This window comes from Salvelinus namaycush, chromosome 12 (genome assembly GCF_016432855.1).
Source record: "Salvelinus namaycush isolate Seneca chromosome 12, SaNama_1.0, whole genome shotgun sequence".
Classification (NCBI taxonomy): domain Eukaryota; kingdom Metazoa; phylum Chordata; class Actinopteri; order Salmoniformes; family Salmonidae; genus Salvelinus; species Salvelinus namaycush.
The window spans coordinates 36,454,865-36,505,966 of NC_052318.1; the positions used below are offsets into that span (position 1 = coordinate 36,454,865).

Genomic DNA, 51,102 nt, shown 5'->3' on the forward strand with positions numbered 1-51,102 from the left:
GAAGTAAAAAGTCTGCCATTACTATGAGCTTCTCAATACTGTACATGTGAACATCTGGCAGCAATAAATGGTTTTCCCCTCACTGGCCACATGGTAAACACAGATTTAAAGTGTTTAAGTTGAAAATGATTGCTTATATAGGGTCCTGTGTGGCTCAGTTGGTAGAATATGACGCTTGCAACACCAAGGTTGTGGGTTCGATTCCCACCGGGGACCAGTACAAAAAAAGTAAGACGAACGTATGTACTCACTACTGTAAAGCCACTCTAGATAAGAGCGCCTGCTAAATAACGAACACGTAAATATCATCACTATCTGAACATTAAGCTTTTTAATGAAATAAACTCCAGTGAGGCTGGCGTAGGGTGTGAAATGCAGTGTCAATTAAATGGATTTGTGAACTAAAGTACTTCTATAATACAGCTGTTCTGTACACTTCATAAAAAAACAAATGTATGAGTTTCAATACGAACAGACACGAAGTCTCAACTAGTTGTCGTTGACAGTGCCCAATGTACTTGAGCATTCAAAATAGATTACCTGAACTGATGGTGGTATACTACAGTGCTATTAAGTTTCTGTACATACACTAATTGTACAAAACATTAGGAACACCTGTTCTTTCCATAAAATAGACTGACCAGGAGCTATGATCCCATATAGATTTCACCTGTAAAATCCACTTCAATCAGTGTAGATGAAGGGGAGGAGACAGGTTAAAGAAGGGTTTGTAAGCCTTGAGACAGTGCCATTCTGGTGGTGAATGGGCAAGACAAAAGATTGAAGTGCCTTAGAACAGGTTATGGTAGCACGTGCCAGGCCAACCGGTTTGAGAGTGTCAAGAACTGCAACGCTGCTGTATTTTTCACACTCAACAGTTTCCCGTGTGTACCAAGAATGGTTCACCAGCCAAAGACATCCAGCCAACTTGACACAACTGTGGGAAGCATTGGAGTCAACATGGGCCAGCATCCCTGTGGAACGCTTTCGACACCTTGCAGTCCATGCCCAGGCAATTTGAGGCGGTTCTGGGGACAAAGGTGGGGGGACGGGTGCAACTCAATATTAGGAAGTTGTTCCTAATGTTTTGCGCACTCAGTGTATAATGGTAATTCTATGGGGGGAAATGCTCACTGAACTATTTGTGTAGGGGTGATATAGAAAAAAAACATGGAACAAAAATGCATTGTAGTTATGCTTGTCATCCCTTGTGCTAGCGGCTTCCATGTCAGCAATGTACACTATATAAACTTGTTGTGCAATCTATCAGTGCGGCTGTCAGTCCATGTCTTCCTGTGCTGGGTGCTCATCATAGACATCCTTGACAGCCAGGATCCTGTTGAGCATAATTCCCAGCCTGCCCTTGTCCATGGGGATGTCAGAGTACCAGCGAGAACTCTCGGCCATACATGTGCCCTCCGGCTGCAGGTAGAATGCACTGCAGCTGCTCCGCACACCATCAGAGCTGTAAGAACACAAAGACAGACACCATATGTGAATCTAAAAAAGAAAACTGTACTGTTTTATTTATTCATTCCAATCAATGTTACCTCTAACGTTTTGGGGCACCGAGCAAATTTTAGGTCTTGTGAGCGGAAACTTGAATGTTGTGAGAATTTTGTGCAACTTCCGGCACGTTTACAGTGAACACTGAGGCGGCAGGTAGCCTAGTGGTTAGAGCGTTGGACTAGTAACCGGAAGGTTGCAAGATCGAATCCCCAAGCTGACAAGGTAAAAATCTGTCGTTCTGCCCCTGAACACGGCACTGTTCCCAGGTCGTCATTGAAAAGAAGGTCAAATAAAAACTGAGGCTGTACCACTTACAGTAGCCAATAGGCTATTGTGGCTATTTGATCATAATGTAGGCCTACTAACAAAACCAATGGCACAGATCCCATATTTTCACATGGAAATAGCTTTTGATTTCTACAATATAGTAGCCTATATGTGATGTTCAATGCAGGCATACATTGCATGAGACAAAAGAGTATATTATGAAGGGCTTGACATTACTGATTTTTGACTTGGTCTGTAACACCATGGGCCAAATAGGTGACTAAACTGCATAGTATGATGCAAGAAACCACTTTACAAAATACAATTCATTATTACTACCATACAGAGAATTAGACAAATGGCTTATTTGCATATTCAAGCCTGTCTCAAAATAAAACACTGTCACTAATTATGACAAGCTTTTTGACCTGACTGGTTTTTCAAAGACAGCTTGAAGTATAGCCTAAGCCTACACGTTTTGCGCTGACCTATACTTATCTAGAACTGGGCTAATAACTCGCTAACTTGCAAATAATATCAACAAATGCGCACATACACAGCTCTGTGCTCTGATCTAAAAAGCGCATTCACTCCCGGGTTATTGAAAAAACACTCGTGGGCTAACCCGCAATATAATTTTACTCCTTTGCGCTCTGGCTCTGCCTACAACAAAGTCAGACTCAATCTTGCAAAATTAGATTTTTGGGGTTTGTTGCATATAATGTTGATTCAATCACAGTCTCATTTCTTCTGCACGGCAGTCCTGGAGGTGGTGCGCGGCCACCCGCAGCTTGGGGGAACATTGGAGTCAATGAATCAAACAAATTCCAAATCTTTGACAGCCAGGGACAGTCCAAGGCCTTTAACTGGCATTTTAAACCCTGCTTTGCATACCTGGACAGTCCACATTGCTTACCATTTGGAGAGGTAGAACTCAAAGAATTTGACGGGGCATCTGAGAGGGTTCATCCGGTTCTCTTGTTGCTCCAGCTCAGAAGCCTCATCCCGTTTCCTCTTTCCCAAGCCGACCTCTGTGTGAACAGAACAGAGTACAGGCTCACTTCTCTGTCTGACCCCTGGGCCTTTAGTTTAACAATTGGCTTCAGTTACAGTTAGGGCTATGTTAAACTGATGAAGAGGATGGCCGGACAGTTACGGGGATCAGTGTTGAGGTTTCTGATGAAAATAACTTTGTTTTTTATAAAACCATGTCATTGTCATACTTATAAAAATTGTTAATAAAAGGAATATTATTTTGCACTGGACAAGGTCTTTCCTACAAAGACCAGGGTACTTTGATGTCATGAATTTGTCAGAAACACACATGATATATTCAACGTTGATGTATGGACTTTACTTTATTATGGACTTTATTTATTGTGCAGTTACATCTAAAACACGTTAGAGACATTCAGTCAGATTCTCTAGTATCATGTTGCACGACTGAGTTGCTCCACAGCTACTTTAAGATTCCTGGTTTTCCCTTGGCAAACAGTGTTCTAAGACACATACCACAGTGTTCTGAGATACCATCGTACACCTCCTATGCTGAGAGCAGCTCTTCAAAAGAACTCCATTCTGTGGTATAAATAGCTGTCAGACACACTGAAAATAGCAGTATGACTGAACCAACCGGGGGGGAGAGAGCAACATCCTTCTCCTACATCAACAGCTGCCTCACATATTTGTAATATTTAAGACAAGCACCCATAGAACAAACTGTCAACAGGTGACAGAATGTAACTAAAAGCTTTTTTAAATTAGTATTTTGTCCATCAGCATAAAACCGCAAAAGTAGTGCCAAACGTATCAATTTCAAACTGACCTACAAAGCCACTGAGGAATCTAGCTAGTGACACTGATATGCAGAGAATGATGGTCGGGCCGAGTTCAAAATAAACCTATGTTTCAGTCAGAACATGCCAGTAAACATAAAAACACTGAGGAGGATAGAGGTGTGGGTCTAGGCTAGCCTATATGTTTTAAATAAACAACTGGCACCAGGCCAATTTCACAGACATTGCAGTGTTATCTTCCAGGCAGTCCAACTCATTAGCAGCATGTTATTTGATTGGTGGAAACCAATGCAATACAGAGGGTTTTAACAGTTCAACTGTTTTTACTCATTTAGCTTCAGTGGAAGCTCTTTGTGGTCAGCAGCACCATGTTAAGGAGTGGTGGTCTCTCCCTACAGAAATTACCCATCATCTAATTGCACTTTAAAAACACACTTTAGTGATAAGGATAAGAACAACCCAGGCTCTAAGAGTTACTTTAAGACAAAATGTCATCCCATATCATTCCTCAGCAGATAAAAGCAAATGAGTCTACCACACATTGGTCAGGAATATATCCAAATTATATGTACAGTACATTGAGGATGTTTTGGAAAAAAGCCAACATTCTTACCACTCAACTGGACCTCATAACTCTAAACTATACATGTGTACTCAAAAATGACATTTGAGCTAGTTGCAGTTTGTGTAAAATACCTCCATACCCTAGCCCTGGTCAGCCCCTTGGAATTCAGCAGAAAGGTGGCACAACTCAAGATAGGTGACCTGCTTCCCCCCAGATTGGGGTCACGGTCCAAAGGAACTCGATGTCTCAACGGTTACTGGGAATGACAACTAGCCTATCTTTCAATGGGCTACGAAGCATACTGACACTTCTCATTCACTAGGCTTCTTATACCAAAATAATACACAGAAACCACACTGTAATTGTAAACTCTCTCACCTTTGCTGGTTCTCTTGTGATGTGATTTGGGGTGGTAGCAGACACTAGATGACTTGACCATGCCATGTGGTGTAGACCTCCTCTTGGCCTGGCGCGTGACTGTAGCAAAGGAGAGCTGGAGGTGCTGCTCCACGGTGGTTAGGCCAAAGGACTTGGTGTTGAAGAACATGAGGGTGTTGAGCAGGACGAAGGGTGAGTACACACCCAGCTGTTTACATTCCCACAGGTGCTCCTCCAGGACACGAGACACGAGACCACCTGCATCCCCCACACACACACAAATACATTACATACACCCCAAATACAGCACGTACATAATGTGTGAAAAAGAAATACAAATGTTATTATGAACCCACCGTTAGATGGCAGCCATTTGTTGACAATCTTATTCAGCTCCTGGGCAAAGGTGACATATAACTGGTCTGTGAATATATTCACCATCCGGTTGTTTTCGAGGAGATACTGGAAAATAGGCAAGACAATTGTGAACAAATGTGTTGGTTGAACACAATGTATATCAAAATTGACATTGCTAAACAATCACCTTTTCTAAAAAATGTAATTACTTAAGATTTGAATAAGGGTATTCTTAGACAAGTTGCATAGATTAACTACCTGACTGAAACATTGGGACTGACCTGTTGAACACCAAGACATAGGTAAAATATGCTGTCAGGCTTGTAGCATGGTCCTCTGGGATGAACAATGTCTTGGACAAACTGTGACAGGCCATGGTTCAGTTCCTCAGGACTACACAACAGAAGGTCTAATGGTTTCTCTGTATAGGAGAAACATTTAAAAAGGTGCCATTGTCAGGATTACATTGAAACGTTACTGCCCATTTTATTCATAGGAGATCAATCAAACTCATAGGAGAGCCATCAAAGAGCTATCTACCAGTTAAGAGGTATCGATTAACTCAGCTTTCAGACTACAGCTGAAAAGTCTTACGTTTTCTGTCATCAGCGTCTGAGTGCTTGCTTTGGGACCATGACCTCCAGGCTTTGACCCCAAGGGAGCTGTTCAAGCCAGCACCAAGAGGCTGACTGTCCAGGGGATCATGTAAGGTCATCTCTGGCATGGCCTGACGCTTGGGACCCTGTGACATAAAGCCTATATTAGACATAACAGTGCTATGACCTGTTAAGGGATAATTACTGTAGTTATTTATATTTTCTTCAGAGTGCATTATTACATACATTCAGAGTCCAGTTTATTAGGTACACTCATTTAGTATTGGGTCAGACACCTATTTTCCTCCATAACAGTCTGAATTCTTTGGGGCGTGGAAACGTTGAACAATTGGTATCAAGAGACCTAATGTGTGCCAAGAAAACATTCCTCATACCATTACACAACCAGCCTGTACCCTTGAGTCCATGGGCCCCATCCTGCCTGGGCACATGATCACCAACACTGGACAATTGAGTGGAAAAACATAGCCTGGTCAGACCAATCCCGTTTTCTGGTGTCATACTGATGGCAGTCAGATTTGTCGTAAGCAGCATGACACCAGAAAATGGGATTGGTCTGACCAGGCTATGTTTTTCCACTCAATTGTCCAGTGTTGGTGATCATGTGCCCACTGGAGCCGCCGTTTCTTGTTTTTAGCTGATAGGAGTGGAACCCTGTGTTGTCATCTGTTGCAATAGCCCATCCATCACAAGGATTGACGAGTTGTGCGTTCAGAGATGCCGTTCTGCACACCACTGTTGTACTGCGCCGTTATTTGCCTGTTTGTGGCCCACCTGTTAGCTTGCACGATTCTAGCCATTCTCCTTCGACCTCTCATCAACAAGTTGTTTTCGCACACAGGACCGCCACTGACTGGATGTTTTTTGTTTGGCGCGCCATTCTCGGTAAACCCTATACACTGCCGTGCGTGAAAAGCTCAGGAGGCCGGCCTTTTCTGAGACACTGGAACCTGCGCGCCTGGCACCGATGATCATACCACGCACAAAGCCGCTTTGGTCACTCGTTTTCAATCGAACACTAACTGAATGCCTCAATGCCTACTTAATTAAGCCACGGCCACGTGACTCACTATCTGTAGGAGCGAACCATTTGTGTGAACGGGGTGGTGTCCCTAATAAACTGTACTAAACAAATTCTTCAACATTTGCAACGATCATTAAGACGTTGTCTGGCCTAAGAGACCACCAAAACTCAAGAAACAGTAAGTCAGTAAATATGTCAAATAATTTCCGAAGACACTGTCCATTGGTAAGCAGTCCATCTTGCAGGTTTGGTGACTGTTACATGAGCCGCGTGTTTGGGATCATGCCTGCCTGCCTGCCGCCAGGGATAGATTTGCTTTTCAACAACCATTTCACCTTTGGGACCCTGTTGCACCTGTCTAAGAATGTAGAACATGACCTCTGGTCTCTGGTAAGTCTGACACCAAGTCATTTGTCATGTTTATGCCAGCTATTTTCAGATTTCCAGCATACCATGTGATTCCTCTGTCTCTCTCACATAAGTCGAGAGTCAACTATTTTCTGACACTATTTAATGCAATACAAAATTACAGTCAAAGTTAGGTCTATAAAAGACTGCCAAAACTAAAGGTTTGTCAATTAGGGAGAGGATAATCAAAGTCCTGCCTACGGGGCAGTCAAAGCAAACAGAATGCACTGCTGTTTGAGGCTGTGTTTAATTATACCTTCTGAACAGCGACGTTGGAGCTCTGCTCTGGTGAAGTAGCATGTGGCGGAATCCCACAGTCAAAGAGAAAATCAACATTGGGGTTCAGGTCCAGGGAAGCTAAAGAACACAAATTAAATGACAAAATATATATCTCAGACATCCCGTTGTTGAGAGTATGTGTGAAATTACAGTGAAAGTTTACACATCGCAGACTGCAAGGCAAATTACACCTTTCATATCATGAAGGTTGAACCTGCCTTTGGTGAGCTCATCTACTGGGTCTTGACCTGGCTCAGTCAGCACATCATCCATATTGACAGCCATGGAGAGGATGTCATCTTGGGATGAAGACTCAAATAAGCTGTAGTCCCTCAGCAACGGGCCTGCTTTCTGTTCACTGTCCAGATCTAAAGATAAACACAATCATAAAGTTACAATTGTATATAGAACAGCAATAGCGAGTTGACTAAGAAGAGTAAGTGCAGGAGCATTACCAGACAGATCAGAGGAGCCCTTGCCTTTACTCTCCTCTGCTATCATGTCTGCCATGGCCAGAATGTCAGCCTCCAGTGGATCAGACGGGATCTGGAGTTTCAGCTCTTTTATATATTCCACAAGCTTATCGATATGATCCAGTGTGACAGGTAGGAACATGGGGACTGGGAGCTAAGAGAATAAGAAGCAAAACAATAAGCAGACAAATAGGGCAGTCACTCTAGAGAACTATACACTATTGCTGAGCGATTAACCGAAATTGCATTTATTTTTTGGTTTTTAAACAACTAATTGGCCGACTCAATTAAATTATTAGAATGCTATTTAGTTATTTTTTGTGCGTGAGCTTTGTTCACAGTTCCTCTAGAGATAAATCAGATCCAAGCCCAAACTGTGCAATGCAGTAGGGAATTGTAGTTTCCAACAGGCCAATATTCTGCATAGTTTAGCGCAGAAAATGTTGTAATTAACTACATTGACCATAATCCATTACGCGCCTACTTGGCCGGTCTGTTTCTCTTTTCTGCCTGCTACGTAAAAGAGAGAAGAATGGGCGCCCGAGAGCAGTTGCTTCATGAGGTATCTCAACGTGAACATACATTATCTAAGTGATTGATAGTTGGTATTCAGCAGTCATAAAAGTAATTTACTTTGAAGAACTACTTAAATAGTGATTGTCAGACAGCATAGGCAGCAGCTCTAGAGAGATGAGATATAAAAATAAGGTCATCAAATAAAACTAATATACACAACTGAAATATTTTATTAAAGTAATGTGAATAAATTGTTAATAGGTGATACTCAGTAATGGGCAGTCACTACCATCATGGGACTTAATTGTTTTATTTATTGTGTTATAGCACTCAACAAAAACAATGCATAGTGCATTTAATGTTTTTAAAATTATAATAATTGAAACCCGTGATTATATGTTAATAATCAAACAGAAACTGAACCGACCTCAAAAATCGCTCAGCACTAGTGTGCAGGCATCCATATCGAACAAATTTGGGTGGATACTAAGAGTTACTCTTGTCTAGACTCTAAATGAATGACGATAACCCTAGAGTCAATTTTGCACAATACTCAACAGGACCTAGACAAAACCAACTCACCGGCAGAGGCAGGGCCATTGTTATGGGAGTGTATTGACAGTACATATTCAAAGGCACAGGAACAAACACAGGCACAGGGACTGGCAACATCGCAGGTGGAGACTGCAAGAAATCATCTGAAACAGACAAACAATTTATGAAAACCATGAAGTTATGTTTTTGCCATTGCTAATTATAATTGTTGTAGGCCTGATTTAACAAAAAATGCTCTTAATATATGAATAGGGATATATTGTATAAATAGTATAAAACTATACAGTATAAGACTAAATCAGTGAGTCCCATAGAGAGAGACATGGGTTTACGTTAACCATTACCTGTCTGGGAACTCTGGGACTTCATCTCAGGTTTACATGTGACACCGGTAGTAGTCATCATGGGTTTACACATGGAGGATTTGTTCCTTTGGGAGATAGGTGGAGTGACGGGAGGAGCAGGCTTGGCTACAGTCCTTGTCAGTACTCTTTCTGTGGCCTAAAATAACAGAAACATTAAAAAATATATATCAGAATTGGAACGGTCGCTCAGATTTGACTGAAATTAAGCAACGTTTTTTTCCCCAAGCACAATAAAATGTGTGGTGGTGAAAGCCATGATTAAATGCATTTAGTCATCTTTCGGTGGTATTTCCCCCCCCCACCTTTCGTAGCATCGAGTCAAAAAGCACACTTACTTCACTTGTCTTTGTAGCAGCAGGGGGAGGCGTAGAATCTGAGGAATTACCTGTAAGCCCAGTAAACATATAGAATTTTAATAGCCAATTACTGAGAGACGAACACATGTTTACAATTGCACAAAGGCATTCACTGTAACACCAAACAATTACAAAGTGTACTTATAAAAATCATTCCCATGTATGGATTGAGTTTATGAAAAATAGTGTGCGCATTTGTGTACATGTAGCACTGTTGAGCAGGCTCTCAGGGCCCTGCTTGGTGTCTAGGTTGGGCTGGTTCTGTTGGCTGTAGAAGAGCAGGAGGCACGGCTCGTCACAATAGTGTTTGATCTCTCCCCTCCAGTGGATGGTCTCCAGGAGCTGCCCCTGACGCTTGCAGGCATGGCACTTTGCTTCCTAGAAGAACAGACACGGCTCAGAACACCCATACATACAGCACGTAGCATGTTAAAAGAGGACACTGCTCACACAATTTGATCGCATATCATGCATATTCTTCTGATTCATTTTTTCCCATGCATGAACATATTCTGCCAGTTTGCATTCCGAAGCTACCATTCCTATATCAAGTCTAGAATATCACATACAAATGTACTATGTACAGTGAGAGTGAACTGAATGCAGCCCGTGTACAAGCAGGTATCTAAAACTTATCAGGGCCGGTTATATAGCATTGTGATTGATTAGACATACTTTCAGGGACCACAGGAAGTATTTGCTTTTACAATCTTCGCTGCAGAAGTCCCACGTGTTGCCATCCTGTTCCTCTGTGACCGCCCGTGAGCAGGTCTGAGAACAGTATGTACAAGTTATACAGCACAGGCCCAGTTGTTTAGCAAAGTCTTGCTTGTATAGTAGTATGCAACCTTGGTAAAAAAAAAGATATATAAAAAAAGGAGACAAAACACTTATAAGTCTCTGCCTAGACACATAGGAAAGTGTTTCCATGTAAACCAACAATCCATTAAATCTGAAAATGCACACAGAAACGCATGCATTATCCTAACCGTCACTGCAGAACGCCTTCTCCACCCCAGAGAACTTCATCTTCTCATGCAGAGGTTTCTCTTGCTTGCAGTGCTCACACACAGAAACCACACCATTCAGGCGCTTGTAGTCCTCACAGCACTCCTTACAGCAAAACTGATATATTGAGTCCTGAAAGCAAATGAAATAGAATGGTGCATGTACTTTTTATTTGAGTAGTCTTGATAAAATAAGTGTTCACTAAACCAGCTGTAAGACACATTTTTGCCACAATGTTGAGGCTAGTAAATTAATAAACACGTATGTACAAGGAATTACCTGCCAATCTAAGATTACTGGTTTCCCATTGAACATGTTATGACAGGAGACACAGTTGAAGTAGAGATCTCCATTGGGACTGTTGCGCTGTGAAGAAGCAGTGAGCATATTTGTTAAATTGGGGATTAAACAAGAAAATGAGCAGCAAAGCATTTTAGCCAAGGCAAACAAAACAACATCACAGGACTAGTATCAAAGACAGACTCAAGAATCGCTCAGAGGTTTCGCAAGAACAAAACAAACCCTAATTCATAGGTTTTTAGGTAGAATAAAGGTGAAAGCTTTCAAAAGGTGACCTTCTCCACATGAAAGCGCTTTAAGATGAGCTTTTATTTTAATGGGCTCCAGAAGTGAGGCGGAGCGCCCCACTGCAGCCGCTTGGTGTGCATTTTAACTAGCATTTTTCTGTTTACAGGCACCTACGGCCAAGCCTGTACATCACTGTAAATATTAGCTGTTCCTTTTTTAATCACTTTCAGAATCCTTCACCAAAAATCTCCTTTGAATGATTTTTTTTATTGAACAACTGAGGCATAAAAAATGTACGTTTAAAACAAATCCACATAAAATAACTAAATGTTGTATAAGCATCTGGCAGACATGTTTTAATGCAAAAAACATACTTAGAGTAGACATGACTAAACACTGGATGATGCATATGTAGATTGTTATTTTGTCTCAACTCTATTCAGGGTACCTGAAATGTGCTCCAACAGCTAGGGCTACAGAAGACGTAAATGGTCTCATTTGCTTTACAGTAGTACGGTTCAGAGGGGCTTCTTTTGCAGAAACTGCAAGAGTCACTGGGAACTGGAACAGAAGCAGATTAGTAATAATGAAGACTAATTCAGGCAGACATCACACCATTCTGATTGTGTAAACAAGCCAAGGAGAGTAGAATGTACCTGTGTCCCCAGAAGTTTTCACTTTATGTGAAGCAATACAGCACAAAGAACAGAAGTGTTTGGTGTTCCCATACTGATCCACTTTAGACAGCATGTCAAAGATCTTACACAAAGTCCTACACCACTGGCACGAGAGCACCTTAGTGTTTTTCTGAAATCAAAAGACAACACAGCAGCCATTGAGATCAACACCATATCATTTTCAGGTAGAAATATGCCTAAAGTACATTCCTCCACCCACCATCTTATAGAGTCTGAGACAGGAGGAGTTACAGAACCTCCTCTGTTGGCCCTCATGCAGTAGGTACTCAGGCCGGGAGGTGAAGGTGTTGATGTAGGTGCCACAAGCGTCACAGCAGCTGGTCTTCAGGCCCTTGGTGGCCCGGAAACGGTTGAAACAGGCATCACTGCACATGAGGTGAATCACATTGCCCATGGTTACCTCATGGTTGATCTGAGGCAGGAGAGGAAAGAAATGTAGGACAGGCTCAGAGATCATTTCAATCAAATCTAACTTAAAATATCACTTCCCTTGGTGTTTACATCAGTCCACCAAAATCTTGTAGCTGGCTATGATTTATTCTGGTGCATGCTCATAGCATACAAAGACCCACAGCAGCACAAATAATAGAATTCCCTCCTCCCCTATAATCACAGCATGCAGTACATCTAGTTAGAAACATACAAGTCGGTATTCAATTGTGAAATTATCAACACGAGGACAGTGAAATGTGTTTAGGCATTCTTTATTGTCACTTCTGGGAAAAGCCCATGGTTTGACAAATACTTCACATCAACACAGGTGGTTGGTGGCCCGCCCTAGATAGACTGAGCTCGGATTGAAGCGTGCAGATCAGATCTCTAACCAGTATTTCTAACACAAAAGGCAACTTTAAAGAATGTATACCATAATCACATCATTGTGTGGTTTTGCAGCGCTTGGCATTAAAAAGTGCTTACTTATTTTGAATACATTTTATTGTACTAATTTACAAATGACTAACAGATGGTGGGGGGAAACAAACCAGAATAGGTAAGGCTGGTGCCAGCTTTTCAATAAATTGTTGCAAGAGTAGAAGCTGCAGTCTTTAAAATAGCTTCAATATAAAGTATGGTTCAATATAATGTACACACAAAAAAAGCCTACTGTATTTTCAAATCAAAGGCATTGTGGAAGTGTAGTCATCCTGTGTTAAATCATCATCCTACTGTCTACTGGAGCTCCCTCTTACTGAGACTCCCTGCCACTAATGTGTTCAACATGAAGCCAATCGGCTGGGAGCAGATCATTCAAAATGTGATGGTCAAAGCTTTGGTACCTCACGCATGTGGTTGCACACACTGCATCTTTGGCCAGGGGTACTTGGTTTGGGGGGCTGTTTCGAACCCTTCTCCAGCCGGGCCTCATACATGGAAAGACAAGTGTTGTTGCAGAATTCTTGGAAGGATTGTGACTGGCCAACCTGTGCAAGCATGGTGTCTTTACTATTCCCCATGTCCCTAAAAGAGACATTTTGTTGAGATCAAAACAATGTACAAGGTTTACACTTTACTGTGAAACATGAGGAATTGGTTATGGATCCACTGTACTTACTGGAAAGAGAAGCTAAAAATACATTCATTGAATATCTATTGAGAAGCTTACCTTTTACAGAAAGCACAGGGCTTTTTCTTGGGGGCTTTCTTGCCAAAGGAGTTAAGGCAGGTGGAGCTGCAGAAGAGCTGAGGCTGACCCCTGCGCTGGTAGGCTGTCTGTCCGCTCTGCAGCATTCCACTGCAATTGGCACAGAGGACTCTGGTAGGCTGGCGAGGGGGTGGCAGCCGGGGTGGAGGGGGTCCTCCAGACCTCTGGGTGTACCCAGGGGTAGAGGCAGGGCAAGACGGCTTGGGAGCAATGAGCCGGGGGGACAGGGTGTTTTGGCTCCTTTGGGAGGCCCTGGTGGAGCGTCGGAGGCCTGACCGTGCAGGGTCAAAGTCTGTGTCCCTCGGATCGTCAGCTGTATCGTCAGAGTCGCTGTCTGTTAGCTGGTCTGCAGCAGGAGACAATGCATTTAGGGCAGCATGATAATCATAAATAGACAAATAGTCATACATAATGAGTTATTGAGACTAAACATAAGCAGCTTGTGAAGTAGTGATGTTTAACCTCCATCAGACGTAATGTTTTTCCTCACTTCTCCACGACGAGGACGGCCTCTCTTTCTCCCCTACAATAAATCAGAGTAAATAAGGTTAATTCACTTACTTTTAAAGAAAATGTCTGCAATGAATGGGAAGTCGTTTTTGTACCGTAGTATTTTGACCACTTTGAGAAACTTTTGGATCCTCAATGGCGACCTCAGTTTCAGGTTGTTCCTCAGCTGAAACAAACACAATCATCAGTAACTAAAGGCTGTTCATGACATAGATATGCAAGCTGTATGTGAACTGTGATGGCTATTTGAAGTAGTGATTTCAAATTATTTCTAAAAAACATGTAATGTAACCTAAATTAAGTTTTACATTTCACTTTATAATTCTCCAACTATTTCTGTGGCACTGAGACTTCTGTGTGTGACATTGAGACAAGAGTTAATAAAGTACTAGGAAGGAGAAAGATCCTACAAACAAAAGTTACTTACTAGTACACATACCTTCACCTGGTGTCAATGGCTGGGCCCAGGATGATAGTGGGGACATACTGCCCCTCACTGGTTGTTCTCTCTCATTCTTTTTCTCTGCTGTGCCTGTGTCTTCTACCTTTGGCACCAATCCAAAGAATGATAAGGCTTCCTCTTTGCCTGGACCATCCTCAGAGTGTGAACCCTCTACGCTGACTATAGAAGGCATATTTGGATCAACGTCATCTTGAGAAGTTGCAGAGGGATCTTCTAGTACTATGTCCATTCGCTCCTCTCCAGTCTCCGACATCGGTGTACCAGTTACAGTCTGAGTTCCCTCTGTGACCTCCAGCCTGTCTGTCCCTGGCTCAGCGCCCATTTCTGGCAAGGCTTCTGTGTGGCCCTGCCCGCTCCGCTCATCCTGATTGAGGCCTGTAGCTGGGCCTGAATGTTCGGGAAGGTCTGAGGGCCCGGGAAGGTCTGAGGGCCCGGGAAGGACTGTGCGGCTGTAAAACTCCTCCACCTGGGCTTTGGACAGTTCCAATGAGTCTGGGTCCCCCAGGATGCTCAGGCTGTCCTGAGTTTTCTGCCTCTGTCTTTCAGATTGGGTGAGAATGGTTGTCAGCTCATCAAGATTCTGCTGCTGCCCACTTTGTCCCTCTGTTCCCTGTGAGCAGGTCACCTCCATATCAGTCTGTAGGTCCATATCACTCTGTGGAGACAGTAGGTCTACATCAGTCTGAGCAGGCAGCAGGCCCATATCGGCATGCCCAGAAAACAGGTCCATATCAGTCTGTGTTGATAGAAGGTCTAGGTGCACATTCTCATTGGCCATCTGAAAAGAGCCAGAGGTTTCTGGATGCTCTGAGGGTTCCATACTCTGCACCTACATAAAGAAAACAAAAACACAATGGTTTGATTTCAGTCTCAGATGTCATGTCAATCAAATGTGGTGGTCGCTGGATAAAATTACAGCCATAAGTAGTTTATTGTGGCTCCTCTATTCTAGACAATGAGGTCCCACCAGTGAATGCATCTACTTACCTAAGTACATTTGCTAACTAAAGTTCGCTACTAGCTAGTTCCACCCATATCAATGTTGCTGCCTTTTGGCGCGCCTCACCTGGCGGCGTCTCCATTTCTGTAATTTAGAATGCTAGTTAGCAAGCTGGCTATCTGGAAATCTATCTAGCTACATGTTAGCCCATTATTTGCTACACATAATGCATCTCAATACTAGCAATACAGTAGACATAGCTTGCTACTCGCAAGGGAGGCGTGTGTTTATGACTCTGCAAAGAGACCGGTACTGGCTAAAGTTAGCTAGCTTAAAATAGGCTATCTGCTAACGTTACGAACCTAACGTTTCCTTACGCAATCTAGCCGTCAAACTAATTCACTAGCTGGCTAATTACAATATCGTAACTTTATTACAAGATACTAATAATGATTAAACAAATAATTATAGACTTCAACAATATATGGTGAATTTACCTGAAAATATTAAATGTTACTGTAGCTAAAATGTTGCATGCAAGCGCCACCAAACTGCGGTCTAGCGTGCGTGCCTTATTGGTTAGTTTCAAGCTACAACTTCTTCTACTATGGCAGCCTGAAAACAAACGTTATAGGTGCATGCCGCCACCTACTGTACTGGAGTGTGTGGTCAATCACAGGTTACAGCCTTTAGAAAAAAAGAAAACATACATTAAAATTAAATAATACCTAATCCTGTACTATTAAGAAAATAATAAAGAGCCCTACTAACTTCTAACAAACCCTCCCCCATCACCCAAATCCCTTCCTACCCCCCACCCCCCTGTCCAACCTCAATGACCCTTATCAATCTTTGTCTTTCTTCCACGTACAATACAACAGCACGTGCTTCACCATTTCATCAACCATGCACTCCAGACACAAACCATTTACATGCTTGCCAACCAGATCACAGGAGGTTGGTGGCACCTTAATTGGGGAGAACGAGCTTGTGGTAATGGCTGGAGCAGAGTAAGTGGAATGGTATCAAATACATCAAACACATTGTTTCCATGTGTTTGATGCCATTCCATTAGCTCCGTTCCAGACATTATTATGAACCATCCTCCCCTCAGCAGCCTCCACTGGACCACAAGTTCAATGTACACTGAACAAAAATATAAACTCAACATGTATATAAACTCCCATGTTTCATGAGCTGGAGTAAAAGATCCCAGAAATTTCCAAACGCACAAAAAGCGTGTTTCTCTGAAATATTTTGCACAAATTTGTTTACATCCCTGTTAGTAAGCATTTCTCCTTTGCCAAAATTATCCATCCACCTGGCAGGTGTGGCATATCAAGAAGCGGATTAAACAGCATGATCATCACAATATGATAATTGACAATCAAAGGACACTCTAAAATGTGCAGTTTTGTCACACAACACAATGCCACAGATGTCTCAAGTTTTGAGGGAGCGTGCAATTGGCATGCTGACTGCAGGAATGTCCACCAGAGCTGTTGCCAGAGAATTTTATGTTTGTTTCTTTATAATAAGCCGTCTCCAATGTTGTTTTAGAAAATTTGGCAGTACGTACAACCGGCCTTACAACCGCAGACCACGCCAACCAAGGACCTCCACATCCGGCTTCTTCACCTGGGGGATCGTCTGAGACCAGCCACCAGGACAGCTGATGAAACTGAGGAGTATTTCTGTCTGTAATAAAGCCCTTGTGTGGGGAAAAACTCATTCTGATTGGCTGGGCCTGGCCGTGGGCCTATGCCCTCCCAGGCCCACCCATGGCTGCGCCCCTGACCAGTCATGTAAAACCCATACATTACAGCCTAATGAATTTCTCTCAATTGACCGATTTCCTTATTTGAACGGTAAGTCATTAAAAACATTGAAATTGTTGCATGTTGCGTTTATATTTTTGTTCAGTATAAAATGGGCCAGTTCGTTTTGTGCCCCGGGTTGGTGGAGATTTCACTTAAGGACCAATGGAATGGTTTAAAATGTGCAAACTCCGCCTAACCGGGGCACCGGCCCACTGTCCCAGGCGCAACTTCTTAGTGATCCCTTCACGCCCAATCCCGTTAACGGGATTGATTTGACAACACCCAGTGAAATAGCAACGCGCCAAATTCAAAAACAGAAATACTCATAATAATAATTCATAAATCATACAAGTGTTATACACTGGTTTAAAGATAAACTTCTTGCTAATCCAGCCACAGTGTCAGATTTCAAAAAGGCTTTACGGCAAAAGCAAACCATGCTATTATCTGAGGACAGCACCCCATCAAACATACACATGAAAATCATAATTCAACCCGCCAGGCACAACACAAAAGTCAGAAATAACATATAATTCATGCCTTACCTTTGAAGATCTTCTTCTGTTGGCACTCCAATATGTCCATTAAACATCACAAATTGTCTTTTTGTTCAATTAATTCTGTCGTTATATCCCCAAAATGTCAATTTATTTGGCGCGTTTGATTCTGAAAATACACCGGTTCCAACTCGCGCAACATGACTACAAAGTATCAAATAAATTACCTGTAAACTTGATCCAGACATTTCCAACAACTTTCCTAATCCAACTTTAGGTATTTTTAAACGTAAATAATCAATCCAATTTAAGACGGAATAAACTGTGTTCAATAGCGCATAAAAACAAAGTGGAGCGAGCATTCAGGTCGCGTGCCACAACCACAACAGTACACTTCACTCTACGTTCTGAACTGCCCTACTTCTTCATTTCTCAAAGGAAAAACAACAACCAATTTCTAAAGACTGTTGACATCCAGTGGAAGCGATAGGAACTGCAAGCAAGTGCCTTAGAAATCTATTTTTTTCCTATTTTTTTCACTAATTGGTCTTTTGACCGATCTGATTAGCTCTGATAAAGATCTGACGTGATCGGTCAAAAGACAAATTAGTGGAAAAAAAATCTGAATTGGGCTGCCTGTGTAGATGCAGGCTACCCAATGAAGCAAAACATATAAATTAGATCTATACCTCGTTTAAAGGCCCAGTGCAGTCAAAATGTTGTTTTTCTTGTTCATTTTGTATCATATTGTACAACAGCTGATGAAACGAACGCTGTAAAAGTGTGAAAACATTTGATCTGTGTTATTTCCTGATTGAAAATACAATCTACACTTCACATGGGTGGAGTTTCAGCTTGCTTGGTGACATCACCAGGAGGTAAATAAGTTAATAGACCAATAACAAAGAAAGTTCCAAACCTCTCTGCCAATTTAAGCTAGTTTCCCTACTCAGACCACTCCCAGACAGTCCTAGCAAAATTCTTGCTTTTGTTTCTTTTAGACCATTTTAATGGAAAACTATTACAGTAAGGTACTTCATTGTTACTCAGAAATTACTTGATATTGCTATAAAACAGCTGCATTGGGCCTTTAAAGTCATTTTGGCTACTTGGTCTACAATTTAATTCCCTCCCACACTTGAATGGGCTGGGACCCAACAGAAGTCATAGCGATGGAAAGAGGTCTCATCTTTGTATCCATGCAATAATGGAATCTGCGATAGCATGGGCATGACCATTGATGATATCTTCATAGTAGTCCTTTCTTCTTTTGTGTTTGAAAAGTGTAAGGCTTATATAGAGTACCACAGTATGAGTCATAATAACTATAAAACCTAGAGGTCAAACGTAGGGGATTTTAGAAACACTTAAAATAAGGACACTTGAAATAAGGTCTGTGTTTCGTGTAGGCTTAACCTGGCGTGATGTTTTGATAACTGTGTTAATAATCCCTCTAGGACAAGGTGATTTATCAATAGATTTGCCTGCATTTACCCCCAAAAGTGAAATAAATGCTAATTAGCTGCTAATGTGGCTATCATAAAAACCTGCAAATAAAATTATCTGAACGAGATTGACGAATCGAGGCAAAGGTAAGAATCTCTGGATTAACTATCTAATGTTAGCTAAATGTAATAATGAATAAATAGGCTACATTTCTTTAAATGGACAATTCTGTGAACTGTCTTGTGAAAGTTTTAAATTGACACAATACCTGTTTAGCAAAAGTGTCAGCTAGAGATGACGTGGAGGAGCTTGCAGGGATTTGTAGTTTTGCATGATGTCTACGTTGATGCTAATTAGGATTTTCAAATCTGAGAGTAAATGGAGCCAAATATGAGTAAGTCACCTTGTCCAAGAGAGATTTACATGGTTATCAAAATGTCACGGGTAAGCCTACACGAAACACAGCCCTTATTTTAAGTGTTTCTAAAATCCCCTATGGAAAAAATGAATGGTGGAAAAACGATTGGAACCATATCCCCGTTTGAGTCCGAAACCAAATATTGTAATTTATATATTGTGGACACTAGATGGCATTAAAGTCATTTACAAACCATAGATCCCAATTTGAAGAAGACAACACTGCTCTGATCATTGGTTGTTGCTCCCAACCTACAGGAATCGCCACCCAGTTGACTACTTTAAAATGGGGGAAGCCCTCAATGACAACTGCTAAAACAGGTTATATCCTATTTGAGTACTCTATACATATCTACAGCAGAAACGCACTGCCACACCCAGTCTCTCAATTCTCCATAATAGACCTAATGCCTCCAATAGTAGATCACTACTATTAGAGTTACCAGAGGATAAACTACACAGTACAGACAAAGAGTCTGTGCATAATACAATTCTAATAGGTTAAGCTTCCACCACCCACTGGAGAGCAATTTCCATTGCCAATAGTTCAAAAGAGTATGCAGACAGGCCATCTGTTAAGTCTTCTACAGTATTTCTGCACATCAAATTCAGGAACATAAACTCCTGCTCCCGTGTGTCCACTATCAGGATCCTTGGAACCATCTGTAAAAACTGTGAAGGAAACATAAAAGCTTCTAATTTTCAACCAGTTCACCTATATCACTGATTTCTGACCAAACATTTAGCTATTTTCCACCAAGGTTAAATCAACAACAGGGGTGGCGAGTAACCCCAGATGGACATCCCCAAGCTACAGCTTTCTCAAAATAATTGCACCCGGGGGGGGGGGGGGGGGGCAGGGGGGCAGGGCAGCAAGACAGAGTTTGGGAAACTCTGCTCGAGAGGGATACATGTTAGGTCAAGGGTGTCAGACTCATTCCACGGAGGGCCTAGTGTCTGCAGGTTTTCGCTCCTCACTTAATAAAAAAACTCAAACCTGCAGACAGGAGGCCCTCCATGGAATGAGTTTGACACCTCTTGCTATATGTAAGCATAGCCTTCTACAGGGGTAGGCATTTTATGCTTTTTATTTAACTGACCTGGAAGACCAGTTGTTGAATTTATTGAACTGATCAATTAGCTCAGTTGGTCAAGTGTGGTGCCTAGTTGGAACAAAATCCTGCGGAACTCCAGGAACAGTGTTTCCTATCTCTGACCTTTTTTGACCGGGAGTGGTTCAAATCCATCCTGGATGTTCTGTTCATTCACTTGGCCTATTTGCAAAACAACTCATTCATTCAAATAAACATATTTGATGTCTAAGACAGACAAACTCAGATTTTTTTATTATAACTTTATTTCATTTCAAGACGTTTGACATTCACATAGTGTCACTTGTGGTAGGCACAGGCAGATCAAAAATGACATAACATTTCAACGGATTCATTTTCCTCCAGAACCCCCCCCCCTCCCACAAAAACAGGCAGTACACAGACTGTAGACAGTCACCATATAAATGTGTTTAAATGAGAGTACTCTAATTAAGACCATTAATTGGAAACAATGCCATTACATTTACAAGTTATCTTAAGTCGGCCTAAATACATTTGTGCTATGAGTCATCTTAAAGCGTAAACAGCTTAAAGGTGAAATAAAAGGTCACGTAATATAGTTTCACTGGTAATAAGTACACCATTATCCTATGTATTGCATCAAGTTGATAAAAATCTGACTACAGATGTCTACTGCATAACTGATAAAGCCCATAGACAATGTCTCTTTATTTCTAAATGTGAGTGTAGTCTACAACAATCTATCATGAGAACTGTGTCATTTCAAATGGCAATTTCCCTGCAAATATGTTAAGACTTTCATTTAGTTGACTTGTTCACAGGTGAATTTAACTTCACACTCAAGAGTCACTACTAATGCAATGTAGAGTAAACTGCTAATTTTAAACAGTAACACTTGCTCTCCCATGAATAAGTATTCATTACTAGATTGATTAAAAAAACTGCAAAGTAGCTACATATCGACCATATTTTATGATATTGTGCTGTCAAGTAAATGCTTTAAAGTGACATTTATATTAACCTTAGCATCTATTATAACAAGGAATATCATTTTAGAGGACTATAATATAACTGCAAGGTTTGATTTTACACACAGATGGCACTGAGGAAAAACGCTCAAATACAGAAAATACAAATCATGTAAAAGTTGCTCAGCTGTCCTTTTCCTGACTCATTTTGAAAATAAATATTTATAACTGCTCATGTAAAATAGAAATATCTATACTACTCAAAGGACATTGAAGCAGGTTTTTTCCCAATCAACATCTGACTAAAATCCTGCATTTTACAGTCCACCACATCAAACCTAGAAATAAAGTAACACATTCAGAGCCAACTGTGTTGCATTTGGAATAATTAGTTATTGTCATAATTTATCCATGCCCATGCATCCTTTCATGCTTAACAGCATTTCAAAAAAGTCTAACAATTTATAAAGGAATGTGTAACAGGATATACACTACTAGTTATGCACGTGAAAATATTTTTTCTGCAGTCTGACAAATATAATCAAACATAACAAGAATTTCCTGTTACAAAACATTAGAAATATAACATTTATTCTGACAAATATTTAGTAATTCCTTTGAAACTCAATTAAATACAATTAAGTACAATATCAAACAAGATAATATAAATCATAAGACAGTTAAGTATATTCTTCTGTATATCAAATTATATATACATTAACTTAATTTCCTTTAGACTCAGACATTAGTTAGAATCTAAATATTGCACAATGTCCTCATTTGTGGTTGCCTCAACAACAACTATACAATTAGTTTTTAGTTTGTGTCCTGAAAGTGATTTGACTTGGCAATGACAACATGCGCTTGTTCCCTCACTCATGATATTTCAGCAAAACAAATGGATATTTGAAGACAAAAACATAAGATATGTCATAAAAAAAACTGAAATGTAGAATTCCAACTATTCAGCACTCTCTTGGGCATTTAGTAAGTAGTGGTCCCATTGTTTTCAAAAGCCCCCCTCCATAAAATGACCAGAAATAAACTGGCCACATCCCTTCATTACAAAGTAAACCTAGAAATACAATAACAGTGGTCCCTCTTTCATCTCTCCATTCTAGGTTCCATTCATTGCATAATTATGGATGAGCAACAGTAAGGGTCTCATATACAATTATTAATCCCATCTACATGCACCGGTATCAAGCAATGATTGACTTCCATTGTTGGCTTCAAGTGACTACCCTGGAGGGTGCTCCCTATATATTCCACACAGGTCAACTGATCACTCTCCCCCCAATTTGAAAGGCTGGTGTTTCTGAAAATTAGCTGAGAGATTTATGGCTGCATGAGAAAAACCACTCTGGCACATAGAAGCAAGGTGCTTGAGCAGGTTCGCTGGTGTGCAGATGACAGGACAAACTATGAATCTACAAGATACAACTGGAATTTATACAAGTATATTTCTACGTTTGGTTACAGTGAACAGGGTTGGCTTAGGATCCTTTCCTGTTACCTGACCAGGCGGAGAAATAACAGTAGAAAATAGAGAGGATAGTGAACAGAGACTTAATGGCTTTGATAAGAGGGTTAAACCCACAGTGGATCCTTCACTTGTTTGTCTTGGCTTTCAACTGAGCACACTTGGCATGGTCCAGCCGGGATTGAATGTCTACAGGCCTCTCAAAGAAGCGCACAAGGACAGGCTCGTTGAGCAGGGATGCCAGGATCTGCTCAAAAGCGAATGACCACTCGACCTCCTGTGGGATGGAGCCTGCCTCCAGAGTGATGGGAGTGCTAGGGGTGTCAGAGCTGCTCTCAGGAGTGCTGGAAGCCTCCCCGTCAGGTGGAGCCCCCTCTAGGGCAGCCTGGATGGGGCTAGTGCTGGACTTCTGGGGACTGGTGGGCTCCTGGAGCCTGCGCCCTACTTCTTCCATTCTCAGCAGAAGACTGGTAACTCGAGCCACAGCACGGTACAGAGACTCTTCCTCTGGGTCACTATGGAACAGGTTGTAGAGCGTTTTGGAAAACTGGATAAACTGAGCCTGACAACCAGAAAATAAGAGATGGATTAAATTAAGACTTTTGTATAAAGGAATGACATGTGGATTAAATTGTTCAAAGTTGATCTGTTCAAAAGATAACTATTTCATAGTCACCAGATTGACTTCATGTTAACCTAGATAGTGGTGTATTCACCTGGTTAATTCTGGGTAAATCCTTTATGCTCTCCTCTTTCTTTAGTATCTCATCTTGCCATTGTTTCAGGTAGGCCTGCAGATCCACTTTCCCTCTGCCTGTGGGAGTGAAACAGAAAGTGCAATGTGTATTCTGACACTCTGTTCAAATTAGCAACATTGTGAAGCTTGGTAAAATAGAAAAAGAGACATGCCAATTAAAATACCTCTTTCAGGGCTTTTTCTGATCACGCCATCTTCTGGAAGATCAGACACTACATAGTAAGAATGGAGTACATTCACATAAGTCAAAGGAAGTCATACAGTAACTGTAAACTACATTTTGCCATTCTAAACCATAACCAGTGAGCAATTATATCATATATACAGTTGAAGTCAGAAGTTTACATACACCTTAGCCAAATACATTTAAACTCAGTTTTTCACAATACCGGACATTTTATCCTAGTAAAAATTCCTTGTCTTAGGTCAGTTAGGATCACCACTTTATTTTAAGAATGTGAAATGTCAGAATAATAGTAGAGATTTATTTCAGCTTTTATTTCTTTCATCACATTCCCAGTGGGTCAGAAGTTTACATACACCCAATTAGTATTTGGTAGCATTGCCTTTAAATTGTTTAACTTGGGTCAAACGTTCCGGGTAGCCTTCCACAAGCTTCCCACAATAAGTTGGGTGAATTTTGGCCCATTCCTCCTGACAGAGCTGGTGTAACTGAGTCAGGTTTGTAGGCCTCCTTGCTCGCACACGCTTTTTCAGTTCTGCCCACAAATTTTCTATAGGATTGAGTAGAGCTAGGCAATAAATCAAATATCAATAATTATCGAGGTAATTACTTCCCTCAATAACGACATCATTTTTTGGGGATTAATTTCCGATAATGTCGATATAGAATAATTAGGAACAGCAGTCCATTTCACCTCTGACGCAGCAGGAACGCGAAGTGACAATATGCACGTGGAGAGGTATACGCCCACTAAAAACCACTTAGCATCTCGAGTGATGGAGTAGCCACTATTAACCACACAAAAAATGAGTGATGTAGGCGAAAACAGTGGCAGTGATAGCCATGGAGAAGGAGCAGCTTCCAATTTGGAAATTATTGATATAAAGGGTTAAACTGTTTCAGTAATTTGGAAGTGGTTTGGCTTTTTGAAGTCCGACTCAGACATTAGGCATTCCTTGAGTTTGAAGCAGATATGCACCTTTTAAACATAATTTGATTAATATTGTGATACTTATATTTAAAAAAATATACAGATATCGTGATCATTTATTTGCCATATCGCCCAGCCCTAGGATTGAGGTCAGGGCTTTGTGATGGCCACTCCAATACCTTGACTGCGTTGTCCTTAAGGCATTTTGCCACAATTTTGGAAGTATGCTTGGGGTCATTGTCCATTTGGAAGATCCATTTGCAACCAAGCTTTAACTTCCTGACTGATGTCTTGAGATGTTGCTTCAATATATCCACATCATTTTCCTGCCTCGTGATGCCATCTATTTTGTGAAGTGCACCAGTCTCTCCTGCAGCAAAGCACCCCCACAACATGATGCTGCCACCCCCGTGCTTCACGGTTGGGATGGTGTTCTTCGCCTTGCAAGCGTCCCCCTTTGTCCTCCAAACATAACGATGGTCATTATGGCCAAACAGTTCTACTTTTGTTTCATCAGACCAGAGGACATTTCTCCAAAAAGTACAATCTTTGTCCCCATGTGCAGTTGAAAACCGTAGTCTGGCTTTTTTATGGCGGTTTTGGAGCAGCGGCTTCTTCCTTGCTGAGCAGCCTTTCAGGTTATGTTGATATAGGACTTGTTTTACTGTGGATATAGATACTTTTGTACTGGTTTCCTACAGCATCTTCACAAGTTCCTTTGCTGTTGTTCTGGGATTGATTTGCACTTTTCACACCAAAGTACCAACCTGACTCAGTTACACCAGCTCTGTCAGGAGGAATGGGCCAAAATTCACCCAACTTATTGTGGGAAGCTTGTGGAAGGCTACCCGAAACATTTGACCCAAGTTAAACAATTTAAAGGCAATGCTACCAAATACTAATTGAGTGTATGTAAACTTATGACCCACTGGGAATGTGATGAAAGAAATAAAAGCTTAAATAAATCTCTACTATTATTCTGACATTTCACATTCTTAAAATAAAGTGGTGACCCTAAGTGACCTAAAACAAGGAATTTGTACTAGGATTAAATGTCAGAAATTCTGAAAAACTGAGTTTAAATGTATTTGGCTAAGGTGTATGTAAACTTCCGACTTCAACTGTAGGTATGTAACAGTTTGGGTCTAGAGTGTCTCCCCCTTTGAAGAGGGGGATGACCGCGGCCGCTTTCCAATCTTTAGGAATCTCAGACGATACGAAAGAGGTTGAACAGACTAGTAATAGGGGTTGCAACAATGGCGGTGGATAATTTTAGGAAGAGAGGGTCCAGATTGTCTAGCCTAGCTGATTTGTAGGGATCCAGATTTTGCAGCTCTTTCAGAACATCAGCTATCTGGATTTGGGTGAAGGAGAAGCAGGGGGGCCTTCGGCCAGTTGCTGCGGGGGGTGCAAAGCTGTTGGCCGTGGTTGGGGTAGCCAGGTGGAAAGCATGGCCAACCATAGAGAAATGCTTCTTGAAAATCTTGATTATCGTGGATTTATCAGTGGTGACAGTGTTTCCTAGTCTCAGTGCAGTGGGCAGCTGGGAGGAGGTACTCTTATTCTCCATGAACTTTTGGAATTAGTGCCACAGGATGCAAATTTCTGTTTGAAAAATCTAGCCTTTGCTTTCCTAACTGACTGTGTGTATTGGTTCCTGACTACCCTGAAAGTTGCATATCGATGCTAGTGCAGTACACCACAGGGTGTTTTTGTGCTGGTCAAGGGTAATCAAGTCTGGAGTGAACCAAGGGCTATATCTGTTCTTAGTTCTACATTTTTTGAAAGGGGCATGCTTATTTAAGATGGTGAGGAAAGCACTTTTAAAGAACAACCAGGCATCTTCTACTGACGGGATGAGGTCAATATCCTTCCAGGATACCCGGGCCAGGTCAATTAGAAAGGCCTGCTCGCAGAAGTGTTTTAGGGAGCATTTGACAGTGATGAGGGGTAGTCGTTGAACCACGAACCCATAACGGATGCAGCCAATGAGGCAGTGATCACTGAGATCCTGGTTGAAAACAGCAGAGGTGTATTTAGAGGGCAAGTTGGTCAGGATGATATCTATGAGGGTGCCCATGTTTACGGATTTGGGGTTGTACCTGGTAGGTTCCTTGATAATTTGTGTGAGATTGAGGGCATCTAGCTTAGATTGTAGGACGGCCGGGGTTTTAAGCATTTCCCAATTTAGGCCACCTAGCAGTACAAACTCTGACGATAGATGGGGGGCAATCAATTCACATACGGTGTCAAGGGCACAGCTGGGAGCTGAGGGGGGTCTATAACAAGCGGCAACAGTGAGGGACTTAGTAGTGACGCCTCAAGCACTGCGATGCAGTGTGTTAGACCGCTGCGCCACTCGGGCGGCGTCAAAACAGTTTAACACGTGGTTGCATTTAGAACTGTTAAGCAATTTGTTGCGTAATGACTGGCCTTAAAAAACACATTTCATTCCAGTACCCTCTTTTTAATGAGCTGCTCTCATGCTGGATGACAGGTGATAGGCTATACTGCTCCTCAAACTAGACTATGTATGCTGTGCACGTGTGATAAACAACAAGAGATCCATATAGCACATTGGGGGGATATGAAACAACAGAAGACCATTCATTTTCAATGAAGGAAGCAAAGTGGTCAGCGGACCGTTGGGCAATGCGAACATAGAGTGTGTACAGGGCAGGACCAAAGTTGGGAAAAGTTCACTATAGTTTCCAGACCCTACTGGATTGGCTATTGAAACCTAGCACTAGCTCACCTGCTTGTTAGCACCAACATGAGTGCGAAGCAAGCTTGGCTATCCAAATTTACGCATTAAAAAAGGATCTTGGCCGTAAGATAAATTGGTGTTAGTCGTCATGTAATTCCACTAAATTATGCAAATTAACCTATAGACCGATAAGCATCACCGGTCAAATGCATTTTCGGCGGCTAACCAATTTAGTTAACATCCCTAGATGGTAGTAAAACAAATTGTACACAACAAAAGACCCACATTTAAGACATTGTTAAAGACAGACAGATGAGCATCTACCAAAGAGAAAAGGACAGGGAGGACTAGAGTGAAATGGTTATAGCAGAGAAAGAAAAGAGCAAAGCAAGCTGACCAGTCAATCGACTCAAGTGGGATAGGTCGTCAGTCATTGGAATAAAGTGAGGCAGTCTTTGGGCCTTTGATTGGAAAGGACTACCTGTGAAAGCTGGAAGAAGACATTGTCTGTGAGAGCATACAACATTACAGTAGGGACAGATGTACGGAACAGTTAACAAAGAGATTAGTTGGTGAGTAGAAGAGTAGCACAAAATATACAGTACAGTTGAAATTAGAAAGGCACAGTCTGCAGGAAAATTGTATTGGGATTTGTTTCTTATTATACAGTGCCTTCAGAAAACATTCACACCCCCTTGACTTTTTCCAAAATGTGGTGTGTTTGTCTGAATTTAAAATGGATTAAATTTAGATTTTTGGTCACTGGCCTACACACAATACACCATAATGTCAAAGTGGAATTATGTTTTTAGAAATGTTTACAAATTAATAAAAAATGAAAAGCTGAAATGTCTTGAGTAAATAAGTACCCCTTTGTTGTTGCAAGTCTAAATAAGTTCAGGAGTAAAAATTTGCTCTGTGTGAAACAAGTGTTTAACATGATTTGAATGTTTACCTCATCTCTGTACACCACACAATTTTTTTTGTGTAAGGTCCCTCAATCGTGCAGTGAATTTCAAACACAAATTCAACCACAAAGACCAGGGAGGTTTTCCAATGCCTTGCAAAGAAGGGCACCTATTGGTAGATGGGTAAAAATGAATCAGAGAGATGCAGGGGTTGCATCTCTCGACATCATCGGCACCCGGGAGCAGTTGTTGTTGGGGGTTAACGCCTTGCACAAGGGCGGAACGGCAGATTTTTCCACCTTGCCGGCTCTGGGATTCGAACCAGTGACCATTTTTTAATTACTGGCCGAAACACTCTTAAACACTAGACCACCAGGATACCTACAAATATACAGGCGTCCTTCCTAACTCGGTTGCCAGAGGAAGGAAACCGCTCAGGGATTTCACCATGAGGCCAATGGTGACTTTAAAACAGTTTAATGGCTGTAATAAGAGAAAACTGAGGATGGATCAACAACATTGTAGTTACTCCACAATACTACCCTAATTGACAGAGTGAAAAGAAGGAAGCCTGTACAGAATACAAATATTTCAAAACATGCATCCTGTTTGCAATTAGGGATTAAAGTAAAACTGCAAAAAATGTGGAAAAGCAATGAACTTTTTGTTCTGAATAGTGTTATGTTTGGGGAAATACAATACTTTACTGAGTACCATATTTTCAAGCATAGTGGTGGCTGTATCATGTTATGGGTATGCTTGTAATTGTTAAGGACTGGGGAGTTTATCAGGATAAAAAAGGAACGGAATGGAGCTACGCACAGGCAAAATCCTAGAGGAAAAGCTGGTAGTCTGTTTTCCACCAGACACTGGGAGATGAATTCACCTTTCAGCAGGAAAATAACCTAAAACACAAGGCTAAATCTACACTGGAGTTGCTTACCAAGAAGACATTGAATGCTCCTGAGTAAATTATTTTTTTAATTTTTTTACATCCACTTGAAAATCTATGGCAAGACCTGAAAATTGTTTAGCAATGATTAACAACCAATTTGACAGAGCTTGACATTTTCAAAATAATAAATGGACAATTGTTGCAGAATCCAGGTGTGGAAAGCGCTTAGAGACTTACCCAGATAGACTAACAGCTGTAATCACTGCAAAAAGTGCTTCTATTGACTCAGGGGTGTGAATAATTATGTAAATGAGATATTTCTGTCATTTATTTTCAATAAATGTGCAAAAATGTCTAAAAACATGTTTTCACTGTCATTATGTGTGTCAATGGGTGAGAAAAAACATATACTGAATACATTTTGAATTCAGGCTGTAACAACAAAATGTGGAATAAGTCAAGGGGTATGAATACTTTGTGAAGGTACTTGAGAAGGAATACAGAACAAAAGTATCATAGACAGAATGACAAGTGGTTTTAATAGAGAAGGTGCTGATGAAGTTATTGGTGATCTTACTTACCTGGTGGCTGATGAAGCTTGAACAGGAATTTCAGTTTGTTGGTGAAAGTGCCGCTGTACAAAATGTCTGTAGTAAGAACAAAATAGGGAAGGGGTAAATTAGCATGAAAGGTTTCATGAGGTTGATGCTGGATTAGATGTGACATACAGTTCCCACAGATAATGTTAGAAGCAGAGGGTGGGAACAGCGTTCAAAGACTTGTAGCTATGCATCAGAGCGCTGGTGTAACCTTACCCAAGGCACAGCAGAACTCTTTGAAGTTGACGAGGCCATCCTGGTTCTCATCCAGCAGGCGGAAGGCCCAGAGGAAGAGGGCGTCCTTTCCGCTGCAGAGGGACCAGGGCTCCAGGAGGGAGAAGAGCAGGCTGAACTGATGGAAGCCCAGCTGGTACTGCTCCAGATAGGCCAGGCTGGGGTCGTGGTGCAGCAGCACTGGGCTGTTCATCATCCAGTAGCAGCTGAGGAAATGTTGCCTCTGGAAACAAATTGAAGTATTCAATCTCCAGCGGTTAACTTTGTGTCTATTTTCAACATATTTAAATTTTTCATGCCAACTCTGTGTCTATGTCTATAAGAAGGAATATTAATGCATGTAGGTATGCAGTAGTATATTATTATTATTTGAAAAGAGTGATTGAGATATTGCACCCACCTTGAACAATACATAAAGTTCGTCAAGCTGGGAAGCACTGAACTTTACTTCTTGTGACACTACCCGCAGCTGGGAAAAAAGTAAATCTCAAATAATCCTACATCAAATTGTAGTAAACAATGCCAAAAAGATGCTATGGAAGTTTGGGGATGAGCAACTCACCACATTTTGCTTGGTTGTATCCTCTAACGTTTGGATAACATATAGTTTGTTTCTTTTCCGCATGCTCTCTACTTCCTCTGATTTCAAGTCTCCATATTTCTGTCAGCAAATTAAAACAGTCTAATCAAAGACAAGCCTGACATTGAGACATGGGCCCTAGCAACTCTGACTGTTACAGTACCTCATAGGCTTCTTTGATGAGATCACTGACGTCCACCTTGGAGATGGATGATGCTTTGTCGTTGTTCCCTACAGAGTTTTGCTGCACTGTTTGTGGAAGAGGACTGTCCTTATTTGTAACATTATCAAAAAACCTGCCAGGGCAAACAGAGCAGCAGTTAAGTAACATTAATTAAATGGACATTCCTATAGAATTAACTAATTGTTTTGGAGATTATGTTACTTCACAATCCAACCATAACCTAATACGGTACTTTGAAATAACCAATTCAGTTGACCTTCAGACCCCGCCCTCTCTGTGTTGACACTCACTTGTTGAGGATGGTGACTGCCTCAGCGTCGTCATGGGAGCTGATCAGGCCCTCCATGTTGTAGTCGAGCACAGCCAGGCCCAGCTGCAGGATGGCTTTGATGCCGTCGTAGAAGAAGCAATCGACCACGTTGACCGCGCTCTCTATTGGCAGGACGCTGATAAACAGGGTGAGGAACCAGGACAGGGACACGGAGGAGAAGAAGGTCAGGTCTGTCATGTGCTCCGTCAGCTGGGTGAGGTGCATTCGGATCAGTTCCTCAAACACCGCCTGGTCCACCAGTGCACCTGAGGAAACAAGTTTGTAAACAGGATTTTTAGCAGTTAAGGGGGAAAGTGTAATTCAGTATCAAACACACATACAGTACAAATTTCTAATGTCATGCTACAACTAAACATCGGTCACTCACCGATGATCCTGCGGTTAAAGTAATCAGGCAGCATCCTCTCACAGACGGCCACCAGCAGCCAGAAAGCCTCCTCCTCTTTTGCATAGAGCAAAAGGACTGACGTCAGGATGTTCATGGCCTTCACAAGAGAAAAAGCACGAGCGATGTAAAGGTGCCCATTAGCTTTTTAAAATAAAAAATGTCAGGAAGTGTTATAGGGGTTTCTAGCTTGGTACCTGGCAATAGCCGATTTTGGGGTTCCTGTAGGCGTATGCGGTGAGGACTCTGCGCAGGGCAGAGATGCCTGTGTCGCTCTGGAAGGCAGGGTGCTCTGGTAGGGAGCGGTGCAGGTCTCTCTCTATCTCGTCAGTGGCCAGGGTGCTGGTCCCCAGAGACTGATCCACCAGCTCACTGTAGTACCCCGGGTTAGTGGCCATGTCGTTGACTGCACCTATAGTACAAAGGCAAAACACCCCACTCCATATTTAACGAAACACATCCAGCTTCCTACAGCCATCTACGGCATTAAACATTAAAGACACCACACTTTGACACGTCAGTAAAGGAAACATATGTGCGATTTAACAGTTAATGAGCCATATCAAACAGAACCTGAGAAAAGCATCCAGAGCTCTCCCCTTAAGGCCTCAGGGACGCCACGCACAATCAGGTCTCGTGTCTTCTTGGTACAGAACATACTGGTGCCACGGCCATACTCTGAGAAGTGGATGTTCCATGACTGCTCCTTCATCTTCTCCTTCAGCTGTCAGGCACAGAGATGAAACAGGAGAATAAGAAATGAGCTGTCAAGGCTGGGACACCTCTACAGTACAGGGAGAGCACCTTTCAAAAAAACCTCCACCCTATTATCATTCTCACACTGGAAAAAAAACTGTTCTAGAGAAACTATCCTGAACAAAAATATAAAAACGCAAGATGCAACATTTTCAAAGATTTCACTGAGTTAGTTTATATAAGGAAATCAGTAAATTGAAATAAATTCAATAGGCCCTAATCTATGGATTTGACATGATGGGGAATACAGATATGCATCTGTTGGTGACAGATGCCTTAAAAAAAAGATGGAGGCGTGGATCAGAAAACCATACACTATCTGGTGTGACCACCATTTGCATCATGCAGCACGACACATCTCCTCTTCAATGGCTGTGCGAAGTTGATGGATATCGGCTGGATCTAGAACACGCTGTCGTACATGTCGATCCAGAGCATCCCAAACAAGCTCAATGGGGAACATGTCTGGTGAGTATGCAGGTCACGGAAGAACTGGAAAATGTTCATCTTCCAGGAATTGTGTACAGATCCTTGCGATATGGGGCTGTGCATTATCATGCTGAAACATGAGGTGATGGTGGCGGATGAATGGCGCGACAATGGGCCTCCGGATCTCGTCACGGTATCTCTGTGCATTCAAATTGCCATTGATAAAATGCAATTGTGTTCATTGTCCGTAGTTTATGCCTGCTCATACCATAACCCCACTGCCAGGATGGGGCAATCTATTCACAATTATGACATAAGCAAAACACTCCCCCACACGATGCCATACACATGGTCTTCGGTTGTGAGGCCAGTTGGACAGTGCCAAATTCTCGAAAATGATGTTGGAGGCGGCTTATGGTAGAGAAATGAACATTCAATTCTCTGGCAACAGCTCTGGTGGACATTCCTGCAATCAGCATGCCAATTGCACGCTCCCTCAAAACATGAGACATCTGTGGCATTGTGTTGTGGGACACAACTGTACAATTTAGAGTGGCCTTTTATTGTTCCCAGCACAAGGTGCACCTGTGTAATGATCATGCTGTTTAATCAGCTTCTTGATATGCCACACCTGTCAGGTGGATGGATTATTTTGTCAAAGGAGAAATGCTACCTAACAGGGATGTAAACAAATGTGTACACATTTTAGAGAAATAAGCTTTTTGTGTATATGGAAAATGTAGGGGATCTTTTATTTCAGCTCATGAAATACGGGAGCAACACTTTACATGTTGCGTTTATATTTTAGTGAAATGTTTATATTTCTTCATACTATGAGTAAAAGTAATATTTTAGAGAAATAGACCACTTATATCCACCATTTTGGGGTCCAGATTTTCAGTGTCCTGGGGATGGAACACGGTCATGAGGGCCTCAGTGCTGACCGCCTTGCTGCTGTCCTTCTGTCCCACCATCAAAGCCACCTCCTCTGGGTTGTCCTCAAAGTGATTGATGAGGTTCTGGCACTCCCCTCTGATGACCTGCAACACACAGTTCTGTTTGTTTTCAACAGCAGCAATTATAGCCTGGTAGATAAGGAGGTGAATTAGAGACAGTTGGAAGGTTGATGGCAAAGGTCAAAACAGTAAGTTACATCAGTTGATGCAGAGTGCTGAGGACTGGCCGTCATCCCACACCTCTTGCGGATTGCATTGGCGAGGCGCTCAAAGTCTCGGACTTCAGAGAACCGTAGAGCCCTCTTACCCCGCACACACACAATCAAAGCCCTGCTGCTACGGTCCGGCTTCTCCACACCAATCACCTGTAAGGATAGGAGTTGGTTTCAACAACACTGGACAAACCACTGAGCAACAGAACATATTTGATCAGAAATTAGTTATGTTTCGTGGAAGCGTCTTGCCTCTCTCATGGGGATGATGACGTGGCACTGGCTGCCATCCTGGCTGGCGAAACACAGGTAGCTCTCGGAAAGACAGATCTTCCCCAGCGTGTTGAAGTGGCTGAAGGGCACCCACAGAAAGCTCTCATACACCTCCAGCAGGTTCTCCTCTTTAGGCAGCCTGAAGAAGGCCCGGAACTGCTCGTTCCTAGCGTGCGTTTCTAAGCCTCTGGAAGAGAGGAAAGTGACTGAGAAGAGCATGGAAGAACTAAACAGAATTATGACTATCATCTCAGTTCACCACGGTGCCCTGATGTAACTGTCAAATAGGAGTTATGTGGAAGAGCGCAGGGACAGTCCGTCAGTACAGTACCTCTTGGTGATCTGCAGAGGGTCTGAGAGGGAGGGCTCTTCCTGGAAAGTCTCCTTATCAAACAGGCGTTTGATGGAGTAGTCAGCCAGCTGCTCCATGATCAGGAAGGTCTCATTGAGATGAAGGAACATGGAGAAGAAGTGGTCCTCTCCATTGGCCAACACATGGATGCTCTCCGTCAGGATGACATTGGACGTTTTCTCCAGCCTCCAGATCTCATTCCAGGAGATAACCAGCTTTACTGAAAAGGAAACAGATTATTTTCAATGAGTAACTCACTGCCATTCTGTCATGACATGGAATGATAATAATATTGTATCCAAATACAATGGATAAGTTACAATTTAATGACAGTTAGCCAACAGTGAGGGGTTGCTCAGGTCTCTGGTCTCACCCTCGGAGCCCAGCAGGTAGGAGTAGAAGGACAGGAAGTTGGTGCTGAGGTAGAGCCAGCCCTGGCAAGGCACGCGACCCCTCCAGTAGCTGCAGGAGTAGTAGGTGACCAGCTTCTCCTTCTGAGGGAGGTCAAACCATTTCTCAAACCTTAGCAGCGCCTCACGGAACTTCTCAGGGTCATCCTCCTGCACGCATGACACCTTTCCTTCCTCAGCAATCAGACCCTTTATAGAAAGGAGAGGTCAACATCCCTCTATTGGCCACTGAGACAGCTAATATAATTGAGCAGTCTAAACAAGTCAGCATGCCATCTCCACTCTGTAATTTGTATCAAGGCATATAGATTAGCATAATATTGTTTCTTAATTCATATTGTTATTAAACCTACTATCCTTTGCTTAGCTTTCAACAAACAGTAAAATGTTTCCATATCATACAGCAGTAGTGAAATAACAATCACCACCAACTTTTTTCAAAGAGTAAGCACGTGCCACTTATCATCAGTAGGCTTCACTACATGAATAAATCATTAAGTCTGGAGGAGGCCTCCATCTCCCGTGAGAGTGGCAGAGATCAACAATAGTATTGTTGATGTCTGTGTCTAACCACATGTTTAATAAGCTTTAGTGATTACTTACTCTGATCTTGCCCTGCACAAAGCTGGTGATGTCATCGCTGGAGTCAAACACAGACAGGGTTCTCATGATGTTCTTCTCCAGCCACTCCCAGTGTTGGCTGATCTCCTCCTTGGTGCCACCTAACCACAGGGAAAACTTAGTCACAATTGAAAGGAAACTGTTGACACTATCCATGACTAAGCCATCTATTTTGTTACAAAATGGGAAATGTGTCTAGACTAAAATATAATCCTAAAGGTTATTACATGATTGTAGCCTGTTAATACAAGACTAAAGCCTATATATAATGTTTACGTTCAAATCAAATGACATTTCATTAGTCGCGTACACATATTTTGCAGATGTTATCGCGGGTGTAGCGAAATGCTTATCTTCCTAGCTCCAACAGTGCATTAATATCTAGCAATACAAAACATGCAAATCGCAAAAAGAAAAAGAAAGGAATTAAGAAATACAGAAATAATAGAACGAGCAATGTCAGAGTCTGGAATATAAATATGTATATGATGGTGTGATTAGATATTATGGACAGTATATGAATAAAAATGGTGTGTACAGCAGTAGTTACATAGGATGAGCCTTGACTAGAATACAGTACATACATATGAAGTGGGTAAAACACTTAATGTGTGGTGTCTACTCTGACTGAAGAGTATAGTTGAGAAAGTGTAGAGAGACTCTCACCACACGCTATTGACCAGTAGACCTGGGAGTCCGGTGTCTGGTGTAGAATGCGAAACGGCGCAACCTTAGACGTAGAGTCCAGCATCGTATCCAGAGTTCCAACCAGGAGACCTGTCCCAAAAATATGTAGCAATCATTTCCATTAAAAGTCAGACATTTTAAAAGACATGATAAGACATTTCAAAATCATGAGTCAATTTCATGTCTATTGATTTACAGTATCTAGCAAACAAAACAGCCCTTTCACCTGGGTTGGATCAGCATGCCATGATAATGTAACATGGAACAGTCAAAACTCAATGGATATTGGGCTGCTTATCATCACATTCAAGTGTCCTGCCTGTCGGTGACTCAAACCAACAGTGTTGTGTTACCGATCTACCCCCATAGTGGCCTTCATAAATTATTAACAAGGTCAGAGCTATACTGCTATCCCAGACTGCATCAGCAGCATCTATGGCTGCTGTGCTTGGGGATCATGACACAGCTGTAAAGTGGTCTTAACCTCAAACCCAGGCTAATTGCTAACAAGAGCCGGCTGGTGGATGAGACACTACAGCTGTGAACTGATTACAGACTTTGTTTTGCCCCATACTGTACATCATCCATGATAAAAATTTGGCAGACACTCTGACAGAACTTGTGCATCTGCAAGGGCCTAATTAGGAGCAGGCATCACTGGTTAATAGCCTGCCCTCTGCCCTGTGGCCATTTGAGATTTAAATCTGGATACTTCAGGATAAAAAGTTAGAGTTGCAGGGGGCTTCCGAGAAGGCGTTGAACAGGAGGAGAGCAGCCATTGGTGGACCTCCATCCATCATTAGCCCAGTCAGAGAATATATCTATTGTGCCCCAAAAATTGTGTTCTCAGTGTCCATCTAATTGACAAATACATGTACCATGACAATCAGTAGGCTATAACCACTGGAACACCGTTGGCTTCAACAGAATAGAAGGCCACCATTGCTATTTTTAGCATTAGAGATGAGAGAAAATGTGAAATTTAGCTATGCTGTTTCAGTCAAGTGGATAACTGTGATCAACAGCTGAGAATTGGCTTATTGGAGCCTCTGCGTGACCATGTGCAAGACAACCTACTATTATTGGGAAACTGACAGCTGACATTCATTGACTGCAATTGAGCAAACAAGGTACCCTACTCACTCTTGGTGTAATGTATACAATGAATGACTCCTGACTTGCACGGTGAAGGAGGATCAATATGTAATCAAATAGGGCAGTATTGAACTCAAAGATCAACAAACATAATTTTTTATAATGTAGAATATGATCATTCCACTTCAAATGCAGGGAATTAGTAGACCAGACTGACACTATAGAAAGGATGAGCATTGACCTGACTTGAGTAGATACAGTACATTCTCATACAGAAGTGCACATCAGTATAGCCCATTGCTCCACCCATAAACTAAAGCAAATGTAAGCAACCCAATATTTGACACACACTACCATGTCATAGCGTGTGTACAAACAACATTGGTGTAATCATCAGTCCAAACCATTGCAACTAAAAGGAGAGTTTCTATTGGACAAATTCAGGTAAGTCCCTTCCTGTTTCGTTCCGTTTAAGAAACTTTTGCAACAGAATTAGCGTAATGAATACACCCCAGACGTTAAGTGTAGTGACTGTGGTTTGTAAACAGACAGCTCAGTCAGTGTTAACAAAATAACCAATCTGCATCGTAGGTAAGCTACTGTAAACTGTTACATTGTAGATACACTACATGACCAAAAGTATGTGGACATCTGCTCGTCTAACATCTCATTCCAAAATCATGGACATTAATATGGAGTTCGTCCCCCTTTGCTGCTATAACAGCCTCCACTCTTCTAGGAAGGCTTTCAACTAGATGTTGGAACATTGCTGCGGGGACTTAATTCTATTCAGCCACAAGAGCATTAGTGAGGTCGGGCACTGATGTTGGGTGATTAGGCCTGGCTCGCAGTCAGCGTTCCAATTCATCCCAAAGGTGTTCGATGGGGTTGAGGTCAGGTCTCTGTGCAGGTCAGTCAAGTTCTTTCACACTGACCTCGACAAACCATTTCTGTATGGACCTCGCTTTATGCACGGGGGCATTGTCATGCTAAAACAGGAAAGGGCTTTCCCCAAACTGTCACAAAGTTGGAAGCACAGTATCATCTAGAATGTCATTGTATTCTGTAGCATTAAGATCTCTTCACTGAAACTAAGGGGGCTAGCCAAAACCATGTAAAACAGTGTGCATGGTGATCTTAGGTGTCTGTGTGGCTGATCTTCCATGGAAACCCATTTCATGAAGCTCCCAACGAACAGTTATTGTGTTGACGGTGCTTCCAGAGGCAGTTTGGAATTCAGTAGTGAATGTTGCAACCAAGGACAGTTGATTTTTACATGCGTGCGAGTCAGCAGTCCCGTTCTAACACTTCGCAGCTGAGCAGTTGCTGCTCCTAGACGTTTCCACTTCACAAGAACAGCCCTTACAGTTGACTGGGGCAGCTCTAGCAGGGCAGAAATTTGACACATTGACTTGTTGGAAAGATGGCATCCTATGACGGTGCCACATTGAAAGTCACTGAGTTATTCAGTAAAGGCCATTTCACTGCAAATGTTTGTCTATTGAGAATGCATGGCTGTGTGTTCGATTTTATACACCTGTCAGCAATGGGTGTGCCTGAAATAGCCGAATCCACTAATTTGAAGGGGTGTCCACATACTTTATATTGTGTACCTGTTGCAATCAAAGCTAACATTTGAAGTCCAGGCTCAGGTTGTCAATTTGTCACGCGCATCTGGAGACCTGACTGCCTCCCTCCCCTATACATGCCATAATCTGGGGGACATTAGAAAATATAACGGAAATATGAGCTCTCGTCTGATGGCGTGAGCACTTCGCTAGACGGTCATTGCGGTGCCACTGGGTTTTAACAGAACAGCAGCGAACAGAACACATACCTGTCAAACCGCCTCCTCCTTCTCCATATCCTCGCCTCCTTTGTAATACGAAATAATCGTTGCCTTTTTCCGTCACCCATAACTTGAATGCATTTTTCAGCAATATCTCTTCAGGTTTAAGCCACATATTTCAATTCACATATGTTTATTGCTTCCCGAGGCAGTTTCAATTACCATATATTTATTGAATCCAATGTGCATGTCAAGATGTTCATTTCTATTGCAACCGACATCCATGGACATTTATTTGTTTGTGTGAGCACTGAGCAGACCCTTTCCCACGTCGACAAAAACGTTGCTTAAGTCAACGATACAAGGGCTTTTGGGGATTGTAGTTTATTGACATTAGTGGCTGCATGCTGCAGAACGAGCTCGCTTGATACTGTAGACTTGCTTTCCCATAGTCCTTCTCGTTCGAAAAGTATCACGTTTCATAACTTCAGTGCAAAGCAGTGTTTCAAATACTGTAACATAATAACTTGAGCATCAAGTGCAATGACGTATAAATTAATATGTATTCTGTCTATAGTCAAGTGCCGCTGGTATAATTGACTGACACATTTGTTCAGTATACTGTCTGTACTATGAATAATATGACTTCTAATAATAATGTCCGTCATTGGGGAGGGGACTGTGGATCTGTCTACGTCCGTCCGTACGTCACACGCGATATCAGACTGCACTGGCCGGATTTTGACGAAACTTGGGTGAATGAAGCGTCTTGCGGTCATTTACAAAAGAACAGTGATTGACCAGATGGTGGCGCTATAACACGATATTGAAAATGCAAACGTTGAAAGGTCACGCCCCTTACCCACCTGAAGTCATGAAATTCGGTAGCCTACATAAGTCCCCCTCCTCAGTCCTCACAAGGAATACATTTGGCTCAGGGACCGACAAGGTCCGCCATGATGGATTTTTTGCCATTTTGAATTCATGAAACAGTTAAAACGAAACTAAAGATATGTATAACTAACCCAAGATAGACCAGAGCCTGTCGTTTCCAACGTAGCAAATGAATCATAGTGGGCAGAACAAGCAAGGAGGTGGGCAGAGCTCCTAAATAACGCAATTTAAAAATAACTTTGGCAAATGGTGAAGTCCACTATGTTTGTTACAGATTCTAGTTTGGGAAACAGAAAACTTTGTTCTGACAAAATGTTTAATCGATGAGAAAATTTGCAGAATTTCGGCCAAAATCCATCTCGCTCCATCTTCTCCCAATTGCCGGACACTGGGCTTCCTCTTATCACCATATTTGGTAGTGAGTGGAAACGCCAACCTTCACATTTATACATCTGGTGAAATATCTGATTCATTGTTCGATCTGTGACGCTCCTCTTCTGTCACTGAATAGAGAGAAATAGTAATAGCGTATTTTTGGAGGCACTAACTCCGCCATGGTTCGTTCGTTGGACAAAGCCTATGAGGAAAATTAATGGTGTTTTTGTAAGGTTTTAGGATAAACGCCGAAAATAAGGTCTGTGGTAATCACATGGTTTAAAATAATCTTCATCAGCTGTCACTTTTTGTGAATTCATTTATTATTTTATTTACATTTTTTATTTAACCTTTATTTAACTAGGCAAGTCAGTTATGAACAAATTCTTATTGACAATGACGGCCTACCAAAAGGCAAAAGGCCTCCTGCAGGGACAGGGGCTGGGATTAAAAATAAAAATACATGAAATACAAATATAGGACAAAACACACATCATGACAAGAGAGAAAGGTCATGTTAACTGGCTGCTATTATCTCATAGAACTAAACGTATAAAATCACCTAAGCCTGGGTTAACCTCAGACCTTATTTTCAGTGTTTATTCCAAAACCTTATTCTTTCCCCATAGAGATGGCTGAAAGAACCAAATCGAGGTAATTTATTTCCAGGTTCTCGGACTACAATCTGGCAAGCTCTATATAGAGATCAATAGTAATGTTGTCTTTTTGTAGGTGTAAAGGACGTCACCTGCTTGCTTAGTGTAGCAGTGTGATGTTGTTCCCCTAGATTACGCACCAAATTGCACACAAGGACCAATTCAAAGAGGCCAGGTCAAGAGGGGATGTTAATAATCTGATAATAATAATAATAATTCAGTGTATTTTTTTATTTAATTACAGCTGCATAGCTAATGTTTTTATTTGGTGTACAAACACTTTTTCATACCAATATTGTACATACAAGTGATTGTAAAAGTTTTGTATATTTTGGTTTGGCCCATCGCGGGTTATCTGTATTCCCATACCACTTTATCGTTCTCTTTTGCCTGACCCTCGGCTAGCAAGGTATGTTGTCCTTGGCTCCGAAACTGTTTAATATAAAACCGTCATAAGGTTATACAATGTACTGTTTTGCAACCATACGTTTGTTATAGTGTGGACAGTGTAGGAATTTATGTTAACAAGTTTCACAGAGCTCACTGACTGGGGTATCTGTTGTAACTTCTGAGTACTTGTGACAGTGGTTGAGTGAGTGTCCATGTGCTCGCGCAGGTGCCGGAGAGCTGTGACTGCACCAAGGGTAACGTGTGTATTGTCTCTTCGTGTGCAGGTATGTCTTTTATTTTGTCAGAATTATGTTCTGTATAGTTTTACTTGTATATGCTGTTGTGCAGCGAGTGTGTGCACGCAGCACCTGTTAATTCCTTTTGGCGCTCTTTTGCCTGACCCTCGGCTAGCAAGGTGCCGGAGAGCTGTGACTGCACCAAGGGTAACGTGTGTGTTGTCTCTTCGTGTGCAGGGCAAATAAAAAGATTTCAACGAGCAGACCATCAGTTGTGGCAGCGTCCTAATTAAAAACACACAACGCAGAATGAACCACGCTACATTAGCAAGTATCACTTGTTGGTTAGAGCCTGTAAGTAAGCATTTCACTATAAGGTCTACACCTGTTGTATTCGGTGCACGTGACAAATTTCTCCCAATTCGTCCCATACCTGGCGCGAACTCGGGACCTCTGCCGCACAAACACACAATACCGCCCTCCTCAAGCATTTAGCTAATGAGGCGAAGCAAGTGGGACACCTCAGGCTGAGGAGTAAGTGCCATACAACCGATGTGCTATATTCACCCCTCAAATTTACTCAACATCAACCCCAGCGTTGAGCTGAACACAACTGTAGATCTGGGTCACGGCACCACAATAAAGGACATCACGTTGCTTGCTTAGCGAGTACCATGTCTTCCCGATTCGAACCATAGCTGGTGCGAACTCAGAACCATGTGACCGTCCTCCTCAAGCGTATTAGCTGATGCACCACTTTAAAAGCTAGCTAATGAGGCTTTTTGTGAATTTTGAAGCATTTATGTAAAAAAAAAATAATAATCACAAAGCACATACCTCTTTTGGCTACAATACCTCTTTTGCCAATTGGCCTGGACCCTTGACTGCTAACACGGAGCCCCGCCAATCTATCACGACTGGTCTGCCGACGTAACCGTCCGAGGTGGTTTCAACAGGCTCTTTCGTTGCGACGTCGCCAGATGCCCATCTGTTAGCCCCGGCACGCTAGCTGTCTAAATCGCCGTGTCTCCAGCTCGCCTAGCGTAGCAGCGACTACGGTATTGGCTCCCTGACTCATCTAGTGCTACTCATTGGACCCTATGATCACTCGGCTACACATGCCTCTCCCTAATGTCAATATGCCTTGTCTATTGCTGTTTTGGTTTAGGTATTGTCTTATTTCACTGTAGAGCCCGTAGCCCTGCCCAATATGCCTTAGATAGCCCTTTTGTTCCACCCCCCACACGTGACCTCATCTAGCTTAACTGGTGCCTCGAGAGACGAAACCTCTCTCATCGTCACTCAATGCCTAAGTTTACCTCCACTGTACTCACATCCTACCATACGCTTGTCTGTACATTATACCTTGAATCTATTCTTCCGCGCCCAGAAATCTGCTCCTTTTACTCTGTTCCGAACGCACTAGACGACCAGTTCTTATAGCCTTTAGCCATACCCATATCCTACTCCTCCTCTGGTGATGTAGAGGTTAACCCAGGCCCTGCAGCCCCCAGCACCACTCCCATTTCACAGGCACTCTCATTTGTTGACTTCTGTAACCGTAAAAGCCTTGGTTTCATGCATGTTAACATTAGAAGCCTCCTCCTTGTTTCATTCACTTCTTTAGCACACTCCGCCAACCCTGATGTCCAAGCCGTGTCTGAATCCTGGCTTAGGAAGGCCACCAAAAATCCTGACATTTCCATCCCTAACTATAACATTGTCCGACAAGATATAACTGCCAAAGGGGGCGAAGTTGCAATCTTCTGCAGAGATAGCCTGCAGAGTTCGGTCAGACTATCCAGGTCTGTGCCCAAACAATTCAAGCTTCTACTTTTAAAAATCCACCTTTCCAGAATCAAGTCTCTCACCGTTGCCGCTTGTTATAGACCCCCAGCTGTGCCCTGGACACCATATGTGAATTGATTGACCCCATCTATCTTCAGAGTTCATACTGTTAGGTGACCTAAACTGGGATATGCTTAACACCCCAGCCATCCTACAATCTAAACTAGATGCCCTCAATCTCACACAAATTATTAAAGGAACCTACCAGGTACAACCCTAAATCCGTAACCATGGGCACCCTCTTAGATATCCTCCTGACCAACTTGCCCTCTAAATACACCTCTGCTGTCTTCAACCAGGATCTCAGCGATCACTGCATTATTGCCTGCGTGCGTGATGGGTCTGCGGCCAAACGGGATCCGCGGACCACCCCTCATCACTGTCAAACGCTCCCTAAAACACTTCAGAGAGCAGGCCTTTCTAATCGACCTGGCCCGGGTATCCTGGGAGGATATTGACCTCATCAGTAGAGGTTGCTCTTTAAAAGTGCTTTCCTCACCATCTTAAATAAGCATGCCCCTTTCAAAAAATGTAGAACTATAACAGATATACCTTGCTTAACCAGCACAAAAACATCCTGTGGCGTTCTGCATTAGCATCGAATTGCCCCCGGGATATGCAACTTTTCAGGGAAGTCAGGAACCAATATACTCAGTCAGTTAGGAAACTTAAGGCTAGCTTTTCTTCTCTTTTTTTACCCCTTTTTCTCCCCAATTGGTAGTAGTAGTTACTGTCTTGTCTGATCGCTGCAACTCCCGTACGGACTCGGGAGAGGCGATGGTCGAGAGTCATGCGTCCTCCGAAACACAACCCAACCAAGTCGCACTGCTTCTTGACACAACGCACATACAACCCGGAAGCCAGCTGCACCAATGTGTCGGAGGAAACACCGTACACCTAGCGACCTGGTCAGCGTGCAGTGCGCCCAGCCCGCCACAGGAGTCGCTAGTGCGTGATGAGACAAGGATATCCCTGCCGGCCAAACCCTCCCTAACCCGGACGACGCTGGGCCAATTATGCGTCGCCCCATGTGCTTCCCGGTCGCGGCCGGCTGCGGCAGAGCCTGGGCTCGAACCCAGAGTCTCTGGTGGCACAGCTAGCACTGCGATGCAGTGCCTTAGACCACTGCGCCACCCGGGAGGCCCCTAAGGCTAGCTTTTTCAAACAGAAATTTGCATCCTGTAGCACTAATTCCAAAAATTTTGGGACACTGTAAAGTCAATGGAGAATAAGAGCATCTCCTCCCAGCTGCCCACTGCACTGAGGCTAGGAAACACTGTCACCACCGATAAATCTACGATAATCCAGAATTTCAATAAGCATTTTTCTACGGCTGGCCATGCTTTCCACCTGGCTACCCCTACCCCGGCCAGCAGCTCAGCACCCCCTGCAGCAACTTGCCCAAGCCTCCATCCGCTTCTCCTTCACCCAAATCCAGACAGCTGATGTTCTGAAAGAGCTGCAAAATCTGGATCCCTACAAATCAGCTGGGCTAGACAATCTGGACCCTCTCTTTTTAAAATTATCCGCCAAAATTGTTGCAACCGACTAGCCTGTTCAACCTCTCTTTCGTATCGTCTGAGATCCCCAAGGATTGGGTTGCTGCCGCGGTCATCCCCTTCTTCAAAGGGGGAGACACTCTAGACCCAAACCGTTATAGACCTATATCCATCCTGCCCTTCTAAAATCTTCGAAAGCCAAGTTAACAAACAGATCACCGACCATTTCGAATCCCACCGTGCCTTTTCTGCTATGCAATTTGGTTTCCGAGCTGGTCACGGGTCCACCTCAGCTACGCTCAAGGTCCTAAACGATATCATAACCGCCATCGATAAAAGACAGTACTGTGCAGCCGTCTTCATCGACTTGGCCAAGGCTTTCGACTCTGTAAATCACCACATTCTTTTCGGCAGACTCAATAGCCTTGGTTTCTCAAACAGCTGCCTCGCCTGGTTCACCAAATACTTCTCAGATAGAGTTCAGTGTATCAAATCGGAGGGCCTGTCGTCCGGACCTCTGGCAGTCTATGGGGGTGCCACAGGGTTCAATTGTCGGGCCGACTCTTTTCTCTGTATATATCAATGATGTCGCTCTTGCTGCTGGTGATTCTCTGATCCACCTCTATGCAGACGACACCATTCTTTATACATCTGGCCCTTCTTTGGACACTGTGTTAACAAACCTCCAAACGAGCTTCACTGCCATACAACACTAATTCCGTGGCCTCCAACTGCTTTTAAATGCTAGTAAAACTAAATGCATGCTCTTCAACTGATTTTTGCCCGCACCCGCCCGCCCGCCCGACTAGCATCACACTCTGGACGGTTCTGACTTAGAATATGTGGACAACTACAAATACCTAGGTGTCTATAAACTCTCCTTCCAGACTCACATTAAGCATCTCCAATCCAAAATTAAATCTAGAATCGGCTTCCTATTTCAAAACAAAACCTCCTTCACTCATGCTGCCAAACATACCCTCGTAAACTGACTATCCTACCGATCCTTGACTTTGGCGATGTTATTTACAAAATAGCCTCCAACACTCTACTCAGCAAACTGGATGTAGTCTATCACAGTGCCATCCGTTTTGTCACCAAAACCCCATATACTACCTACCACTGCGACCTGTATGCTCTCGTTGGCTGGCCCTCACTACATATTCGTTGCCAAACGCACTGGCTCCAGTTCATCTATAAGTCTTTAATAGGTAAAGCTCCGCCTTATCTCAGCTCACTGGTCACCATAGCAACACACGCTCCAGCAGGTATATTTCACTGGTCATTCCTAAAGCCAACACTTACTTTGGCCGCCTTTCCTTCCAGTTCTCTGCTGCCAATGACTGGAACAAATTGCAAAAATCACTGAAGCTGGAGTCTTATACCTCCCTCTCTAACTTTAAGCATCAGCTGTCAGAGCAGCTTACTGATCACTGTACCTGTACACAGCCAATCTGTAAATAGCACACCCAACTACCTCATCCCCATATTGTTATTTATCCTCTTGCTCTTTTGCACCCCAGTATCTCTACTTGCACATCTATCACTCCAGTGTTAATGCTAAATTGTAATTATTTCACATCTATGGCCTATTTCCTTACCTCCCTACTCTACTACATTTGCACACACTGTACATAGATTTTTCTATTGTGTTATTGACTGTATGTTTGTTTAAGTGTAACTGTTGTTTTTGTCAAAATTCTTTGCTTTATCTTGGCCAGGTTGCAGTTGTAAATGAGAACTTGTTCTCAACTGGCCTACCTGGTTAAATAAAGGTGAAAAAATAAATAAAAAGGCATCATAATTCAGAAAGGTCATGTTAACTGACTGATATCCCATAGAACAAAACATAAGATCTCCTTGACTCCATACCTTATTTTCGCCATTTAACCCAAAACCCTATTCTTTCCCCATTAATTTTCCTCATAGGCTACCTCTGCTTCCTTCAGACATGCAAAACTAATTTCAGAGTTTTAGGACTACAAGCTGGAGAGCTCTATGCCCGATCTGAATACAACTTTATATGTGGCATCTATGGACAAAGGTCTCAACGTAATATTTACCTAAAACAACGTGACCAATAAACAGTCACGTGGTCATGATCTGGCAAAAATGCATATAAATCAGTCAAGGATATTCATATTGATGTAAGAACATTCATATCGACCACATGGTGGCGCTACTTTTTAAATGAATTATTTAACTCTTATTCTACCAGGTAAGTTGACTGAACACATTCTCATTGACAGCAACGACCTGGGGAATAGTTAAAGGGGAGATGAATGAGCCAATGGTAAACTGGTGATGATTAGGTGACCGTGACGGTCAGATTGGGAATTTAGGCAGGACACCGGGGCTAACACCCCTACTCTTACAATAAGTGCCATGGGATCTTTAGTGACCACAGAGAGTCAGGACACCTGTTTAACGTCCCATCCAAAAGACAGAATCCTACACAGGGCAATGTCCCCAATCACTGCCCTGGGACAATGGGATACTTTTTTAGACCAGAGGAAAGGGTGCCTCCTACTGGCCCTCCAACACCACTTCTAGCAGCATCTGGTCTCCTATCCAGGAACCGAGCAGGACAAACCCTGCTTAGCTTCTGAAGCAAGCCAGCAGTGGGATGCAGGATGATATGCTGTTGGTACATGTTAATCTCTTGATCTGTTCGACTCAACAATGCTGAAATTTGGTACACATCCCCAGGGATACGAGTCTAGCAAACCAACGTGATATCAGACACCACTGGCACGATTTTGACAAAACTTGGGTGACTGACTTGCCTTAGAGATCAGTCATTTACAAAATTACACTGATTGGCCCAAGGAGGGCACTGCATCATTCGTAGGAGATAACATGTTTACCTTTGCATGCATTTAACTTAATTATAGGTTCTTTACATGGTTGTGTTCATTGCAGCCTACAGCGAATACCCATCACACGTGATTAGTCTTCCCTGCTCTGCCCATTTGCAAAATTTCTCACCAACTGAGGTGAGCATGGCCTTTTATGCAAAATAATTGTCACTAATGAATGAAGATCAGAAAATGCTTTTAATCGATATACACACACAAAATGAACTAATTATCAAAAAGCAATATTTTAATATGAAAATATATTTGCAATATTCTAAAAGTATTTTATGAATATATACCAGTTATCAAATTTCTCACATGCAGTGCCTTCAGAAAGTATTCACACCCCTTTACTTTTTCCACTTTTATTGTTAAAGCCTAAATTTCATTAAGATTGTGTCACTGGCCTACACATAATACCCCATAATGTCAAATTTGAAATATGTTAGAGTTTTTACAAATGAACTAAATATGAAAAGCTGAAATGTCTTCGAGTCAGTTAGCATTCAACCCCTTTGTTATGGAAAGCCTAAATAAGTTAATGAGTAAACATGCGCTTAAGTCACATAATAAGTTGCATGGACCACGCGCAATAAGTGTTTAACATGATTTTTTAATGAATACCTAATCTCTACTTGTACCCCACACATACAATTAAAGACAGTGCTCAACATTTTAAAGAATAATGTGGAAATATTGTACAATCCAGGTGTGCAAAGCTTTGAGACTTATCCAGAAAGACTCACAGCTGTAATCACTGCCAAAAGGTGATTCTAACATGTACTGACTCAGGGGTGTGAATACTTAATTAGATATTTCTGTGTTTCATTTTCAATAAATGTGCAAACATTTCTAAAAACATGATTTCACTTTGTCATCATGGGGTATTGTGTGTAGATGGATGAAAAAAAAATCCAGTGTAAAATCTAATAGAATTCAGGCTGTAACAAAATGTGGAATGAGTCAATGGGTATGAAGGCACTGTAACTAAGTAAAATAAAATATAGAATACCCTTTTTGTCCCTTATTTAAGAAAAATACTATAATATACATTTACTCTGGAAAGGCTGAACAAGGTTAAGACGAGTGGGAAAAAAACTGATACATATATTGAAAGTGTAATGAATTAATTCATGTAAAGTGCATGCACAATCTACTTGAAAATACAGTGAAATCATAGCATTTCCCTATCAAAGTAGGATGGCATGGAATTATATCTTGCACCGGTGAATCATTTTAAAGGCACACACCCATAAAGCACAGGTAGTTACTCACACACATTTTAAAATATTTGCATGAAGCCAGGGGGTTCAAAAAGATGCTCTTACTGCCATACCGTAAAGGACTATTTCCAAGTTTAGAAATACCATTCCTAACATGCATCAACCTCATAACAGACAAAAAAATAAGCTACAGATCAGGAAGCACTGGGCAGGGGGTTGGAGCAGAGTGTGTAAGAAATAGTAATGTCACAAGCATACAGTAGGTGGGGCAGTCCCTCATTTTGGGATTTTCCTTAATAAATAAACAAATGGTAAACCAAAAGTACATGCACAATCAATGATAACAATGGGTGCATTTAGACAGGCAGCCCATTGATTTTTTCCCATGAATTGGTCTTTTGACCAATCACATCTTTTCACATCAGGTCTTTTTCAGAGCTGGTCTGATTGGTTAAAAGACCAATTAGTGAAAAAAAATATCAGAATTGGGCTGCCTGTCTAAACGCAGCCAATGAGACACGAAAATCTTCATTAAGAACCTGGAATGTTCCTTTATCTTATGCTCTCCTCTGCAAGGTAAGGAAAACTGAGTATTGATCGAGAGTAACATCCTATGCTTATGATTTAAAGTAACTGTCCAGTGAAATTCACACTTTTAAAAGTTCATATTCTCATACCCAAATAATGTTGCTGACTCATCCTATACTCGTATGGGCTCACAAGTGGCACAGCAGTCTAAGGCACTGCATCTTCAGTGCAAGATGCGTCCCTACAGTCCCTGGTTCGAATCCAGCCTGAATCACATCCGGCCGTGATTGGGAGTCCCATAGGGCAAGCGCACAATTGGTCCAGTGTCGTCCAGGTTTGTCTGGGGTAGGCCGTCATTGTAAATAAGAATTTATCCAACTGACTTGCCTAGTTAAATAAAAAGGTTAAATAAAAAATTAAGTATAAATTGGAGAAAAAAAACCTGCCTCAAACTTGTATCTCAAACAGACCATTTACAAAATGCTTGCCATTTCCTTATAAAGGATGAGCTGCCCAATCAATGGTCTACTCGGATTAATATTTTTTTATGACCAGTATAGTGGTGAGTCGTCGTCTAACGTGTCCGGAAGCGACTTCACCATTAATTTACTGTATTCAGGGTTCACTCAAACATCGTTTTACTATCGACAGTTAATTTCGGGATTATCGATTCGCTCTCCTTAAAATATATGTAATTTGATGTATGCATTAAGGTCTCTGAATTGTTTAATCAAACTTTGCCGCCAGCTCCTAATATCAGGACATAAAAACTAGAATTTTTCCCCCGAATTAGCCTAGTGCACATGTGCACACTAGGCCGAGCTTGTTTTCCCTGGCTAAACTAGCTGAACTATGCTAGTGTTCATCCTCATTGCCAAACTTCATTAATACGGCACCCTCCACTTCAAAACTTCTTTGCTAGTTTTACAATTAGGTAACTCAGGAATTTGCTGTAAAGAAATGTAAAAATGATTTATAGTCTTGACTGGTTCGAGATATCTGTCGTAAAACGACAGTTGCGAAGGATATCATTGCTACTTAACGCAGATCCAAGTTCAGTTTTGAGATTCACCGGCCTCTTTGGCGTAGGATTAGCTGGACGTTTCTGACTGGTCTTGGAACTTTGACAACGGGCAGCTCGATGGGATATGTAATGATTTTGACCCTTCATCTTTAAAAAAAAAACAGATTTGTTGATTAAATCTGACTATTAATATAATGAGTAATCTAAGAATGCTACGAGTTAATTACAACAAGAAAACTTCTAATTCGTCATCACTCAATACACCCACACTATTCTGTTGTTGGTGTGGGCGTATTGAGTATGTTAAAAAGCTTTTTAACATACTTAAATAGTTTTCT

The 51,102-nt window shown here is 42.1% G+C and overlaps 2 protein-coding genes across 2 annotated transcripts; both read right to left on the reverse strand.

The window, feature by feature from the left end:
* Positions 1–308: 308 nt before the first annotated feature.
* LOC120057181 (zinc finger MYM-type protein 3-like) lies at positions 309–15,825 on the reverse strand. Its single transcript, XM_039005659.1, has 25 exons — positions 15,752–15,825; positions 14,291–15,143; positions 13,947–14,017; positions 13,804–13,864; positions 13,303–13,687; positions 12,977–13,157; positions 11,899–12,111; positions 11,658–11,808; positions 11,450–11,562; positions 10,753–10,839; positions 10,455–10,605; positions 10,141–10,313; positions 9,669–9,843; positions 9,445–9,494; positions 9,089–9,245; positions 8,772–8,887; positions 7,656–7,827; positions 7,419–7,568; positions 7,178–7,278; positions 5,467–5,614; positions 5,154–5,293; positions 4,872–4,977; positions 4,516–4,773; positions 2,693–2,807; positions 309–1,465 (listed from the first exon to the last, which is right to left on the reverse strand). Exons 2-25 carry the CDS (start codon positions 15,132–15,134, stop codon positions 1,279–1,281), a joined length of 4,305 nt encoding a protein of 1,434 aa, XP_038861587.1. The 5' UTR covers positions 15,135–15,143; positions 15,752–15,825; the 3' UTR covers positions 309–1,278.
* Positions 15,826–20,768: 4,943 nt separating this feature from the next.
* Positions 20,769–39,556, reverse strand: LOC120057182 (TBC1 domain family member 8B-like). Its single transcript, XM_039005660.1, has 20 exons — positions 39,282–39,556; positions 36,329–36,439; positions 35,645–35,763; positions 35,005–35,230; positions 34,611–34,851; positions 34,259–34,466; positions 33,992–34,159; positions 33,717–33,878; positions 32,227–32,377; positions 31,851–32,065; positions 31,636–31,753; positions 31,228–31,513; positions 30,917–31,049; positions 30,736–30,834; positions 30,574–30,642; positions 30,156–30,396; positions 29,922–29,987; positions 23,880–23,927; positions 23,675–23,772; positions 20,769–23,520 (listed from the first exon to the last, which is right to left on the reverse strand). Exons 1-20 carry the CDS (start codon positions 39,406–39,408, stop codon positions 23,086–23,088), a joined length of 3,321 nt encoding a protein of 1,106 aa, XP_038861588.1. The 5' UTR covers positions 39,409–39,556; the 3' UTR covers positions 20,769–23,085.
* Between the last annotated feature and the right edge of the window lie 11,546 nt (positions 39,557–51,102).

Coding starts and splice junctions, on each gene's coding strand:
- LOC120057182 (XM_039005660.1), bottom strand. CDS start 39,408: ATGTGGCTTAAACCTGAAGAGATATTGCTGAAAAATGCATTCAAGTTA. Junction 34,852..35,004: donor CTACCTGCTGGGCTCCGAGG/GTGAGACCAGAG, acceptor TTTCCTTTTCAG/TAAAGCTGGTTATCTCCTGG. Junction 33,879..33,991: donor AGCACTCTGCATCAACTGAT/GTAACTTACTGT, acceptor TGTGTGTTGCAG/GTCATCAGAGGGGAGTGCCA.
- LOC120057181 (XM_039005659.1), bottom strand. CDS start 15,134: ATGGAACCCTCAGAGCATCCAGAAACCTCTGGCTCTTTTCAGATGGCC. Junction 11,563..11,657: donor GAAAACTTCTGGGGACACAG/GTACATTCTACT, acceptor CTTCTGTTCCAG/TTCCCAGTGACTCTTGCAGT. Junction 4,774..4,871: donor CAAATGGCTGCCATCTAACG/GTGGGTTCATAA, acceptor TGGGGGATGCAG/GTGGTCTCGTGTCTCGTGTC.